Here is a 53,107-nt window from a genome sequence, read left to right on the forward strand (position 1 = left end):
TACCTTTCTATAAGACATTTCACACTTACACCACTGCCTACTGTCTCCAACAGTTTGACTTTCTGTGTTATAGATAAACATAAATGCTTTCTTTTTCTTATCACTATTATCCACAGGGGTATCTGCAGACCTTTGTGACATTTTCTTTTTTATTGTTTTGTTTTTGTTTTTGTTTTTGTTTGAGACAGAGTCTTGCTCTATCACCCAGGCTGGAGTGTAGTGGTATGATCTCAGTTCACTGCAACCTCAGCCTCCTGGATTCAAGTGATTGTTGTGACTCAGCCTCCTAAATAGCTGGGATTACAGGCACGTGCCACCACACCAGGCTAATTTTCATATTTTTAATAGAGGGGTTTCGCTGTGTTGCCCAGGCTGGTCTCGAACTCCTGAGCTCACGTGATCCACCTGCCTTGGCCTCCCAAAGTGCTGAGATTACAGACGTGAGCCACTGCACCCGGCCAACATTTTCAACAATATCATTAGACCAGACAGCAGAGAATAAGCAAAAATACCACAGTGAGAAGTGCACAGAGGCAGGCCTTGGCTCCATATGGGGAATCGTGGGGACCTGTCGTGGGTGTGTTCAACCTGCACACATGCCATTTTACCACCCTTTGTGCGCGTGCTTGCATGGGGGAATCTGGGCGTGCACAGAAAAGATATCTCTCAGCTGAAGGCGGCTGGGAGAGTCTTTTTTCCCCTTGGGCATGCTGAATAAACAGTGTGTTGTGTGCCTGTGTTTTGATTGCAACCCACCTCACGAGATCAGGTGTGGAATTTTCCACTTGTGGCGTAATGTCAGAGCTCAAAAAGTTTTGGATTTTGGACCATTTTGGATTTGGGATTTGGAGATCTGGAGTGCTCAACCTGTATGGTACTGTTCATATGAATTTTTTTTTTTTTTTGAGACCTAGTCTCTTTCTGTTGCCCAAGCTTGAGTGCAGTGATGTGATCTCAGCTCACTGCAACCTCCACCTCCCAGGTTCAAGCGATTCTCGTGCCTCAGCCTCCCAAGTAGATGAGATTACAGGTGCATGCCACCACACCCTGCTAATTTTTGTATTTTTAGTAGAACTGGGGTTTCACCATGTTGACCAGGCTGGTCTTGAACTCCTGACCTCAAGTGATCCGCCCACCTCAGCCTCCCAAAGTGCTGGGATTACAGTCGTGAGCCACTGCACCCAGGCTTAATCATATGAATTTTTAAAAATGTAAGCCATCCTGTCTGTTGTACACGGACATACACATGGAAAAAGGGCCTAAGAATGCCTGGGAATGATGAGTACCAGTTTCAAGAAACATTTACCTGCGAGAAGGTGGAAGACGGAGGAAGAGAAAGATGCAGGAATACAAAGGGGCTTCAACTTTATCTGTAATTTTTTTGTTCCAAAAAATGTCTGAAGCAAATATTGAGCAGACATACTAAGATTTGACAGGATGAGGCAGTAGGCTCATGGATATCCACTATATTTACTGATTGCTATACTTCGAAGTATGTTTGAAATTTACATTATTTAACAACACATATATATGTAATGAAATAGAGTTCTTTTAAGCATACCAAATTTACAATTTTATTTTCAAATTTTAAAATTTACTTTTGGCCAGAATGCAGTAAAATGGGTACTTTAACACAATGCTAGTTAGAAGGTATATTGATAAAAGACTTCTGGAAAGCAAGATAGAAATATTTGTTTAAAAGAAAAAAAGGCTTTAAAAATATTCCCTACCAGTTGAATCAATAGTTCCACTGTAGGAAATCTATTCTAAACAATCTTAAATTCACAAGATTTTGTAGAAAGATATTTATGATAATGTTATCTTTAATATTAAAATAATAGAGGGGATGTTAAACTATGATAATTTGCAGCCATTAAAAACTTTTACAAAGAGTCTGTAATAATGGAGAAATCTCTACTTCATAAATGTTCGTAGAATAAAAAATGCTCTATTTTATACATGCTATGCTCAGCCTGCATTCAATAAACCCTGAATATATTTGACAATATGAAGGAATATTGCTAATTTTTAAATTTGATCTTATCATCTTGAGATATATTCTTAAGTATTGAGGGAAATTGAATAATGTGGGATTTCTCCAGTTGGAGTAAGGGTGGCTGTTCCTGCTTAGAAAAAAAGAACGGACCTTGTGCGGTCACTGCCGGATGGTAGGTTCATTATTCATTTTCGACTTTTTTTTTTTTTTTTAACTTAAGAGACAGTGACTGGCTCTGTTGCCCAGGCTGGAGTGCAGTGGCGCCATCATAGCTCACTGCATCCTCAAACTCCTGGGCTTAAACAATGCTCCCGACTCAGCCTCCCAAGCAGCTGGGACTACAGGCAAGTGCCAGCACATCAGGCTAATATTGTTTAAATATTTTGTAGAGATAGGGGTCTCACTGTGTTGCCCAAGCTGATCTCCAACTCTTGGGCTCAAGCGATCCTCCTGCCTCTGTCTTCCAAAGTGCTGGGGTTATAAGCGTGAGCCACCGCGTCTGGCCTCTACTTTTGATATTTGAAAATGTCCGTAACAAAAGAAGCTTTCATAAGTCTGAAACACACAAAATGTTGACATTGATTATATTTATAGGTTGGGTCCAAGTGGGATTTCCAATCCTCTGCGTTCATTTGTTCAGCATGTTTTACATTTATGCCAATTTTAAACTTTTTAGGGAAAGAGGAGCAAGTACAGTCATGCCTCACTTACTAATAGAGATAGTTTCTGAGAAGCTTGTCAGATGATTTCCTCGTTTTGCCAGCATCGCAGAGGACTTACACAATTTGCATGGCATAGCCTGCTACACACTGAGGCCACATGACCTAGCCTGTTGCTCCGAGACTGCAAAGCTGTGCAGCAGGAAGCTTTGCTGAATACTGCAGGCAACTGTAACACAATGGTGAGGATCTGTGTCTCTAAACATAGAAAAGTTACAGTAAAAACACGGAATTATAATCTTACAGGACCACCGAGGCACATACCAGCTGGCATTAACAGAAAGGTCATTAGGCTCCACATGACTGTAGGAAAAGCTTTCATCTACTCTTTTCCCACTGTGTGTGTGGGGGGTGGGGGGGGGATGTATAACAACCTATGTTTATATGCCACTAAATTCTTTTGTTTGTTTGTTTTATTTTATTTTATTTATTTTTTTGAGACCGAGTCTCACTCTGTTGCCCAGGCTAGAGGGCAGTGGTGCGATCTCAGCTCACTGCAACCTCAGCCTCCTGGGTTCAGGTGATTCTCCTGCCTCAGCCTCCCGAGTAGCTGGGATTACAGGCGCCCGCCACCACGCCCAGCTAATTTTTGTATTTTTAGTAGAGACGGGGTTTCACCATGTTGGCCAGGCTAGTCTCGAATTCCTGACTTCAGGCGATTCACCTGCCTTGGCCTCCGAAAGTGCTTGGATTTCAGGAGTGGCCACCGCGCTCGGCTCTAAATTCTTTTTTTTTTTTTTTTTTTTTTTTTTTTTTTTTGAGACGGAGTCTCGCTCTGTCACCCAGGCTGGAGTGCAGTGGCGCGATCTCGGCTCACTGCAAGCTCCGCCTCCCAGGTTCACGCCATTCTCCTGCCTCAGCCTCTCCGAGTAGCTGGGACTACAGGAGCCCGCCACCACGCCCGGCTAATTTTTTGTATTTTTAGTAGAGACGAGGTTTCACCGTGGTCTCGATCTCCTGACCTCGTGATCCGCCCGCCTCGGCTTCCCAACGTGCTGGGATTACAAGCGTGAGCTACCGCGCCCGGCCCCTAGATTCTTTTATTTAACTTTTAAGTTCAGGGTTATATGTGCAGGTTTGTTATATAGGTAAACCTGTGTCTTGGGGGATTATTGTACAGATTATTTCGTTTTGAAAGAGAATTTGCAAGTATGTCACAAAAGCCTCATAAACACGTTGTGAGATTTTAAGAGGCAATGACCGAGGCTTGGAGATGTCTCGTCCTGTCCAGTGTCACCCCTAGACCTGAGAATCTGCACTTGGGAGCTTACAGACCCGGTTGTCAGGCTTCACTTGAGACCCCATGAAAGAAAAAAACCCACCAGCCAAAGAGGGGGATAGCAGCCTGGAAGAACCTAAGGAAGCGAGGGGCAGAGGTGAAGCACTGTGGCTCCTCTCCCCCTTCTCCCCCCTCCGCCCCGTCTCCTTCTAACGTGAGGCATTTTCTCGGGGAGCAAAGCTGCAGCAGCATTCGGTGAAGTGGCGGAGCTGGCGCCAGCAGGTGGCGGGGCGCCAGCAGGGCTGAGCTCCGCTCGGGCAGGTGCCCGCGTCCCCGCACCGCGGCGACACCTCCGCGGGCACTCACCCAGGCCGGCCGCTCACAACCGAGCGCAGGGCCCGGGAGGGAGACCAGGAAAGTCGCAGGCGGAGCAGCTGGAGGCGACCAACGCCGGGCGAGGTCAAGTGGATCCGAGCCGCAGAGAGGGCTGGAGAGAGTCTGCTCTCCGATGGCTTTGCCCACTCTCTCCCCAGTGGGGACACCGGACAGAGTGCACACTGGAGGTCCCGGAGCACAAGGAGCGCGGAGGACCGGGAGGCTCCCGGGCTTGCGTGGGTAAGGTCCTGGGTCCCCACCGGGCACGGCCCATGCGTCCCGGGGACAGGGGTGGCTGTGCGGGGCCGCGGTGGCCGGCGGGGCTCCTTCTCTAGCAAGGGTGGGGACGCTGAGTCACGGATCTGTCACCGCTCTGCACCTCTCCGAGCCCTCGGGGGCCAAAGCAAAAGCGAAAGCGAATGCGACTGGCAGGGCGGCAGGTCCCAGAGCCGCGCTCGCCACCTCCCCCCGGCCTGGGCAGCGCTCGCCCGGGGCGTCCAGCGGTGCCCTGTGGAGCTGCGGCCATGGCCCCGCGGCGGGCGCGCGGCTGCCGGACCCTCGGTCTCCCGGCGCTGCTACTGCTGCTGCTGCTCCGGCCGCCGGCGACGCGGGGTAGGGAGCTGGGAGCAGGGGCGCCCGGGCGGGACTTGGAAGGGGGCCGGGGCGTGGAGCTGGAGGGAACAGGGCGCCGCATCTCCGCTGGCCGTGCGGGGCGTCGGTGCCCTCGGGAGCGCGGTGCGCGCAGGTCCGGGCCGGGGAGGGGGCGCGGCGCCGGGCAGGAGGGACACGTGCCGGGAGCCGGGGTCGCAGGGAGAGCGCCGCCGCTGCGCCCGGTTCACCCATGTAAGGGAGCGGGCGGCCGGGCTGGGGTCTCCGAGGCCGAGGTCAGGAGCAGTTCTGAGAAGCCCGTTTTGGCCACGGGAGCGCGGAGCCGGCGGCGTCCAGCAGTTAGGAGACACGGGCGAGTGCGCTTCTCCCAGGCGCCGGGACAGCAGGGCGGGTGTTGCATAGCACGCGGTCCTCGGAGGGGTCCGGGAGAAACTACCCCTCCCGACTCCCAGGCAAAAGTAAATTATGTCAGTGGTAGGTGGGAGGGTGGGGAGGAGCTGTGTCCCGGGGGGAAACGCGTCGGGCGAGTTGCACACCTGGGGACCTGGAAACAACTTCCAATTCTTTTTTTTTTTTTTTTTTTTTTGAGACGGAGTCTCGCTCTGTCGCCCAGGCTGGAGTGCAGTGGCGCGATCTCCGCTCACTGCAAGCTCCGCCTCCCGGGTTCACGCCATTCTCCTGCCTCAGCCTCTCCGAGTAGCTGGGACTACAGGCGCCCGCCACCACGCCCGGCTAATTTTTTTTTGTATTTTTAGTAGAGACGGGGTTTCACCGTGGTCTCGATCTCCTGACCTCGTGATCCGCCCGCCTCGGCCTCCCAAAGTGCTGGGGTTACAAGCGTGAGCCACCGCGCCCGGCCCCTTCCAATTCTTAAGCGATCAGGAAACCAGCAGAGGTGGTCGGGACCGGATGGGGGTGGGGAGTTGGGGGCCAGTCTGGAGTCTACACTCGCAGGAAAAGGGGGAAGAAATCTGTGATCGCTTGGTGTATGAGAAGAAAGCGGGTCGCGGAGCTCTGATCTCGGCAGGGAGGATGGAATGAGCGATTCCTAGGGGTTTTGTCCCGGGAGCCAGAGGAAGGAGGAGAAACAGTAGCTGGGTCTAGCTCTATCCTTGTCAGCGCTTCTTTCTCTTTTTATAGTCAGGGAGCTCTAGGAGGGTCTGATGAAAGCTATGAACCCCCCGCCCCCAGAAAAATGCATGAATGCACATACTTACAAAATGTGCGTATGATTTTGGGGTCAAAGCCCCACTGAAGGCCATCCATGGACTCTATAGGAATTAGTAACCCCATGATCTGTGTGTATTTTTAAGCGAGACCCTGAATAATTTACATCGAGTCGGGCCAGTCTGCCCAGGCCCTGGCCAAAGCCATTCCACGAACAGTTGCTGCTGCCTGGTGTGGCCCGAACGCCTCCCCACCCGCCGCCACCCCCACCCCAGCTCTGCGAGGCTTCATGAAGTTTCGTTTTCATGAGACTCTGATGCTTGGATTTTCCCCCACATCTGAGAAGCAGAGTTAGTTGGTGACCGGTTGCTTCCTCCCAGCTGGCTAGCAGTGTCACAGGACCCCATAGCTGGCAACTGGGGCAGCTGGATTACACAATATGAAAGTGAAATACAGCCTTAGTCAGAGCCCAGCAGAGAGGAGGTGTCTTTCCTGAAGACTGAGTGGATAGGGGAGCACCACTGGGAGATCTCTAATCTCATCAGCTGCACAACCTTGCCCTTTGACCTTAGAAAGGTGTTGCTACCTTCCCTTCCCAAAGCTCTCGATGTTTTGTTTTGTTTTTTCTTTTTCTTTCTTTTTTGTTTTCTTTTTTGAGACGGAGTGTCACTCTGTCACCCCGGCTGGAGTGCAGTAGCTCGATCTCAGCTCACTGCAACCTCCCCCTCCTGGGTTCAAGCGATTCTCCTGCCTCAGCCTCCTGAGAGCTGGGATTACAGGCGCTTGCCACCACGCCCGGTAACTTTTGTGTTTTTAATAGAAACGGGGTTTCACCATGTTGGTCAGGCTGATCTTAAACTCCTGACCTTGTGATCTGCCCGCCTCGGCCTACCAAAGTGCTGGGATTATAGGCGTGAGCCACCGCACCCAGCCGATGTTTTTTTTCCCTTTAACAGCCTTATTGAGGTGTAATTGGCAGACAATAAACTGCATATATTGAAGTTGCACACTTTGATAAGTTTGGAGGTAAATGCATACATACTCATGAAAGCATTGCCACCACCAAGAGTGAACACAACCATCACTCCCAAAGACTTCCTCATGCCCTGCACAATCCTCATCTCCCACCTCGCCCATCTCCCAGGCAACTGCTTATCTGTTTTTTTGGTCACTATCAATTTGATGCACTTTCTAAAATTTTTTATAAATAGAATTGTACAGTAGGAACTCTTTCTTGTTTGGCTTCTTCACAGACAGTAATTATCCTGAGAATTTATCTATGTTGTAATTTGTATAAGTAGTTCATTGGTTTCTACCACTGAGTAGTAATCTACCCACGGCTAGCCCACCATTTGTTTAGCCATTCACTTGTTTTTTTTTTTTTATTATTATACTTTAGGTTTTAGGGTACATGTGCACAATGCGCAGGTTTGTTACATATGTATCCATGTGCCATGTTGATTTCCTGCACCCATTAACTCGTCATTTAGCATTAGGTGTATCTCCTAATGCTGTCCCTCCCCCCTCCCCCAACCCCACAACAGTCCCCGGAGTGTGATGTTCCCCTTCCTGTGTCCATGAGTTCTCATTGTTCAATTCCCACCTATGAGTGAGAACATGTGGTGTTTGGTTTTTTGTCCTTGCGATAGTTTACTGAGAATGATGTTTTCCAGTTTCATCCATGTCCCTACAAAGGACATGAACTCATCATTTTTTATGGCTGCATAGTATTCCATGGTGTATATGTGCCACATTTTCTTAATCCAGTCTATTGTTGTTGGACATTTGGGTTGGTTCCAACTCTTTGCTATTGTGAATAGTGCCGCAATAAACATACGTGTGCATGTGTCTTTATAGCAGCATGATTTATAGTCCTTTGGGTATATACCCAGTAATGGGATGGCTGGGTCAAACGGTATTTCTACTTCTAGATCCCTGAGGAATCGCCACACTGTCTTCCACAATGGTTGAACTAGTTTACAGTCCCACCAACAGTGTAAAAGTGTTCCTATTTCTCCACATCCTCTCCAGCACCTGTTGTTTCCTGATTTTTTAATGATGGCCATTCTAACTGGTGTGAGATGGTATCTCACTGTGGTTTTGATTTGCATTTCTCTGATGGCCAGTGATGATGAGCATTTTTTCATGTGTTTTTTGGCTGCATAAATGTCTTCTTTTGAGAAGTGTCTGTTCATGTCCTTTGCCCACTTTTTGATGGGGTTGTTTGTTTTCTTCTTGTAAATTTGTTTGAGTTCATTGTAGATTCTGGATATTAGCCCTTTGTCAGATGAGTAGGTTGCAAAAATTTTCTCCCATTCTGTAGGTTGCCTGTTCACTCTGATGGTAGTTTCTTTTGCTGTGCAGAAGCTCTTTAATTAGATCCCATTTGTCAATTTTGGCTTTTGTTGCCATTGCTTTTGGTGTTTTAGACATGAAGTCCTTGCCCACGCCTATGTCCTGAATGGTATTGCCTAGGTTTTCTTGTAGGGTTTTAATGGTTTTAGGTCTAACATTTAAGTCTTTAATCCATCTTGAATTAATTTTTGTATAAGGTGTAAGGAAGGGATCCAGTTTCAGCTTTCTACATATGGCTAGCCAGTTTTCCCAGCACCATTTATTAAATAGGGAATCCTTTCCCCATTTCTTGTTTTTGTCGGGTTTGTCAAAGATCAGATAGTTGTAGATATGCGGCATCATTTCTGAGGGCTCTGTTCTGTTCCATTGATCTATGTCTCTGTTGTGGTACCAGTACCATGCTGTTTTGGTTACTGTAGCCTTGTAGTATAGTTTGAAGTCAGGTAGCGTGATGTCTCCAGCTTTGTTCTTTTGGCTTAGGATTGACTTGGCAATGCGGGCTCTTTTTTGGTTCCATATGAACTTTAAAGTAGTTTTTTCCAATTCTGTGAAGAAAGTCATTGGTAGCCCATTCACTTGTTAAGGGACATTTGGGTTGTTTCCAGTTTGGCACTATTACCTAGAAAGCTGCTATGAACACTGACATACAGGTTTCTGTATGGACACATGCTTTCATTTCGCATGGGTGGAGAATGGTTGGGAGTAGAGTGGCTGTGTTATACAGCAAGTGTTATGTTTAATTTTTTTTTTTTTTTGAAACACGGTCACACCATTGTTTCCCAAGCTGGAGTGCAGCAGCATGATGATAGCTCACTGCAGCCTTGACCTCTCAGGCGTTTAATTTTTAATTTTTATTTATTTATTTTTAATTTACTTATTTTGAGACAGAATCTCACTCTGTGCCCAGACTGAAGTGCAGTGGCTCCATGCCTGCTCACTGAAACCTCTGCCTCCTGGGTTCAAGCGATTCTCCTGCCTCAGCCTCCTGAGTAGCTGGGACTACAGGCTTGCACCACCACGCCCGGCTAATTTTTGTATTTTTAGTAGAGATGGGGTTTCACCATTGGCCAGGCTGGTCTCGAACTCCTGACCTCAGGTGATCTGCCTGCTTTGGCCTCCCAAAGTGCTGGGATTACAGGTGTGAGCCACCACACCTGGCCTCAGAAGTTTAATTTTTAAAGAAACTGCTAAACCATTTCCCAAAGTTGTTGTACTATTTTACATTCCCACAGCAGTGTAGGGAAGTTCCAGTTCCTTCACACCCTTGTCAGCCCTTGGTATGATGAATCTTTTTAATTTCACCCATTCTACTAGGTATGTAGGGGGTCTCCCCTTGTAGTTTTAATTTGCATTTTTCTACAGCTAGTGACGTTATGTGCTTATTTGCCATGTATATATCTTCTCTGGTAGTGTCCGTGTATATCTTTTTTGCTCTCTTAAAAATTGAGTTGTATCAGCTGGGTGTGGTGACTCACACCTGTAATCCCAGCACTTCGGGAGGCCAACGCGGGCAGATCACTTGAGGCCAGGAGTTCGAGACCAGCCAGGTCAACATGGTAAAACCCCTTCTCTACTAAAAATACAAAAATTAGCCGGCCATGGTAGCCCATGCCTGTAATGTCAGCTACTCAGGAGGCTGAGGCAGGAGAATCTCTTGAACCCTGGAGGCAGAAGTTGCAGCGTGCTGAGATCGCGCCACTGCACTCCAGACTGGGAGACAGAGCGAGACTGTCTTTTTTTTTTTTTTTCTGACTCTGTCTTAAGAATAAAAAATTGAATTGTATCATCACTGAATTTTGAGAGTTCTTTATATATTCTGGATACAAGGCCCTAATCAGGTATATGATTTGCAAATATTTTCTCAGATTCTGTGGCTTATCCTTTCTCTTAGCAGTGTCTTTTGAAAAGCAGAAGTTTTTAATTTTTATGAAGTCTAATTTATTAATTTGATATGTTGTGTTTTGGGCTTTTGGTGTCATATCTAAGAAATATTTGCCCAGCCTAAGGTTACAAAGGTTTCCTTCTATGTGTTCCTCTAGAAGTTTTATAGCTTTACGGTTTACATTTATGGCTGTGATCCATCTCGAATTAATTTTGTTTATAATGCGAAGCATGAATTAAAGGTTGTTTTGGGGTTTTGTTTGTTTCTATATATGCATATCCAATTATTCCAGCATCCTTTATTGAAAAGATTATCTTCACTGACTTGCTCTTATACCTTTTGAACATCAGTCAGCTATATGCGTGTAAGTTGGTTACAGTATACAAAACACCACTACACAAAAATCAGTTCTATTTCTATATATTCACAATGAACAATTAGAAATTTAAAAATTTTTAAAAGTCATTTGAAATAACATTAAAAAGCATTAGATACTTACGGATAAATCTAACAAAAGATGTGAAAGACATCTTTCATATATGGAAAACTATAAACCATTGCTTAGAGAAATTAAAGAACTAAATCAATGGAGAGATATACCATGTTCATGGGTTGGACAAATCAATATCACTAAGATGTGAAGTCTCCTTCTTGTGCTACTAGGTACAACAAGTTGTTGCCAGTCTGTTCTTATTTAAAAGGCCTGATTTGCAGAGGAGTCCATTATGTTGGGTAGAAGGTCACTGACTTCTTAGAGAGCATTTCAGTCTGAAAGATTGCGGGCGATGGCCAAAAGCAGCTGAGAAGACAATGCTTTCTTTGAAGACAAATATCCCTAGCCACCAATTTCAGTTTGCTTTTTTAATATAAGGTGTAAGTGCACTTGGGGGTGTTTTCACAACTTTTTATGTGTCTTTAAGTATTTTTAAGCCATTTTTCAGAACTTTAGGGGTCTTTTCCCAAACCTTTTATTTTTTATTTCCTATCCATTTTATTTAGTTGTTACTGCTTGTGCCTCTACTGATAGCAAAAAAGTGGTGAAAACATAAGTGTATAAAACATGAGATTTGTCAAAATCAACATAAATGTTAAACAGCGGAGGACTGCGTAAATAAGATGGAGTTGTTTTCAAGTAGTAGACATCATATGATTCATTTTTTACTAGAAGATCAAGAAGTAGTTGTCATTGAATAGGGAAGATGTCATGTGTCGATCATATGTGTGCGTGTATGCAGTTGTCTGCCTTTTGTTATTTTTCTGCCATAATTTGAATTGTTTCATAATAAGAAAAGTAAATAAATAAAATTACAAAAGAAATAGCACAATTAAGATCTAGAATTTTGGAGTTTTTTCTAATTCATCTTTAATTATAGCTGATCTTGTCTGGCAATGTTTTCATGACTTTACAGATGCTTGTCCACTGCATTCCAGCCTGGGCGACAAAGTGAGACTCTCTCAAAAATAACAATAAAAATAATAATAGTAATAATAATATGTATCTAAGTGAATAAATATATATAAAACTCCTCAGTATATATCCTGGGAGTCATATCAGTGTTGCTCATTGGACATAGTTGATGTGATTTGAATGCTTCTTCTTGGAAAGGCTTGATTCCCTTCTGTGCAGTGGGGAGCCCCTGAGGGTTTCTGTGCAGGGGAGCAGTACTAGAGCTGCATGGTGGAAAGGTTGCTCTTGTTCAGAGTGTGAAGAATGAACTGTAGTCAGGAGAGTCCAGAGAATAGGAGCTGCATTGAGGTTTTTGAAATCGTTCTGGTGGGTGGTGATGAAATCCTGAACACAGGCCATGTCAGTGCAGGAGGCAGAAGAGGCCAGATGACTTCTTGAGTCCTAAAATTATAGAATGTATTTCATTATTTTCCTTTCATTTGCTCTTCAACCTGCAGCCCTCAACTCTTGCAAGACTCCAAAAATCATTATTTAAGGATTTGAGTTATGGAGAAATTCACCTGGCACACAAGAGGTGGGTCGGGAAGCTCAGTTAATGAGAGAGAAAGAAAAGAATTGCCCAGTTTCAGGCAGTGAGCTGGAGACAGTCTGTACTTGCAGCGAGCTCCAAAAGGAAGTGCGTTGACTTGGCTGACATTTCAGCGGGGAAAATAAGGAAGGAAGGTGGTGGCTGACTGTGAGGTCACAGGCCTTTGCCTTTTCCGTACACCAGCTCCACGGTGAGCATCCTGAGGACAGGAACCATGTCTGACACGTCTCTGAATCCTACCGCCCTTAGCTCGTGCAGGCATTTGAAAGGGGCTGTAAGCGAGGGGAATGTTGGGAGTCCATTCTGACTCTGCTTGCAGGATAGGGGGGCCACGCTAACCTGACAACCTCTGAACTCTGGATATGGAACCAGGCCGAGGCTGCCAGCTCTTGTTAGACTCTGTAAACCAACCCGATAGATAAGGAAGTGCGATTCACAGGTTCTGGGAAACACAAGGAGGTGTGGCCTCATACGCTATTTTGGTGACTTCATGTAAATGATCGTTAGGACTTGTTGTATATGCTTTTTGGCTACTTCAGAGTTTTGAAAGTCCTAGAGCCATAAGTTTACTCCAATTTCCATTACTTCATAATTCCATTATATGTATTCAGAAAATATCTATCGTATACCAGGCTTAGGAATGTGAGAGTACCAGAGAACTATGAAATATACATACCATCAGCAAGGAGCTTATAATATTGTAAACAAGGTGAGACTTGTTTACATTGAATAACTAGGGAACAATGTTATGAGAGAATATGTAGAAAGTATAATTCGAGTATCTAAAGATGTGATTAAGGCATGTGGAAATGAAGGTATTGCTTCAATTAAATGTATTATCTCTGGAGGATGGCTTGAGTTCAGGAGTTTGAGACCAGCCTGAGCAACATGGTGAGACCCCATCTCTAGGAAAAAAAAAAATTAGCCAGGTATGGTGGCATGTGCCTCTAGTCCCAGCTACTCAGGAGGCTGAGGCAGGAGGATTGCTTGAGGCCAGGAGTTTGAGGCTACAGTGGGGCATAATTGTACCATTGCACTCTAGCCTGGGTGACAGAGCTAGACCCTGTCTCAAAATAAAATAAAATAATAATGAAATAAAATAAAATCATTTTTAAAATAAAATAATATAATGAAACGGTGTTAGTAATATCGCCAGTATAGTTATGAGACAGTCCAGCTTTACAAAGTAAGTAACTGGCCACCCTTTGCCTGGTTGGATTGGCTGTAGTACACTGATATCCTTGTACATTCAAACATTAATTATTCACAGATTTATCTTGGTTTGAGGACCGTTCACAATGGAAGAACCACTGATAGACTTCCTTTCTCAGCAAAATGACAGAGTAGCTACCGAAAAACTCTCCTGCTACAAAAACACCCAGAAATGATAAATAATATAATGCATGCCTTTTAAAATCCTGAGCTGATAAACAACAATCAACTGTTTAAAGCAAAATAATAACAATGTGTCATGGGGTATAACGTATGTCAAAGCAAAACATATAACAATAGCACAAGGGCTTGGGGGAGAGACTGGAAGTCTGCCGTTTCAGATCTTTACAGGATATGTATGCAGTGGTATAACATCACCCGAAGGAAAACTGTGATAAGGTAAAGATATATAGTGGACACCCTAAAACAACCACTAAACTAGTACAACGAGTTATAGTTAATAACCAACAAAGGAGATAAAATGGAATCATAAAACATACTCAGAGAATCTGTGATGTGATCATTTCCATAGAAAATCATATGGAATCTACAAAGCTGCTATTAGAATAAGTGAGTTTACAAGGCTGCAGAATACAGAGTCAATACACCAAAAAATCAATATGCAAAATACTAGCAACAAACAATAAGAAATCGAAATAAATATCATACCATTTGCAGTGACATAAAAAATATGGAATACTTAGGGATATGTCTGACAAAAGATGTACAAGGCTGGCACACTGAAAATTATAAAACATTTCTGGAGAAATTGCAGAATTCTTAAATAAGTCAAGAAAGACACCGTGTTGATGGGTTTTTAAGAAGACTCAATATTATTAAGATATCAATTCTTCCCCAAACTGATCTATAGATTTAGTGAATTCCAGTCAAAATTTTAGCAGGCTTTTGTTGGTAGACATTGATACACTGTTTCTTAAATTCAGTAGGCCAGGCGGGGTGGCTCACGCCTGTAATCCCAGCACTTTGGAAGGATCCCTTGAACCCAGGAGTTTGAGACCAACCTGAGCAACATAGCAAGACCTCATCTCTACAAATTAAAAAAATAATAACTAGCCAATACCTCACAACTGGTGAGATCGACTCCATCTCCCACACCATCAGCCTAGCAGAAGACGTGTCCTCATCGGAATGGGGAGTAGTGGTGGCCATTGGACAACAGATGCCTGAGACAGGAAGTGAGCAGAGCACTCCTCCTGGACAGAGGAGAAGGCTTTGGGATGGGAGTTGAATGGGAAGAACAATCTTGAATTTGAGATTTCTCCCCTCCCACCCTGCCCCCAGCCCTGCCTGGTACAGGATCCTTCAGAAGCAAGAGCAGAGGTCATGGAATTCTAACAGGGATGTGTTAGTGAAGTTTGGGATGTTTTTGTGTGGACTTAGGCAATGCCTCTCTTGTGACTCACCCACTGTGTCCTTTGCCCAGTTAGGCCATTAGGGTATTTGTCTTGTGTTGATTTTTATAAGAGTTTTCTACGTGCTAAGGTTCTTAACACTTTCACATTTGTTGCTAATGTTTTTTGTTTGGTTGGTTTGTTGGTTTTTGGGGGGTTTTTGTTTGTTTGTTTGTTTGCTTTTTTGAGACGGAGTCTTGCTCTGCCACCCAGGCTCAAGTGCAGTGGCACAATCTTGGCTCACTGCATCCTCCGCCTCCCAGGTTCCTGTGATTCTCCTGCCTCAGCCCCCTGAGTAGCTGGAATTACAGGTGCTCACCACCACACCCAGCTAATTTTTTGTATTTTAGTAGAGATGGGCTTTCACCATGTTGGCCAGGCTGGTCTTGAACTCCTGACCTCAGGTGATCCACCTGCCTTAGCCTCCCAAAGTGCTCAGATTACAGGCATGAGCTACTGCACCCAGCCTATTCTTTATCGAATTTACTCCTGGCCACCCTTGCACTTTTCCAGGGGTATGTACCAACAACTGTAACTAAACAACACCTGTCACTCCCAGCTGAGCTGAGCTGTGTCCATCAGTTCATCCACTCTCTCTCCAATGCACTATATCCTGGGAACGGAAAGCATTCCAAAATGTATGAATGACCAACCAGAACTGAAAGCAACAGCAGCCTTTGGGAAAAGGATGCTTCGTGGGGAATAAGGTGTCTTTGCAGTTGCAAAGAAATGGTCTGATCTTGGCCGGGCGCGGTGGCTCACGCCTGTAATCCCAACACTTTGGGAGGCCAAAGCAGGCGGATCACAAGGTCAAGAGATCAAGGCCATCCTGGCCAACATGGTGAAACCCTGTCTCTACTAAAAATACAAAAATTAGCTGGGTGTGGTGGCACATGCCTGTAGTCGCAGCTACTCAGGAGGCTGAGGCAGGAGAATCGCTTGAATCCAGGAGGTGGAGGTTGCCAAGATCGTGCCGCTGCACTCCAGCCTGGTGACAGAGTGAAACTCCGTTTCAAAAAAGAAAAAAAAGAAAGAAAAGAAAGGGAAGGGGAGGGGAGAGGAGGGGAGGGGAGGGGAGGAGAGGAGAGGAGAGGAGAGGAGAGGAGAGGAGAGGAGAGGAGAGGAGAGGAGAGGAGAGGAGAGGAGAGGAGAGGAGAGAGGAGAAAAAAAGAAAAAAAAGAAAAGAAAAGAAAAAGAAATGGCCCGATCTTGTAAGTAACTGTGTGTGGCATTTGGGATAAGGGTGGGGTTCTTAGACTCCCCCGCGCTTCCAAGATTTCAGAATAACTCATGGCAGGGTTGTCAGTCCTCGGGAGACCAGGAGCTGACTCTATGAGCTAGCAAGGTCTCTCCAGGCCCAAGACGGCCATGCTAAAGAGAAGGCTGGGGCTGAGGAAAGACCAGTTGGTCACTCCCCCAACTAAAATCCAGTCTTTCTCTTGACTTTTCACCTGGGGACCTCATGTCTCCCTTATTTTCTGTAGTCACTGCCCTGTGGCTGGTGGGAGATTGTTCAGCCACCGATGATATAATAGCACCCAGAGAGGAACAGATGTCCAGGTGGATTCAGGCTTTCACAGAGGGAAGGAACATTTTGTCACAGAGCAGAGTCTTGTGTTTTTGTGGGACTATCCATTCTGGCCTGCTATCAGATGTTTCTGGAGTTGATTTGAGCTGGTTTTTATGGTTATTCCTCTCTGCCCTGCCCTACCCCCACTGCCTACCTAAGTATTTTCCCAGATATTTTAACATAAAACAAAGCAGCACTGGTGCAGGTAAAGGATTTTGGTAGCAGGGAGTGAAACCTACGGTACTGCCAAGCTAAACACAACGCATGTGCACACACAAGGGAGTGGATTTTTGAGATGGAGGTGGGAGAATTTGATCCAGTTAGAAACTATTAGAATAGAAATTCAGGGCCTGGCATGATGGCTCACACCTGTAATCCCAGCACTTTGGGAGGCCGAGGCGGGCAGATCATTTGAGGTTGGGAGTTCAAGACCAGCCTGGCCAAGATAGTGAAACCCCGTCTCTACTAAAAACACAAAAATCAGCCGGGCATGATGGCGGGCGCCTGTGGTCTGAGCTACTCAGGAAGCTGAGGGAGAAGAATCGTTTGAGCCCAGGAGGCAGAAGCTGCAGGGGCAGTGAGCTGAGATCACACCATTGCATTCCAGCCTGGGCGAGAGAGCGAGACTCTGTCTTAAAAAAACAAAAAATAAAGAAAAGAAATTCCAAAGAGCATAGCAAGAGGAACCTATAAAGGCAGCCTCATTGATGGAATCAATCCCATGACCCGAAAGGGTATGAACAAGCTGTTACTCAGGACCTTAAGAGAAATTTTAAATGAGTGCTAAAAACTCTCTTGTCAGGCCAGGCGTGGTGGTCCATGCCTGTAATCCCAGCACTTTGGGAGGCCGAGGAGTCAGGAGGTCAGGAGTTCAAGACCAGTGTAGCCAATATGGTGAAACGCCATCTCTACTAAAAATACAAAAATTTGCTGGGCGTGGTGGCACACGCCAACTACTCCAGAGGCTGAGGCAGGAGAATTGCTTGAACCTGGGAGGCGGAGGTTGCAGTGAGCCGAGATTGCGCCATTGCACTCCAGCCTGCGTGACAAGAGTGAGACTCTGTCTCAAAAAAAACAAGACAAATTTACTTAATTAGTCTCCTACTGACAACATACAAGATTAGTTACAGATACTGGCTGTTATAATCCATAACTTTGTACACACTCAGTTTGCAAATATACCAGTATATCTGTAAAATAAATTCTTAGGGGTGGAATTGCTAGGTTAAGGAATATGTTGTAACAATGTCTCCCACGTATGCAGACGGATCTGTAAGATAAATTGCTAGGAGCAGAATTGTGGGGTCAGAAAGCATGTACCTCTGTAATCTTTGAGACTGTAAATATGCCCTCACTAGGGTGGTACAAGCAATCTGAAAGTTCTTGTTGACCTACAAGGTTTATTATTCAACTTTCAGCTCTTTTCTGATTTGGCAGCTAGAAGCACCGTCTCCTGTAGCTTTCTTCTTAACACTTCTTTCATTATGAGTAAGATTGAGCATTTTAAAATACACTTAAGAGCCATTTGTATTTTGTTTTCCGTGAGCTGCCTGTTGTATCTTTTTCTTGTTTTCCCATGGGATTTGGCAGTCTTTTTGTTGATTTTCAAGGGCTTTTAACATATGAGAGGAGGTCAGGTGCGGTGGCTCACACCTGTAATCCTAGTGCTTTGGGAGGTGGAGGCAGGCAGATCACTTGAGCCCAGGAATTTGAGACCAACCTGGGTAACATGGTGAAACCCAGTCTCTACAAAAAAAAAATATATATATATATATAAATATATATATATATGTTTGGCAAACTTCTTCTGTAAAGGGCCAGATTATAACTATTTGAGACTCTGCGGGCAACCAGGTTTCTGTTCCAACTATGCAGCTCTGCCATTGCAGCGTGAAAGCTGCCATTGACAAGACATTAATGAATGAGAGAGGCAGTGCCTCTGTAAAACATTATTCTCAAAAACAGGTGGAGGCTGGATGGGGCCTGTGGGCCACAACCTGCTGACCCCGGCTCAGAGGCCGTCAGGGGCCTCCCTACCCCAGGCTGCAAATCTTCCTGCCATTGCATTTGGTCTCCCCATCAATCCACCCCAAGGCAGCAGGAAGATGACTTCACTCAGTTCTCCTGTCTGGGACCCAGCCTTTGCACCAACTGCTCAGCAGGGACTTACCGAGAACCTCCTGACCTGGAACCAAAGAGCCAATACCCCAGCAGCCATAGGCAGCCCGTTGGTTTCCATGTTTTACAGCTGCCTTTGTAACCCCTGTCGCTGACCTGTACCAGTGTCTTAGCCAGTGATCACTCAGGGCCTAGACACGCTTGAATAGTGGGGAGTCTGGGGGAGATGTTTCTGGTCACGTCCCCACAGGCACCAGGACCCAGAGTGCCCTCCAGCACTGCCCACCCGGAGCCCTGCCACACCCAAACCATTTCTTACTCATCTCTTTGATGCGTAAGAAAACCTAATAATGGGATTCATTCATAAGAAAAATAGTCAAAAGAAAATCATCATACAGTTATTTAAAGTGCCTAAAGAAAAATCTTGCTTTTTAAATTTAGCCACAATTGAATTTTTCAGGCCAGGCATGATGGCTCACACCTGTAATCCTAGCAGTTTTCGAGGCCAGGCAGGAGGATCGCTTGACCCCAGGAGTTTAAGACCAGCCTGGGCAATATAGAGAGATCCCCATTTCTACAAAACAAACAAACAAAAAACAAATTAGCTGAGCATGGTGGTGCATGCCTGTGGTCCCAGCTACTCAGGAGTCTGAGGTGGGAGGATTGCTTGAGCCTGGGAGGTTGAGGCTGTGGTGAGCTACGATCACACCACTGCACTCCACCCCCCAGGGACAGAGTGAGACCCTATCTTAAAAGAAAAAAAATCTTTCTGGCATTGGAAGGACCTCAGCTTAAACAAGGAAAAGCCAACAGTATGGACTTGCAGAAATCATGGTAGAGTGATACATTAGCTGCCTCCTTGCCTTTTAAGAACTAAGGACGATCCTTTTGGAGTTTCTTTATAGGACCACAGTCTACAAAATTGGTGCCAAAGGGGATTTTACGTTAACAGTCATTAAGGCCTTAAATAGATTCTTTCCTGGGATCCACAGATTTTTATATTAGGTACATGTTCAATAACACCAACCTCATTCATTTTTGCCTACTGGAAAACAGGTCAACGTCTCTTGTTTACAGGTTTCGTTGTTGTTGTTGCATAATGTAGGAAAAAAGCCTGAAGTTCTCCTACAGCCCATTCAAGTCAGGTTGTCTTTAACATTTATGTGACCTGCTTTCACATAGGAAAGGAAGTTTTTAAGGACAAAGAAATATCAATAGTTGTTAATAAATAATTAGCAACAACAACCAAAAGCCATTAATGAATACAGTGTCCCCAGAATGGAAATGGAAATGACACACATTTCCATCCCTTCTTTGCTTCTGAGGCCAATCCCCTTAGATGTGGACTTGTAAAACCCCTCATTTCCACAGAACTGAGCTCCTGCACCATTGCTGGATGTGTAGCTGAAGTTTGGAGTCTGAGCCCAATTCCAGCTGTCACAAAAGTAGACCCATCTGGAGCAACTCACCTTGCTTCTGGTTTCTTCTAAAAAAGACAGGATAATCAGATAAGCTGGCTACAAAGGTGGAAATGAAATAAATTGAACTCACCTCTATGGGAAGGTCAGGCTGAAGACTGTGGTTGAGGAACAGAGTTCATCCATTCGTTCTTCCAACAAGGATTTCTTGAGCACCTACTAGTTCCAGGTACAGTGCTGGGCTCAGGATCACAGTGTTAGCGAAACAGATGCGGCCCTACCCTCATCTGGCTCAGAGTACACACAGTGCGATGAATTACATAATCTCAACATCTCCGATGCAAACTGTGGAAGAGACTATAGGGAGAAAGAACTCAGCCCAGGCCCTTGTGTACTGAGGGAGAGGGACAGCCTTCCTCAGGAGGTGGTGTTTCAGTGAGCTAGGAAGGGTGGTGGGAGACAGAGTGCCACGGTGGGTTGTGCTTGGGAAGAGGTGGGTAGCGTGGCGAGTGGTGCGAGGGGAGCCCAAGACCATCACGGCCTGGGGAAGAGAGCTAGAGGGGCTGGCCGAGCCCCGAAGACTTCGTAAAGATTTGTTTTTATTCTAAGAGCACTGGGTGGTCAGGGAAGAGTGACGTTGTCAAAGATGCATTTCTTTTTTTTTTTTTTGAGACAGGGTCTCACTCTGTCACCCAGGCTAGAGTGCAATGGCATGATCTGGGCTCACTGCAACCTCTGCCTCCCAGGTTCAAGCAATTCTCCTGCCTCAGCCTCCCCAGTAGCTGAGATTACAGTCGTGTACCACCACGCCCGGCTAATTTTTTTGTATTTTTAGTAAAGATGGGGTTTCACCATGTTGGCCAGGCTCAAAGATGCATTTCTAAAGGTGATGCTGGCCGCAGAGACCTGTGGGAGAGCCTGCAGGGGGCCTATCTGGAGGCACTTGCTGTCGTTCACCGAGAATTGGAGGCTGGGTCCACAGTGGAGAGGGATGAAGACTTTTCAGAGATACTGAGGGCTTGGAGAGGGGTGGGAAATGAATGGAGAGGGTGTTTCATCGATGACCCTCTCCCCATGCCCTCATCTGTAGTTTTGCTGGCTGACTGGCACTTCAGGCGAGGCTCCGGGAAGGCTTCTGGGTGAGAATGCCCTTCCTGCACATCCTCCACGTGCCTGGCACCTGGGGCTTGTCCTAAGGCACCCCTAGGATGAGCTGGACCCAGCCCTAAAGTTACTGACTACCGCCGCGTGGGCCTGGAGCACGCCTCTTACAAGTGGAAACCTCTTCCCCCTCCCCTGTCCTCTGCACTTTCGCAGGCATCACGTGCCCTCCCCCCACGTCCGTGGAACACGCAGACATCCGGGTCAAGAGCTATAGCTTGTACTCCAGGGAGCGGTACGTTTGTAACTCTGGTTTCAAGCGTAAAGCCGGCACGTCCAGCCTGACAGAGTGCGTGTTGAACAAGGCCACCAACGTCGCCCACTGGACAACCCCCAGTCTCAAATGCATTAGTGAGTAGCCCTTGCCACCCCACCTTCCTCCCTCCCCCACCCCGCCAAGGCTGCACAGAGAGAAGACCCCATCTCAGGGGTCAAGGGATCCGTGCTGAGGTCTGAGCTAAAGACACCAGTGGGGGCCAGGCACGGTGGCTCACACCTGTAATCCCAGCACTTTGGGAGGCCGAGGCGGGAGGATCACTTGAGGTCAGGAGATCCAGATCAGCCTGGCCAACATGGCGAAACCCCATCTCTACTAAAAATACAAAAAGTAGCTGGGCATGGTGGCAGGCGCCTGTAATCCCAGCTACTTGGGAGACTGAGGCAGGAGAATTGCTTGAACCCGGGAGGTAGAGGTCACAGTGAGCCGAGATCACACCACTGCACTCCAGCCTGGGTGACAGAGCAAGACTCCGTCGCAAAAAAAAAAAAAAAAAAAAAAAAAAAAGAAAGAAAAAAAGAAAGACACCAGTGTGATCCTCAACAACAGCTCCTGGCGTTGGAAACACACAGGTGCTGGGGTCACAGGATTCTGGGTTTAAATCCTGGCTTTGCTGCCTACCACCCAGCAGGCCTTGGGCGGCTCTTATGATGTTCTTGCACTCTGGCTGGTCATCTGGAAAATGGACTTGATATCCACACTGCGGGCTGTGGGAGGGTGGCGTGAACCCTGGTAAATGTTAACTCTTATTACATGGAATGCTTTGATTTGAGATGATGCTGGCAAGAGAATTTGGCTGCAGAGCTGGGCGGGCACTCATGAGCACACTAGTGTGAGAAAGTTTTGGATTTCCCATGAGAAGGTGGATGCTGGAAGCCATCACTGCTCCTCATTACCCCACTGCACTCCAACCTGGGCAACGGAGCAAGGCCCTGTCTCAAACAAACAAAATAGAATCTATTGAGTGATCATTTATTCTCCCAAGAATAACCAGTATTATAAAATTGAATTGATATCATTAATATCATCTCAGCCAAAATAAATTTGGTATTTAACTTGTGCAATCTTTTTGGAAATGCAAGAAAAATAGTTTGCAGTCTGTCTTTGCATCCGGGTGGGGAAACGTTGTTTCTTACACTTTTAACCTGTCTGAGGAAGCCAGACGCCTCCATTGTAAGTTCATGTGTTGATATATTTTATTTGTATCCAGTTCTGAGGCCACCCCAGGTTCCAGGCGCAGGATCGTAAGTGCCATGTGGTTATCCTCTCTCTAGGAGACCCTGCCCTGGCTCGCCAAAGGCCGGCGCCACCCTCCACAGTAACGACGGCAGGGGTGACCCCACAGCCAGAGAGCCTCTCCCCTTCTGGAAAAGGTAGGAAGGTCAGAAACTTCTTGAGGACATTTATTCCCTCCCAACACCCAGAGCCTCCCCTCACCAATCCTGCAGACTCACGGACCTCTGTGTGGTGCCACTGCAGACTTAGGCAATAGCACAAACGTCTTATTCAATCAAGAATAAGAACATCCAGCTTAATTTTCTTTCTCAAATCAAAGTTGCTTGATATCCAGGTGTTATATGTGCAGAATTAATAGTGGTTCAAAACTCACTAATATGTCATATCATATTTAGTTGTAGACACTTATCTTTGTCACGAACTGAAAGCAGACTGAGGTTTGAGGTTGCATGTGTGTTAGCCCTCAACATTTTCATGGGTGCTGGCAGAAAAGAGGGCACTCCAGGATGGGAGGCCAACAAGCAGCGGGAGCTTCAGCATGTTTGCATCAATTCCCTCGTCCCCTAGCCAGCAGGGGCAGCACAGTTGGGCCTGAACAGACACCTGTCTGCTCAGCGGGCTGCACTGTGGGAGAGGAAGCCTGAGCTTCCGAGACCCAAGCGTTTTGTCATGGGCAGTAATCACGCCTGCTCTCTGCTCCAGGGGAGACCATGTCCCCGTCTTCTAAGGCGCTTGCTGTAGAGGCACCCTTGAGAGGATGGTCCAGAGAAAGGGACATCAGCTCCCATGTCTGCAAGATGTGCAAACATGTGAGAGACCTGTGGAGAGCTGCCCCCACCAGACCTAAACACCAGCACATCACGGTGACTGCTCTATTTTAGAGGCATTGTCTGAGGCTGCCAGTGTCCCGTGTTTCAACAGCGTCTTCGGTGATTGTCAGGACCGATTTCCTCAGCGCTTTCTCGGTGTTCAGAAAATTTGAAATCTTGGTTGCTTTCTTGGAACCCTCCGCCCTGCATGCTATGATACCTTTGTGCTACAGTCCACTCTTGGCTTCAGTGTCACATCGTCCAGCCTGTGGCTTTCCCTGGCCCCTGTCTACTCCTTTGCCCCCAGGGATGGGCCTGTCTGTTGTCAGCCATCCTTTGCAGAGTGTCGGTTGTCAGCCACGGGTACACACTGACATCACCTGGGCACTCCAGTTGGCCTGGGTGCAAGCTGGGACTCACGCCTCTCCAGCCCCAGGTGGATCCTTTTTTTTTTTTTTTTTGAGATGGAGTCTTGCTCTGTTGCCCAGTCTGGAGGGCAGAGGTGAAATCTCGGCTCACTGCAACCTCTGCCTCCCAGGTTCAAGCGATTTTCCTTCCTCAGCCTCCCAAGTAGCTGGGATTACAGGTGTGCACCACCACGCCTGGCTAATTTTTGTATTTTTAGTAGAGACAGGGTTTCACCACGTTGGCCAGGCTGGTCTCAAACTCCTGACCTCAGGCGATCCGCAAGCCTCAGTCTCCCAAAGTGCTGGGATTACAGGTGTGAGCCACGGCACCCGGCCCGCAGGTGGGTCTTAAGTGGCCAAGGCTGAGGCCTGCAGCTTAAGGGAGGAAGAAGCAGCTAAACAAGGTTCCCTCCTAGTGAGTCACCTGCACAGAGAGGAAGGGGTTGAGGGGCTGGCTCCATTTAAACTTGAGGTAATTCTACAACCCCTTTGATCTCAGTCACACCTGGTTCACCCAAGGAAGAGAATGATCAAGTAGCCTCTCCCAGCCCCACCTTCGCATCCCAAATACCTGGTCCGATGGCCACTATCGAGACACAACTGTGCAGTCAGAAGCTCCGATGTGACAGCAGCCTTTGACCCGAGCTGGCACGACCGTGGGCACTTGGCTGAGGACGCCTTGGTGCGCCCTGTCTGCAGGGAGCCCTGGAGCATTGGCAGTGAGGGTAGGGCAAGTTATATGCAAGGTGGTGACAAAGGATTAAGGGGCGTGAGGCCTTCTCATGACCTGTGTGGCTGGGAGACCATGGGAACGCTGCAACAACAGTGAGTCCGGAGAGCCACAGCGCTTGGCCCCGCGTTTCCTAGATTCCGTGGCTGTCACAATGGAAGACACATTTTTCACGGAGAGGGAACAGCACAGTTACGCCACACCCTTACAGTGCAGGGGCAGCCACCTTCCAGTAAGGACAAGGAAGACAAGGAAGACGCTGAACACAAGGCAGCCTCTGTTCCCGAGAGCGAGCTCATCAGGACGCTCTCCTCCAGCACAGCCCGGAGAGTTCAGGCCAGAGCCCAGGCTTCCCGTGTTTCACATGCAGCCGCTCCGAGCGTCCTCAGCCAGCGCAGCTTCACCTGCTCTCAGCTGAGCCTCCAGCGTTGGGCCTGCCTTCTCTAGTAAACAAGCTGAACAACTTAGATCTTTGACACCTTTTCTTTTCTTCCCCCCCAGTCCTTTTTTTTTTTTTTAAGAGACAGGGGTCTCACTCTGTCCCCCAGGCTAGAGTGCAGTGGCTCAATTATAGGTCACTGCAGCCTCAAGCTCCTAGGCTAAAGTGATCCTCTTGCCTCAGCCTCTCAGATAGCTGGCACTATAGGCACACACCCACCACACCTGGATAATTTATTTTTATTCTTATTTTTGTAGAAACAGGGTCTTGCAGCAGGGCATAGTTGCTTTCGCCTGTAATCCCAGCACTTTGGGAGGCTGGGATTACAGGCGAGTGGATCACCTAAGGTCAGGAGTTTGAGACCAGCCTGGCCAACATGGTGAAACCCCATCTCTACTAAAAATACAAAAATTAGCTGGGCGTGGTGGTGGGCACCTGTAATTCCAGCTACTTGGGAGGCTGAGACAGGGAGAATTGCTTGAATCCGGAAGGCAGAGGTTGCAGTGAGCTGAGATTGAGCCACTGCACTCCAGCCTTGGTGACAGAGTGAGATTCCATCTCAAAAACAGAAGGAAAAGGAACAGGGTCTTGCTATGTTGCCCAGGCTGGTCTTAAACCCCTGGGCTCAAGCGATCCTCACACCTCAGCCTCCCAAAGTGTTGGGATTATAGGCGTGACCCACTGTGTCTGGATGATCTTTTCTTTATACCTGCCGTGATAGTAGCCATGTTCTTTAGTGTTTTCACAGGTCCTGTGGCCCTTCCAGAGGAACGGCTATGTCACCCTCTCAAGGAGCAGTTTGCTGTGGGAGAGGGAGGGCTGGCCAGGGTGACTCACTGCGGCAGCTCCCACATCACCCCGTGCTGCAGCTCAGAGGAGGCGAGGCTGCACATTGATGTTCTCCCTGCCTTGGACTCTCCTACAGAGCCCGCAGCTTCATCTCCCAGCCCGAACACCACAGCGGCCACAACAGCAGCTATTGTCCCAGGCTCCCGGCTGATGCCTTCAAAATCACCTTCCACAGGAACCACAGAGATAGGCAGTCATGAGTCCTCCCATGGCACCCCCTCTCAGACAACAGCCAAGACCTGGGAACTCACAGCATCCGCCTCCCACCAGCCGCCAGGTTAGCACTCGCTTTGCCCCAGGGGAGGTCTGTTCCCCGCTGTTCCTTCTAAGATCGGGGCTGAGATCCAGCACAAGGCAGCTTTATACCATCAATCCAAAGTCAGGATTCACTGGGCAGCCTGCTGCCCCTGGCCACCAGCCACAGCCTCCTGGGCTGACCTCTTTCTCCGTGGCTTTCTCTGTGGCTGGTGCAGCTAGAAAAGCAAGCCCACCCCCCAAGATGTAACAGGGCCAGCCTTATCACCCACACGGCAGAGCCTGTGCTGAGACTCTGAGTGGCATCTGTGCTCCCGCAGTAGGAGGTGGTGGAAACTCCTGCAGTCCGGGGCCAGGATCTGTGGAAGGGAGGAGCTGTGGGTAATGTGGACCTTCTCTAAGGCTTATCTGATTCTTAAGTGTGGCTCAGTGAGCTACCCTGCTTGTTCTTTGCTAAAACGAGTCTGGTTACACCAGCCACGAGTCTCCCAAGGTGCTAAGATGGGAGCCAAGCTGTGCAGAGTTTCTCCTGCTTCCTGAGGAACTAGGACCTCTAGGACTCGAGCCGTGACGCTGTCCTCTCTTTTCCGCAGGTGTGTATCCACAGGGCCACAGCGACACCACTGGTAAGTGTGTCCCTTTGTCCAGTATGTTTATGATCAGGGTGACCGCAGTCCCAGGGTGCTGGGTGGTCCTGGCCCAGGCCTGCTTCCCCAGCACAGTCCTGACAGCGGCCCCTTCCACACTCAGAAGGCCTCCATCAGAAAATAAATTAAATAAGAGCTGATTTATGGAATTCTTTGTTTGATGTGCCCATTTTTCTAAATTTTGGTAGCTTCTAGCTGTCAGGCTACTGGTGTTGAATCCAGAGAGCTGGCACCCCAAAAAAGGGCTCAAGGTCAGCTCTTCACAGCTGGGTCCACCTCTCTTGCACGGAGCATCCAAAACCACAGGTGCTGATGCCAGCACTGACGTTACAGCATCTCTGCCAGAAGCTGCCGATTCCTCTCCAGGGCGTGGCACCATGCACTTAACAGAGAAGCTGTCCACATTTTCAGTATAAAATGCTACTCTTGGCCAGGCGTGGTGGCTCACACCTGTAATCCCAGCACTTTGGGAGGCTGAAATGGGAGGATTGCTTGAGGCCAGAATTTGAGGCCAGCCTGGTCAGCATAGCAAGACCCCATCTCTATTTAAGAGAAAAAAAGAAAAAGAAAAAGAAAAAAGCTAACAAAACAAAATAAAACCAAAAATCCGCTCCTCTTTACAGAAGTCACACGTAATGCTAAGGCTAGGAGAATAGAAAAGAGAATGTGCAAGTGACGATAAGGAGGAAAAGGGGAAAGCGTTTGCAAGACTAAAAGAAAAAGCTGAAGGGAGGGGAGGAGAGCTGAGAGAGGAAGGGAGAACAGGAGGAGGAAGGGAAGCAGGCAGGGAGGAAGAACGCACGTAATAAGAAGAATGCAAGTCATGCTCCAGGCTGACAAGCTTCCAAAGCAACAAAAAACCCAACTGTAATTTGATATGGACAAAAATTATTTTAATCTTCTGTTCATAAATTTTCCTGCTAGAGAATGACTCATATTTTTGTGGTCTCATTTTTACCTGCATCAAACGTCATCTGGGAAAATATCAAGTGACTTTGGACATTTTAGCAGTGAATTGATTAGAATCGTTTAAAAAACAATCAGGCTGGGCGAGGTAGCTCACACCTATAATCCCAGCACTTTGGGAGGCCAGGAGTCCGAGACCAGCCTGGCCAACATGACAAAACCCCATCTTTACTAAAAATACAAAAAATCAGCCGGGCATGGTGGTGCATGCCTGTAGTCCCAGCTACTCGGGATGCTGAGGTGGGAGAATTGCTGGAACCCAGGAGCAGAGGTTGCAGTAAGCTGTGATCATGCCACTGCACTCTGGCCTGGGCAACAGGACAGGACCCTGTCTCAAAAAAAAGATGAAAAGTAAATCCCATTTCTAACTCAAAAATCCCCTTGCAGGAAGGAAGCAATACTTGCTACCAGATTTCCAGGCGTCCTTCCAGAGAGACTATACAAATAAACACATAGAGGATAAGGAATGCTGGACAGTTGCTTCTTTTCTTCTGTTCTGTACCATGTTTGTTTCCACTTGCTGGCATACCTTGTAGATCTTCCCATATCAGGACACAAAAACCATCTCATTGTTTTTAATAGCTACAGAATATTCCATTGTATGGAATTCCTACCATTAATTTAGCCAATCCCCTATCTGGACATGTGATTGCTACATTCTGTGATTATCTTACAAACAGCCATTAATTGAAAATCCATAGGTGCCAGAATATCTGTAGGATAAAATCCTACATGTAAAGTTCAGGGGTCATTTTTTCTATATAGATTTTCCAACAACTATTTGATGATGAGATTTAATCCATAATCTGCTTTTTCTAGTTCATGACTTTTATTAGATTAAAAAATCGGCCGGGCGCTGTGGCTCACACCTATAATTCCAACACTTTGGGAGGTCGAGGCAGGCAGATCACGAGGTCAGGAGTTCGAGACCAGCCTGGCCAACATGGTGAAACCCTGTCTCTACTAACAATACAAAAATTAGCCAGGCGTGGTGGTGTGTACCTGTAAGCCCAGCTACTCAGGAGGCTGAGGCAAGAGATTGTTTGAACCGGGGAGGCGGAGGTTTCAGTGAGCCCAGATCACGCCACTGCACTTCAGCCTGAGAGACAGAGCGAGATACACGCACACACACACACACACACACACACACAAAATCAAAAACTTTCTCCCAAATTCTAAAATGTAGTGTAATGAACATTAACCAAATTCCTACAATGGACAAAGATAATTCTGTGCAAGGAACTGTGGAAATACAGAGATGCCACACACAAAAAAACTTTAGATGTTTTATGTTGGATCAGCCACCCTGAGATCCAGGAGCACCAGTTATGGGTGGCAGATATACTCACTGGCTCCTTGAACATCAGTGGATGTTGCTATTTCTGCATGAATAAGCAATCAGTTGAGCTCATCTTCATAAGAAAATATTAATGATGCTTTACCATAGTGGTTGCTCAGTAAATTAACTGACGTTTTAATCAACCCATTGATACTACCAATATCATAATTTGCTTTTTAAACTAAGTTATATAAATGATTAGCACTACTCATTTGTTCTTTTTAATTCAACAGAAAATGCTAAATAGTAGATGCTCGATAAGTATCGAATGAGCAAGCAAATGAATGAGTGAATTTAAAGGCTTTAACATTTTAATAAATATTTAAGAAATATGGTTCATAGTTTCATTGTCTTAAATATCTACTGGCTTACTTGGCAGCCATTTTTTTATAATTTAATTTAATTTTACCTTAAGTTCTAGGATACATGTGCAGGACATGCAGGCTTCTTATATAAGTAAACATGTGCCATGGTGGTTTGAGGCACCTATCAACCCATCACCTAGGTATTAAACCCCACATGTATTAGCTACTCTTCCTGATGCTCTTCCTCTCTCTGCCCCTCCCCACAGGCCCCCGTGTGTGTTGTTCCTCTCCCTGTGTCCATGTGTTCTCATTGTTCAGCTCCCACTTATGAGTGAGAACATGTGGTGTTTGGTTTTCTGTTCCCAAGTTAGTTTGCTGAGGATGATGGCTTCCAGCTCCATCCATGTTCCTGCAAAGGACATGATCTCACTCCTTTTTATGGCTGCATAGTATTCCATGGTGTATATGTACCACATTTTCTTTATCCAGTCTATCATTGATGGGTATTTGGGTTGATTCCATGTTGGCAGCCCTTTTTATCAGTAACTTTCTACAATTACTCCAATATCTGGTCTCCCATCCCTGATTAAGCTGTTCTTGAGGACTCTTGATTGTAAACTAAAAGGTCAGCATGCCACAGATGCCAGCACTTACACTGCCATGTTGATTTAGTACGCCAGGTATGAGGACTTGTTTCTCGGGATGGCAATATGCTTCTGGGCTTTCATGGCTGAAATAAATTTGCCGCAGTACATGTGCTCAGCCTTTGACAGGAGCTGCCTCTATGTCATATCATTCATCCATTCAATATAAACTGAGTATCTGTTCTGTTCCAGGAATGGTCCTAAGCTATTATGAAATGCAGATTCCTCATTGAAAAGCAAATGTCACTTTAAATTTACTTCAATTTATAGAACTTCAAAAGCTTAACTTGATCAATCAAGTATTTATTGAGTATCTACTCCAAACCCAACACTTATTAAGTGCTTAGTGCAATAGAGACAGAAAAGAAACCAGCAGGCCAAGCACAGTGCTCACACCTGTAATCCTAACAGTTTGGGAGGCCGAGGCAGGAGGCTTGCGTGAGCCCAGGAATTTGAGAGACCAGCCTCGGCAACATAGTGAGACCCTGTCTCTATAAAAAATGAAAATTAAAAAATTATCTAGGTGTAGTGGTGTACACTTGTGGTCCAAGCTACTTGGGAGGCTGAGGTAAGAGGCTCGCTTGAGCCCAGGAGTTTGAGGATACAGTGAGCTATGATGGCGCCACTGCACTCCAGTCTGGGCTACAGAGTGAGACCCCATCTCAAAAAAAAGAAGAAAGAAAAGGAAACAAGGAAAGAAAGAAAGAAAAAGAGAGAGAGAAAGGAAGGAAGGAAGGAAGGAAGGAAGAAGGTAGGAGAAAGGAAGGAAAGGGAAAGAAAAAGAAAGAAAGGAAGGAAGGAAAGGGAAAGAAAGAAAGAAAGAAAGAAAGAAAGCAAAAGAAAGAAAGAGAAAGAAAGAAAGAAAGAGAAAGAAAAGGAAGGAAGGAAGGGAAGGAGAAAGGAAGGAAGGAAGAAAGAAAAGAAAGAGAAAGAGAAAGAAAGGCCACTCCTCTGAGTCGTTGAGTTGATGCTCTTCCCTCAAAACCGCCTTCATCCGATGCAGGCACACAGGAGCTCTGGCCACAGTGACACACGGGTATTACAACCCAGTGATTGGCCTAACTGGTCAGGGTGTTGCTGAGGAATGGCTATTCCCTGCATATGCCCAGAGGACATTTTCATCATCCATGCCAAACACTGGCCCCTGGCTGTCTCAGCTGCCTTCTCCATCTTGGACCCAATCTACGCACAGGCTGAAGGAGGGGGCTGGTGGGGAGATGTGGTTTTCATGGCCTCCTCTGCGGTAATCACCTCTCCCCTCTCTTCTTCCTCCTTGCTTCTCCTCTGTCTCACCAGATCTCTTTCTCTTCCCTTTCCTCCAATCTACACACCCCCCAGGAAACAATAAAAGGTGGAGGGCTTGGCAGGTAAGCTATTAATTCACTGTCTTTGTGATTCTGGTTTCCATGTCTTTACTGGAGTTACCCGGATGTCACTGAGGGAGAGGCCAAGGGTCTGGTGCTGAGTTCAAGCTGCTTCGTTTTATTGTTGGTTCAGGAGCCCTCTTCTCTCTTGAGTTTCATTCTGCAGCTTTTCTTGTCACTTAAATGAAACAGGAGGGACCTTGTGAAGGTAGAAGCACAGTTTATGTCATGTTGCCTTTTCTAATGAAACACTGCCTACACTATCAATGTGCACCAACTCACTAGCCAACGCAAAGACAGAGCTTACCGTCAGGTGCAGCATCTCTGCTAAGACAGATTTCTTTTTTTAGTCATAATAATGATTAATGTTAAGTCCGAAAACTCAAAACATTTTCATTAATTTCTCATGTTTTCTGTTACTTCTTTTGTAACGATTTTTCTATGCTTTTTAATTTACTTACAAGTTGTTTTATTTTGTTTCTATAATTTTACTATTCTGATTACAGTGTCATTGCAAATATATGAGAAAAAACAAACTTTTTTTAAAAAAAGAAAAGATTATCTCGAATCCCACCATTGTATGTATTTCTCAGGACTTTTCTGTGCATATGGACATGCACATGGCTAGTTGGAGATTATGTGGGTTTTGTTTTTTTTTTTGAGACAGAGTCTTGCTCTGTTGCCCAGGCTGGAGTGCAATGGCACTCACTGCAACCTCTGCCTCCCAGATTCACGCGATTCTCCTGCCTCAGCCCCACAACTAGCTGGAATTACAGGCGCCCGTCACCACGCCCAGCTAATTTTTGTATTTTTAGTAGAGACAGTTTCATCATGTTGGCCAGGCTAGTCTTGAACTCCTGACCTCAGGTGATCTGCCTGCCTCAGCCTCCCAAAGTGCTAGGATTACAGGTGTGAGCCACTGCACTGCACTCAGCCTATTGTGGGTTCTTTTTTTTTTTTTTTTTTTTGAGATGGATTCTTGCTCTGTCACTCAGGCTGGAGAGCAGTGGTGAGATCTCAGCTCACTGCAACCACCACCGCCTGGGTCCAGGCAATTCACTTGTCTCAGCATCCCAAGTAGCTGGGACTACAGGCGCATGCCACCATGCCCAGCTAATTTTTGTATTTTTAGTAGAGACGGGGTTTCACCATATTGGTCAGGTTGGTCTCAAACTCCTGACCTCAGGTGATTCACCTGCCTCGGCCTCCCAGAGTGCTGGGATTACAGGCGTGAGCCACCGAGACTGGCCTGCAGGTTCATTTTTATCTCATTATCTTTTTCACTCAAGATGTTGCAGACATCTTTCAATGTTAATAAATGATGATCTATTTTATAATTTTTAATAGTTGAATAGTATTCCATCATATGGGCATACCACATTTTATTTAACTAATTGTTTATTGATAAGAGATTCAGATTAACATCTTGAAAATTATTTTAGGCCGGGCACAGTGGCTCACACCTGTAATCCCAGCACTTTAAGAGGCGGAGGGGGGCGGATCACTTGAAGTGAGGAGTTTGAGACCAGCCTGGCTGACGTGGTGAAACCCCATCTCTACTAAAAATACAAAAACTAGCTGGGCTTGGTGGTGAGTGCCTGTTACCCCAGCTGCTCGGGAGGCTGAGGCAGGAAAATCACTTGAACCTGGAAGGCGGAGGTTGAAGTGAGCCAAGATCGCGCCATTGCACTCTAGCCTGGGTGACACAGCAAGATTCCATCTCAAAAAAAAAAAAAAAAAGAAAATTATTTTAAACAATACTTGAGTGAATACCCCTGTATATATCTATTCCCTTAGAGTAAATTCTAGTTGAACTAGAGAGTCAAAGGGTGTGGGCTTCTCAACTGCCCTTGGGAAAGATGGCACAAGTTTATACTCCCAGCCACAGGGCTCTGAGTGTCCCTACACCCTTATACTCAGATGTTTTGCAGTAGAGTTGTATTGGAAGGCCAAGCCCTGGGAGGTTTATTTTGATAGATGGGTGTGGCCTGGGAGTCATGCAGCGAAGGCCCTCAAAGTCCTCAGGGTGCATGAGATGTGCTGCCCATGGTCTTCAGTGAGAGGTAGCTGCTGTTCCAGATCTCAGCGCCGTCATCTTCTGCTGCAGATCTCAGCGCCGTCATCTTCTGCTGCAGATCTCAGCGCCGTCGTCTTGCATGCAGAGCACTGGGTGATTTTTTTCAGGGAAATTCACAACAGTCAGGCTCACTGGTCAAACCTGCAAGTGGATTTTGTTTGTTTTTGTTTTTGTCTTTAGAGACAGGGTCTTGCTGTCGCCCAGGCTGGAGTGCAGTGACGCGATCACAGCTTACAGCGCCAGATTCCTGGGCTCAAGCAAATTCTCCCACCTTAGTCTCCCAAATACCTTGGACTACAGGTGTGTGCCATCATGCCCAGCTAATTGTTTGTAGAGATGGGGGAGGTCTTGATATGTTGCCTAGGCTGGTCTTGAACTCCTGGCCTCAAGCGATCCTCTCCACTAAGCCTCCCAAAGCACTCGGGCTACAGGGATGAGCCACTGCACCAGACCTGCAAGTGTTTTTAACAATAGTTCTGTTCCCTGCCCTCAGACTAAGCCCCCTTGTTCACACAGAAAGACCCCCTTCTTCCTATCCTATCTGATAAACCTCAGGTGACGCCTGTCGGTACCCCAAGCTGTTCGTTTCAACTCATTCAAAATGGTCCTAAATCCTAACCTCCTCTTATATACAACACCTCTTAAAAAGACCTCTTCTTTCTCCTTACTGCTCTTTCTCTGCCATCAAAAGTTTCAGGTGGCCAGGATCCATGGCTCATACCTGGAATCCCAGCACTTTGGGAGGCCAAGGCAGCCCTGAGGTCAGGAGTTTGAGACCAGCCTGGCCAACATAGCAAAACCCCATCTCTACCAAAAATACAAAAATTAGCCAGGTATGGTGGCAGGTGCCTGAAATCCCAGCTACTCGGGAGGCTGAGGCAGGAGAATCGTTTGAACCTGGGAGGGAGAGGTTGCAGTGAGCAAACATCAAGCCGCTGCACTCCAGCCTGGGCAACACCGTGAGATTCCGTCACAGAACAAAAAAAAAAAAAGAAGAAGAAAAGAAAAAGTTGGCTGGGCGTGGTGGCTCACGCCTGTAATCCCAACACTTTGGGAGGCTAAGGTGGGGAGATCACGAGGTCAGGAGTTCAAGACCAGCCTGTCCAACATAGGGAAACCCTGTCTCTACTAAAAATACAAAAATTAGCCAGGCATGGTGGCACGTGCCTGTAGTCCCAGCTACTTGGGAGGCTGAGGCAGGAGAATTGCTTGAACCCTGGAGCTGGAGGTTGTAGCGAGCTGAGATCGTGCCACTGCACTCCAGTTTGGGCAACAGAATGAACTTCATCTCAAAAAAAAAAAAGAAAAAAAAGTTGTAGGCAGACTGGATGCAGTGGCTCACACCTGTAAACCCAGCACTTTGGGAGGCTGAGGCAGGTGGATCACTTGAGGTCAGGAGTTTGAGACTAGCCTGGCCAACATGGTGAAACCCCGTCTCTACTGAAAATACAAAAAATTAGCCAGGCCTGGTGGTGTGTGCCTGTAATCCCAGCTACTCAGAAGGCTGAGGCAGGAGAATCACTTGAGTCCAGGAGGCAGAGGTTGCAATAAGCCGAGATAGTGCCTCTGCACTCCAGCCCAGGTGACAAGAGGGAGACCCTGTCTCAAAAAAAAAAAAAAAAAAAATGCAAGTGAAAAAAATGAAATTGGAAGGAAAATGGCACTGTGCTATTGTTTCTAAACCTGTGAAGTTGAAGAAAAGGGGGCGTTATACTGGGGACAGCAGAGGAGGGGTGTGTCCCTGTCTGCTTTCTCAACCCTGGTGTTAGCAGCAGGAATGCTCTCTCCTCATCCCACTCTTGGCTTTGCCCTTGAGGCTCTTACTGCTCCCTCCTGACTTGCTCCATCCCTGCCCTCTCACCCCAGGCACTCTGCCCGAGAAGGAGAAGGATGAGGAGCAGAGGTGTGGGATGACTGGGAGCTGGCACCCTCAGCAGGAAAGAGAATGTGTTTTTGCCTAGACATCGAATGGGGGGAATTGCATGGGCCTTAAGAAATGTCCATAGCAGGAGGCTGGTTGGGAGGCACTTGGATCCCTCTGTAAGAACATCCGTGGTAAAGAATTTGTGATTCGTAGCAACGAATGTGCTTCTGGGTATCTCAGCGTGGTCTCCTCCCTTTCAGTGGCTATCTCCACGTCCACCGTCCTGCTGTGTGGGCTGAGCGCTATGTCTTTCCTGGCATGCTACATCAAGTCAAGGTGAGTTGCATTGGATACTCCCTCTGCAAGAGTCAGACTTCCCCATGAGAAAAGAGCTGCAGCTGGCCGGGCGCGGTAGCTCCTGCCTGGAATTCCAGCACTTTGGGAGGCCGAGGCAGGCAGATCACTTGAGGTCAGGAGTTTGAGACCAGCCTGGCCAACGTGGTGGAACCTTGTCTCTACTAAAAATACAAAAATTAGCTAAGCTTGGTGGTGCACACCTGTAATCCCAGCTATTCGGGAGGCTGAGGCAGGAGAATCGCTTGAACCTGGGAGGTGGAGGTTGCAGTGAGCCAAGATTGCGCCACTTCACCGCAGCCTGGGCAACAGGGCAAGACTCTGTCTCAAAAAAAAAAAAAAAAGAAAAAAGAGCCACACCATAGTGATTCCAGAATGCCCCCTCCTAAGAAGGACGCCTTTCCTGGCCATTGGCTCTCACACACCCCTTCTGTAGGGACCAACGAGTGCCAGAGCCGAGGAGCAGTGAGCTAGCCCTGAACCCAAGTGCCCCCTACCCCTGCCCACAGCAGCAATGGGGCGGCCAGAGAAAGTGTACCAGGTGGCCAATGCGTGCAGTGCTATCCATTCTTCTTGTGATATCCTGGTGAATATATTCTTGAAGGTCCTCATTGAATAGGGGTATGCCTTCTTATAAATATACTCATTCATGTTAGCCTTAATGTTGTATTCCTAATCATTGAAATTCTGCATCTCAGCATTTCTGGCAAAAATGTTTCTGCCACTTGCTGACTTTTTAAATTTTTCTCATTTTTCTAATCTTTAGACAGTATTATTATTCTTTGATTAAAGCCTCAAATGGCATTGTAGCCTTAATTTTGTATTTCTATCAATTAATAACCAGTATTCCAGCATTCCATACTGATATGGAGATCAGATTTGTCCAAACTAAACTTTTAGTTACTATTAATAGTTATAAAACATTCTTTTCTAAATGTGATATCAATATAAAAATTATGTGACCCCAGCTGGGCACGGTGGCTCACACCTGTAATCCCAGCACTTCGGGAGGCCAAGGTGGGCAGATCACCTGAGGTCAGGAGTTCAAGACCAGCCTGAGCAACATGGAGAAACCCCATCTCTACTAAAAATACAAAATTAGCAGGCCATGGTGGTGCACGCCTGTAATGCCAGCTACTAGGGAGGCTGAGACAGGAGAATTGCTTGAACCAGGGAGGCGGAGGTTGCGGTGAGCCAAGATCACACCATTGCACTCCAGCCTGGGCAACAAGAGCAAAACTCCATCTCAAAAAAAAAAAAAAAAAAAAAAAAATGTGACCCTTTGAGCCTAATTTTGACAAAATGCACATTCCATGAAATGCTACTATAACGTCAAAATGAAAACCAGTATCTAAAACTTCACATAAATCTTCAAAAGCTGTGAATACCATCCCGACCAATAAAAAAGCCATAAACCTCATAAATAGTTGAGAAATTAACAAACATTGATATGTTACTCAAAAATTTGTCCAAAGAATTCAAAAAATGAAAAATGTTGACAAAACAGAAAATGACTTTTAAAATAATTTTCAAAATATCACTATTAATAACTACAGAATTTCCATACAAAATGCTGAATTTGGAGTTATATTCTTAACAGGGGTTATAATAAATAAATATATTCACTGAATGTATTTTTTAAATGTACATACCATCTCTTTATGAATAATACATTAAAATATATTCTTAAAAAGGATTTGTAAATTTGGTATATACAGCCAATAAATATGTTCATAAGAGGAAAATAGCAGTATTTACTGGCCATATGAAAGATATCTCAGTTGGGCATGGTGGCTTATGCCTGTAATACCAGGACTTTGGGAGGCTGAGGTAGAAGGATTACTTGAGCCTAGCAGTTTGAGACCAGGCTGGACAACATAGTGAGACTCCCATCCACACACACACACACACACACACACACAAATTTAATTTTTTAAAAGCTCAAAAAGTAAAATAAATATATCTTTAGGAAGAATTGGCATGGTCAGGCATAGTGGCTCACACCTGTAATCCTAGCACTTTGGGAGGCTGAAGTGCACGGATCGCTTTTTTTGTGACCAGCCTGGCCAACATGGTGAAACCTGATCTCTACAAAAAAATACAAAAAGTTAGCCGGGCGTGGTTGTCTGCAGAGGTTGCAAGCCGGCGTCACACCACTGCACTCCAGCCTGGGAGACAGAGTGAGACCCTGTCTCAGGAAAAAAAAAAAAAAAAAAAAAGAAGAAGAAGAAGAATTGGTCAATTTGATGAGTGTAATTACTTGGTCATTTGGTGAATTGATTCTTTCCATAAACTTGTTTTTTGCAAATGGGTTATTAGTTAGATTTGCCATTTGACAAATTGGCTGTTAGCAAATTATTTTCAGTGAATTGACCCTCATCCTGCCTTATTTTAGCTCTCACTCCAGGGAGCTCACACTGCTTAGCTTAAAATGGCCTAAAGAGCTGCTGCTCCTCTGGAGGACATTTCACCAGCCCTGGTAGAAGGTGCCAGCCAGATGCCCAGGGCATCAGCACCCAGGCAGCTCCAGACAGGCCAGCCACGTATGACCAGTGTCCTGCCTCGCCTGTGCTTGTCATTTGGGAGCTGATTGATTTGTGTATTTCTTTATTTATTTCACACATACTAAGTGCTAAGAACTGTTTTTAAAAGCTTCATGAATATTAGATCATTTTTTCAAGATGATCAACTCTGGTTTGGCCAGGCTCCCAGTCACTCTCTCCTTCTCTTGTTCCTGCCATTTGAACGGCTTTTTGGCAGAGGATTGGCAAAGCGTGGGGTGAGGGAGGGTGGCGTGAGCTGCTCCAACAGCATTTGGTGAATCTTTGGTGGATGGGGAGGTTGGAAATATCTGGAGAGGATTTATTCTCATCATATTGTCCTGGTTGGTCTTGAACTCCTGGGCTCAAGCTATCCTCCCACCTCAGCCTCCTAAAGTGCTAGGATTACAGGCATGCGCCACCACACCTGGCCCCTAGATAGGATTTAATACACTCGGTAGAGGTAGGCATTCTAGGTTCTCTCCATCTCTGAGGACTAAGTGCTGTCTGTCTGACTCCTGTGGCAGGGCCTCTGTCTGCTCCTGCCATCCCCGCAGTGCTGGACATACATGCTCAGTGGGAAGCGTCTGTTGATTTGAGGGCAACCCCCTCCTCTTTTCAAAACCTATGAACCACCTGCTTTGCAGGCAAACTCCCCTGCCAGCCAGCGTTGAAATGGAAGCCATGGAGGCTCTGCCGGTGACTGGGGGGACCAGCAGCAGAGATGAAGCCTTGGAAAACTGCTCTCACGACCTATGAGACTCGGGGAAACCAGCCCAGCTACGTCCGGCGTGAAGGAGCCTCTCTGCTTTAGCTAAAGACGACTGAGAAGAGGTACAAGGAGGTGGGCTCCAGGAGCAAGCCCACCAGGCCTCTCAGACGTCCCAGCAGAATCTCACAGACTGCCAGGTCAGCGCCTCCTGCACGAGGGAGCAGGTTCTCCCCATTCCCATGGGCAACGCCTGCCTGCCTATCGTGCCTTGGATCCAGGGCCCAGCTTCCCAGGAGAGACCAAAGGCTTCTGAGCAGGGTTTTTATTTCATTACAGTGTGAGCTGCCTGGAATACATGTGGTAATGAAATAAAAACCCTGCCCTGAATCTTCCATCCCGCATCCTGACTTGCAGTTCACAGAGAAAAGTGACATACCCGAAGCTGTCTGTCAATCACAAGGCTTCTCCTGGCATGGGAGATGTCTACAGGGAAGACACCAGCATTTGGGCTTCTAACCACCCTGTCTCCAGCTGCTCTGCACACATGGACAGGGACCTGGGAAAGGTGGGAGAGATGCTGAGCCCAGTGAATCCTCTCCATCGAAGGATTGAGGAAGAAGAAAACTCACCTCAGCGCCATTTTACATATATATGCATTTATATTTATACTTCCTTCTCTATTATATCTATACATTATATATGATTTGTATTTTGACGTTGTACCTTGTATAAACAAAATAAAACATCTATTTTCAATATTTTTAAAATGCACCAAAAGAATCACCAAGGAGAAATGTTCCACACAAAGGAGGAGAAAGAGTAGGAAGGCAGAGTCCAAGGTGACTGAGTTCAGGTGTTGTTTCCAGAAGGAGAAAAAGCCTTGCCTAAAGCTGGCTCCAGTCACAGTTTTGGGGAATTTCCCACAATTCCATGTGAGGAGAAGCAGCATTATCTAATCCACACAGTGGTAAGTCCAGGCTCAGCTCCACAACGCTATACAAATCGTCTCTTCCCTTCTTCTTCTCTTACTTTATTTGACATTTTTGACATTTATTTCTAAAATCATGGGCCTAACCCCACCTCCTCATTTTATAGATGAGAAAATTGAGGACTGGAGAAGTTGTTCTGCCCGCAGCCACGAAGCTCGGTTAATGCTAGAGCTGGATGAGAGCAGGAGCTGGGACGCTGGGCGCAGTGACTCACACCTGTGATCCTGGCACTTCGGGAGGCCGAGGCAGGAGGATTGATCGAGCCCAGGAGTTCAAGAACAGCCTGGGCAATACAGTGAGACCCCATCTCTATAAAAATTTTTTTTCTTGAAGCAGTCTTGCTCTGTCGCCCAGGCTGGAGTGTGATGGCGAGATCTCAGCTCACTGCAGCCTCCGCCTCCCAGGTTCAAGCAATTCTCCTACCTCAGCCTCCCAAGTAGCTGGAACTACAGGCATGTGCCACCACACCCTGCTAATAGTTATATTTTCTTAGTAGAGATAAGGTTTTGCTATGTTGGCCAGACTGGTCTCAAACTCCTAATCTCAAGTGATTCACTCACTTTGGCCTCCTAAAGTACTGGGATTACAGGCGTGAGCCATGGCACCCAGCCAAAATTTTTTTTAAAAACAAAAGTAATAAGGAGTGTAGGTGGGGCGGGAGGGGAGCAGTCCTGGCTGAAAACCAGCCACCAACTGCCCCTTGTACAGCCAGGGGGAAGAGGGAGCCACTGTGGGCACTTGGGAGATGGCGCATGGGCATAGTGCCCAATCCACACGCCATCAGACATTCTCAAAGTGCCATTTTTCACTGACTTCTTTTTTTGTGGGGGAGGGGACAGAGTCTCATGGTGTCACCCAGGCTGGAGTGCAGTGGTGCAATCTTGGCTCACTGCAACCTCTGCCTCAAGCAATTCTCATGCCTCAGCCTCTGGAGTAGCTGGGACTACAGGCGCACACCACAGCGCCTGGCTAATTTTTGTATTTTTTTTTTTTTTTTTTTTTTTTGGAGATGGAGTCTTGCTCTGTCACCCAGGCTGGAGTGCAGTGGCACAATCTCGGCTCACTGCAAGCTCTGCCTCCCGGGTCCACGCCATTCTCCTGCCTCAGCCTCCCAAGTAGTTGGGACTACAGGCGCCCACCACCATGCCCGGCTAATTTTTTATATTTTTAGTAGGGCCGGGGTTTCGCCATGATGGCCAGGATGGTCTCTTGAACTTGGGAGCCCAAGCAATCTGCCTGCCTCGGCCTCCCAAAGTGCTGGGATTACAGGCATGAGCCACCACACCTGACCATTTTTTTCACCGACTTCTGCCTGCCCTCAGCTTAGATACCTTCATCAAAATCAGAGGAAGCTTCTCCACATGGCTGCTTGGGCTTCCTCACAGCATGGTGGGCTCAGGCTAGTCACACTGGCTGAAAGAATGTAGAAACTGCCAGGCCCCTGACAGGCTGGTCCAGACACTGGCATGCATCACTTTTGTGGCATTCTATCCGTCGAAGCAAGTCGCAAGGCTGGCCCAGGTTAAAGCAGCCAGGAATGATGAAAGGGAAGGAAGGAATCAACATAAGTCCTTTGGCATCCATCTGCTGTACCTTTCAGGGCCATCAGGAAGTGCAATTGCCTTTCAGTCCTCAGCACTCAGTAGATGCCAGCAAGTATTTGGGTGAATGAATGGGCAGAATGACCGGAAGGTCAGCATCTGCCAGGTGCTGGGAAGAGTCCATCCTTTTTTATTTTTATGTTGAAATGGAAAGAGTACACAGATCTCTGAAGGGTGACGGGAGCACCATATTCTAAATCTCAGCGTCACACAATATACCCGTGTAACAACCTGTACATGTTCTCCTGAGTCCAAAATAAAAAAAGAAAGTTCTATAGCTGTGAGGCCTTCAGTCCCCACGTCTTCAGCTGCCACAAGTCTAAATGATTCACATCTCCTGCTCTTCCCTCATTCCCTGCTCTACACATTTGCCTTGAAGAAAATGGATTGCTCTTCACCTTTTATATTTTGCCTTGATTTTCCTTGATCAAGAAATAAGACTTTTTTTTTTTTTTTGAGACAGAGTCTTCCTCTGCTGTCCAGGCTGGAGTGCAATGGTGCAATCTCAGCTCACTGCAACCTCCACCTCCTGGGTTCAAGTGATCCTCCTGCCTCAGCCTCCCAAGTAGCTGGGATTACAAGCGTACACCACCACACCTGGCTAATTTTTGTATTTTTGGCAGAGACAGTGTTTCACCATGTTGGCCAGGCTGGTCTCGAACTCCTGACCTCAGGTGATCCACCCGCCTCAGCCTCCCAAAGTGCTGGGATTACAGGCTTGAGCCACCATGCCTGGCCAAGAAATAAGACTCTTAACTCCCCCCACCCCCTTGCTTTTTTTTTAAAACCATTTACAACATTCTTTATTCCCTTGTATAGATGCAGATTTCCATTTTCTTCCTGCCTGTCTAACTTTTTAAAATATATCTTGTGGTGTGACTTTCCCCATTCAAACCCTCCTCCAGACATTAGGAAGTAGGAGAGCAGGGATCAAAAGACACCCTGTTTGTCACTGACCACCCCTGTGTTCCCCAAGGACTTCTTCCTCTTGGCTGAGGCTGCCACCTCCTGGCTCAGAATTTCACAGCACAGAGCGGACTCCCCGAGTACTGCGGGTTTGTCTCACCCCAGGGCTGTGCTCCTCGGAGGCAGGACCAGCCCGACCCAAATCACAGCCTCCCCCACCTCACACTGCCAGGCACTAATCAGAACTCAATGTGTGCATATTTTAGGTAATATTAGGCACTATATTACCAGGGGGATTTAGTTGACACTTTACTCCCCTAAGTGACTGTCTGTAAATCCGCCCATTCTAGTGGTGCTGTTCTTAGCTATTCAGGATGAAACACCCCCTCCTCTCCTGAAACCGTCTGTCCCTCATCCTGACTTGCAGTTCACACAGAAAAGTGACATACTCGAGGCTCTCTGTCAATTACAAGGCTCCTCCTGGCATGGGAGATGTCTACAGGGAAGACACCAGGGTTTGGGCTCTTCCCAATGACCCTGTCTCCAGCTGCGCTGCACGCACTGACAGGTTGCCGGGAAAGGTGGAGGAGATGCTGAGCCCAGTGAATCCTCTCCATCAAAGGATTCAGGAAGAAGAAAACTCATCTCGGTGCCATTTTACATATATATGCATTTGTACTTCCTTGTCTGTTATATCTACACATTATATATGATTTGTATTTTGACATTGTACCTTCTATAAACAAAATAAAATATATATATTTTTTCAATATTTTTAAATGCACTAAAAGAATCACCAAGGATGGCCGTGCGTGGTGGCTCATGCCTGTAATCCCAGCACTTTGGGAGGCCAAGGCGGGTGGATCACCTGAGGTCAGGAATTTGAGACCAGCCTGGCTAACATGGTGAAACCCTGTCTCTACTAAAAACACAAAAATTAGCCTGGCATGGTGGCGAGCACCTGTAATCCCAGCTATTTGGTAGGCTGAGGCAGGAGAATCGCTTGAACCCTGGGGGTGGAGGTTGCAGTAAGCCGAGATCATACCCCTGCACTCCAGCCTGAGTGACACAGCGAGATTCCAATTCAAAAAAAAAAAAACAAATCACCAAGGAGAAATGTTCCACACAAAGGAGGAGGAAGAATGGGAATGCAGAATTCCACTGGGGCTCCTCCATCCTGGTGGGGTGCCTCATCGCCCACTGACACAGAGGGGCTGACCTCCCCTGTCCCTGCTCCTCCTGCGCGTGGGCACCTGGCCTGGGCGTGGCCTCCAGGGCCTCTCAGCTAGACTACAAAGCTGTTGATTACAGAGAACGAAGAGCACAGAACTCACAGGGCAGTGCCCAGCAGTGGCCTCAGAAGCACTGACCGGCTGCTGGACCTCCTGTTCCTGGGCTCTCCAGCCGTCTTTAGGTCCTAACCATATTCCAGACCTGAGCCTCCCATTTTCCGGGATTCTATGAGCCCCTCGTATCTTTCCAATACATTTTTTTTCTTTATAACAGATTCCGTTTACATTACTTGTCATCGAAAAGTTCCTAGCTGATATGAAATTCGGTACCAGGAGTGGGTACTGCAAATTATGGAGAAGAGGGGAGATAAGGAATGTCTGCGGCTAGTTATCTGCCTTAGGGAGGAGAGAAAAGAGTGAATATTCTGATGATACGCAGAGACAGGAATGGAGAGACCCAGGGAATTCAGTAATTAGTTCGCCAGGAGGTGCCTGGGATGTCATGCCTGCTGCAAGCCCAGCTCTCTCAGAGACTATGTTGCTTCCATCCTGAAATTGTATGGATACGAGAAATCTGAGGCCATAGTGGGTGGCTGTTTTTAATGGCACTGAAAAACTTAGAGAATAAGAAGTCCAAATCTCTAAAGTCTGAATTCAAGCCACAGGCTGAAACATAAAGGCTTCCTAGAACAAGGCGGAATTTCATCCCTTACAGATGCAAGGCCAGGATATCTGAAAACCCATCTGAAGAGTCCGAGCCTTTGGCTGGGCATGGTGGCTCATGCCTGTAGTCCAAACACTTTGGGAGGCCGAGGCAGGTGGATCGCTTGAGTCCAGGAGTTCAAGACCAGCCCAAATTACATGGCGAAACCCGTCTCTACAAAAAGTACAAAAACTAGCCAGGTGTGGTGGCAAGTGCCTGTAGTCCCAGCTACTCAAGAGGCTGAGGTAGGAGAATTGCTTGAGCCCAGGAGGTAGCAGTGAGCCGAGATCATGCCACAGCACTCCAGCCTGGATGACAGAGGAGACACTGTCTCCAAAAACAAAAAAAGTCTAAGCCGTCAAGTTGTTGGAAGAACATTAGCTAAATCCATGGCCCCAGCAGGTTTCCCAGCTGAAGGGAGAGCACTGATTGGAGAAGGGTGAGGTTCCTGTACTGGATTAAAAATGTAGGGGGACATTTGGAGGACTCACAGGATCCCCCACCCTCCCTTGTCCTCAGAAGCAGCCCTCTGTTCTGCCTGACAATGCTGCAACATTGCCTCCTGCTCGAGGGGTCATCTTGCAAAAGGAAGTCTGTTCTGCTGATGATTTCCTCCCCCTGTCCCATTCTGCATGGGGAGAAAACTTTGCTGAGAATCCCAATCAGACCCTCAGGATCCCAGGAATCAGCCCGTTCAGTGCAAACGAGAGCTCCCCAAGGCTGGGCTGGGCCCTGCTGCAAGCACCTCCACCCCCACATCCCACCTGCAGCCTCCTCACAGGCCAAGCCTGTAGCCAATGCCCAATGCCCCTGTCCTTCCTTCACAGTCACCTACATCCAACTCACCTTCCAGAACCAGATCAAGTTTACCTTCTCCAGGAGCCTCTGTTTTTTCAGTTTTGGAGGGTTTTTTTGAGACAGAGCCTCGCTCTGTCACCCAGGCTGGAGTGCAGTGGCATGACCTCGGCTCACTGCAACCTCCACCTCCCGAGTTCAAGCGATTCTCCAGCCTCAGCCTCCTGAGTAGCTGGGACTACAGGTACACGCCACCATGCCCGCCTAATTTTTGTATTTTTAGTAGAGACAGGGTCTCGCCATGTTGTCCAGGCTGATCTCAAACTCCTGATCTCAAGTGATCCACCCGCCTTGGCCTCCCATAGTGCTGGGATTATAGGCGTGAGCCACCGTGCCCAGCCCCAGCACCTCTGCTAATGACTCAACTGTACAAAATAATTTTCCTCTGAGCCTTCATAACACTTATTATCTGCGCTATTCCTGTAGCATCTGCAAAATACTGTTTTTGTGCAGTGGAAAGACGGTAGAACTTAAAAGCCAGAGTGTCGAGCATCCATTCTACCCTTTGCTGGCCCCGTCACTTGGAGGCACTACATGCACGGACATTGGCTCGTCTTTGTAGTGGGGATGACGGCACATGCACTCCCTTCCCAGAGGCGTGAGGGTCACAGGAGACCCTGGTATCTGTCTCTCCCCTCGCTAGCCACTAGAGATCCTCACAGTGAAGCCTGGTACTAATCCTCAAGAAGTTTACAGCCTGGTCAAAAAGAGAAGCATATCAGAACAAATGCGAAACAAAACCTTATGCCACAAGCTAGTAGATAATCACAAGCACACACACTAATGGGACACCATCCCAGTAAAGACAGAAATGGCTCCAAGGCCTGGAGGCTTGAGGAATGCAGGACGTGAGTTGGAAGGATGGGTGGAATTTAAGTAAATGGGCAGGGAGCATTCTAAATGGGGGAGGGATGGAGGCAAAAACCCAAACAGGAAATTTAGCAACACGTTCAGGAAGGACAGAGCATGGTTGCTGGGCAGCCAGGTCAACCGGATGGCAAGGCAGGGGTTGGCTGGGGAATCACCGTGCCGCCCCTGCACGCCCTGCATCCTCGGATCCTGGGAGGGCTGCTCTGTAACTGGAAGGAAAATGAAACTGAAAAAGAGCAAGGGTCCCGTAGGATTGAACACAGTCGGTGAACCTTAGGCCCTCTGCCTCAAGTCCCCGCTTGGCAAAACCACTCCCCGCTGGTGGACGCTCTCACCTTGAAGGTCAGTGCTTCTCTTTCTAAAGCTGTGTCTTCATTCCTCTGGGCAGACAGCCAACAGTCCTAGTTACAGAAGTGTATAACTGGGTGCCATGGCTCACCTAGGGTCCCAGCTACTCAGGAGTCTGAGGTGGGAGGATCGCTTGAGCCCAAGAGCATGAGGCTGCAGTGAGTGGTGATCGTGTCACTGCACTCCAGCCTGGGCAACAGAGTGGGACTCTTGTCTCCAAAATAATTCAAAAATGGGGTATAATCTTCAAAACCTCCTTGGAGTTAATGCCACCCAGAGGGTACTCAAATTGCTGCCAGCGTCCCTGGGCTGCAGGGGCTGAGGGTGTTTTCCAAGTGTTCCAGGAAGCCTTGGTGGCTCCAGAGGCACCTGAGGGGCCACCACAGGCGGGGAGCGGAGAAGGAACTCTGGGTGCCCATCCCCGTCCTGAGTGACCACAGCAGCTGCATTTGTTAACTGGAAGTCAAATTAAGCCTAAAGAATTCCATGGCTAAGAACATCTGAAAGCCTTCCATGCTATTAAATATTTATTTTATTGTTCATCCTGGACTCCATAGGCAGATGCTTTAAAAAAAAACTGATCTTTTGGAAGAGTTCTAACTCCAACTCTTCACATAGTGGTAGTGGAAATACTATGGCTTTGGGATTGAACTTGAGTTTTCACCCAAGCTCTGCTCTGTGATATTGAGCACAGTGGGCCCAGCCCAGGGACCCTTCAGAGCCTGTTTCTTCCTCTGCAAATGGCGGCTGTCATCTGCCTCCCAGGTTTGCTGTGAGGACTGAAGGAATTCACGTACACAAAGGCCCCATAGCGTCTACCTGCAGGAGCCTCCTAATAAAAACGTCGACTTCACTTCCTAAATGAGATCTATTTACTTACAGGGTAATCAGCACCTGCCCCTTCCTTCACAAATACATTCCCACTTTTTTAGGATTTATTTTTTCACCCAGCCGTGTGCATCATGGAAAGCGGACCTCATCCCAAGCTCCAGGAAATAAAACCCTGATGATTTGCAGCCATTCTTCCTTACTATGATTGGCTTAGGGGTGGGCAGGTAGCCCAGTTCTGACCAATAATGTGTGAGTCAGCTGGAGAAACCTGTGGGAAAGGCTTTCTTGCTCCTCTTCCCAGACAAAACCAGGTCCAGCTGCTTGTTCTCATGATGCAATAACAAGCTGCAGACAGAGTGGGGAAGAAGGGAGTTTATTTCTGCAGCCAGTTACAGGGAGAAGGTCAGAGTAACTCACCAGACTAATTTAAAGTTACAAGTTTTTTTTCAGTGCTTATACACATTTAAACCATATGCCTATGTGCAGGAGTACACCTCCAAGCTGAAGTCTATTCCTCTGTTTAATCTTTCATTAGGGTCTGGGGTCTGGAAAATTACTTCAGAGCCTTGGAACAATTACTTCATTTTTTTCTTTCTTATTTTAGAGAGAGGGTCTCACTATGTTGCTCAGGCTGGTCTTGAACTCGGATCAAGCGATCCTCCTCCCTCAGCCTCCCAAAGTGCTGGGATTACGGGCGTGAGCCGCTGCTCCTGGCCCAATTACTTAATTTAAAGTGGATCCTGGTACAAGGTATACAAGAACGCCTCCATTATTTTAATTAAACTCTAAGGTTTGGGAGAAAGCCCAGGTGGGGTCTTAATCGACTTGTTTTTACACTCTAGCCTTTGTACTAAGGCACCAGTTTCTCCAATTTTCCATGTTTAACTTATATATTCCTTAGAGTTATAGTAAGGTGTTGGTGAAGGCTGGCTGCTCTGGTTGCTAATAGAGACCCGGCCTGCCACACTCCTAAGAGACACAGAAGACCAGCCTACCCCTCCCTTGCCTCCCGTGACACTGCTCTGTCTGAACGCAGCCCTTGGAAGGGCTGGAGGCAGCTGGCCAAGAGAAGCCTGCCCGGCGACGCTGAGGCACCGAACATGAGCAGAGGAGGAAGGAGCACCTGGGAGCAGCTGAGCCGAGCCCCTGTCACCAGCCTCCTCTGCACGCCCGTGGAATCAGCACTTTCTGCTTCCTGCCCCCGGGAGCCTTGCTCTGGGGCCACTCACAGCCAATTAAGTGGGTATGTTCTAAGAGACTCTAAAACACGTGGAGCTGGCTGAGGACGCTGGGCCGACCCCAGTATGTGTGTGGGAGGCCACTGATTAAAGTGTTACCTGTCACCGGGTGTCGCCAATTCGTGGGGAAGCTCTCTCCATGTGACCTCCATGCTACTTATTTTTTATTTTATTGTTCATCCTGGACTCCAAAGGCTGATGCTATTTTTTTTTTAAATGTGATCCTTTGGAAGAGTTCTAACTGCAACTCTTCACACAGTGGTAGTGGAAATACCATGGGTATTAAAAACTAAAGCATTTCCTAATCTGTGGGGTCCAGATTGGGAAGACGTGTATTAGGAAAACGATTACTTAAAAAAAAAAAAAAAAAAATTCAGGCCGGGCATAGTGGCTCACACCTGTAATCCCAGCACTTTGGGAGGCTGAGGCAGGTGGATCACCTGAGGTCAGGAGTTCAAGACCAGCCTGGCCAATATGGTGAAACCCCATCTCTACCAAAAAATACAAAAATTAGCTGGTTGTGGTCACATGTGCTTGTAATTCCAGCTACTGGGGAGGCTGAGACAGGAGAATCGCTTGAACCCAGGAGGCAGAGGTTGCAGTGAGCAGAGATCTCGCCACTACACTCCAGGCTGGGTGACAGTGAGGTTCCGTCTCAAAAAAAAAAAAAAAAAATTCAGAACCACTGAATTGTACATTTAAAAAAGGAAGAAAAGAAAAATCCAGGATGTCAGCACTGTGCTGGCTGCTTCCTGGGGCCCTCAGTGAGTTCCTTTAAAAGACGGGCTTAGGGTGACAGAGGCCAGCCTCGAAGTGGACAGGAAACGCCAGCCTTTCCACCGCAGTCCAACTTGGACTGACGCCCTCATGGCAGCAGGAGAGCCCTGCAGGGTTGAGGCAGGAGGGTGACCGGGGTTAGTCTTCATTGCAAGATTGCAGGTCCCTCTACATGAGAGCGAGTTGGGCCAGGGCAGAGGCACAGAGCAACATAGGCGACTACTGGTCCAGAAGGCAGAACGGTGGAGGGTCGCGGGCGGGTGGGCAGTGCATCCTGAAGGTTGCTGGAGAGAGCTTCCCAGTGAACTGGCATGAAGAAAAGGATCACAGCCCGATGGTGGTGCCGTTTCCAGAGGTGGGGAAGGGTGCGTGGAGGAGCCAGCCGGGCTCGGAAGGAAATCAGGGGCCGCATCTGGAACATGGCAGGGCTGGGATGTCACAGAGACAGCAAATGGAGTGATCGACTGGCGACCTTGGCATTTGAGTGGGAAGCCCCCCTCCCTCCACCTAACCTACCTCTCAGGTCAGGCCACTAGGGATAAAACACACACAGGTCCCCAGTGAGGAGGAACACGGGATGGCACCTCCTGGGCCCTCTTGGAGAACCTGTCCCTTAAGTAGGCAGGGCAGAGGGAGAGCCCCTGCCAGCTAAGGGAGCCCTGCCCCCCACACCAGCCCAGCTGTGCTGAGGTGCCTTGGCCAGGGGCGTGCGTGTAGCACTGTCATGTCTGGGCAAGGAGCTGGAGGAACCCTGCCTGCCTCGGTTCAGATGTCTCTACCGCACCCACTCACTGCAAATGTAGAGTGATCAGCTTCCAGGCTCTCGGTGTACCCAATATTGCTAAAGCCAGGGGTTCAGGGTGACTAGGGGGGACTGAAGGGCAGGAATCAAACTTGAAAAACATGTTAAATTGCTAATAGTCTGATTCTAGAGGTGTCAAAGTCCCTTTGTGATCCAGTGAGTTGCTCCCAGACCCAGACCAGGTGCCACCACAGGACAGAAGCTGGGCAGGCAGCGTGACAGTGACCAGCTTCCCAGGCAGGAAGGTCCCACGGGGATGTTGCACTGCCTTATGTTTATTAAGCTATGTCTGAGTCCACCATGCAATGTCTCTGCCCTCATGCCTGGGCTGCTAAAGGAAAAACACCAACTAAAAGGACGGTGTTCGGTTTCAACTGGGAGGGTGCTGCCCGGCACACCTGTGTTTTCCGTCACCTTCCACTCCATACCCTTCTATGTCCATCCCAAACACTCAACCCAGTACTTTGGGAGACTGAGGCAGGAGGACAGCTTGAGCCCAGGAGTTTCAGACCAGCCTGGGCAACAGAGCGAGACCTCATCTCTAGAAAAAATAAGGAAAAAATAGCCGGGCATGGTGGCATGCACCTGTAGTCCCAGCTACTTGAGGGGCTGAGGTGGGAGGGTCACCTGGGCCTGGAGGTCAAGGCTACAGTGAACTGTCATTGCACCACTGCACTCCAGCCTGAGTGACAGAGTAAGACCCTGTCTCAAAAAAAACAGAAAATTACTGGGTGAGAGCAACCTAAACTTCCTCCCTAACCATTTACGATGTGCCCCTTTCTCCTTCATCTCTCCCGTCCCAATCCCTCTCACCTGGCTTCCATTTCTCCTCTCTGAATTTGCTTCCTCTCAGCACATAACCCTGCACAAACCTCTCTCATTTTAAAAGCAAAAACCCCTCCCTAAGGCCACGTCATCCTCTACCCACTTGCCTCTTGCCAGCCTTGCTTCCTGAGAACTAGTCTGCACAGTGTCCATATCTTCACCCCCCACTGGTATTTTACAGTTCTATCATACGGACACATAGTTTAGAGCCAACAGTTATGTAAGACACCTACCAAAAAGCTCCTCCACCTGCCCACTCCCCTTCCCAAAAGGAAACATTTAGAAACCTTTCTGCCGAGTGTCTCGGTGTGTGTTATGCGTCCCCAAGATGTCTCTAAACGATGGGCTCCCATGGGCTTCTGCTTCCATGTTTGAGTTTCAGGCACTGTGACTGACTTCCTGCCACGGAGGCCGAGATTCGGCTCATTCACTCCACATGTGCACACAGCTCCTACCTGCAGAACACGCCCACCCTTATGAAGGTCACGAAAGCAGGTACACTCCACTGAGCTGGCGGGGTTGGGGGTCAACTACAGTTCTCTCCTACACAAACTGTCGCCTTCCAGAGGACTAATCATTGCCTTCCCCCCACCCCCAGGCTATGTCCTGCGCTCTGTCACCCAGGTGGGAGGTCAGTGGTGCGATCATGGCTCACAGCAGCCTCAACCTCCCAGGCTCAAGCCATCCTCCTGCCCCAGCCTCCCAAGTAGCTGGGAACAAGACAAGCGCCACCACACCTAATTTTTTATACTTTTTGTAGAGCTGGGGTCTGCCTATGTGGCCCAGGTTGGTCTTGAACTCCTGGGCTCAAACAATCCTCCCCCCTCAGCTTCCCAAAGTGCTGTGATCACAGGTGTGAGCCATCACGCCTGGCCAATGTGGGCCTATTTTCACCCATTGTCTTGGGCATTTAGTGAGTCATTTCAATCCAGAAACTCTTACCACCAGTTTCAGGTAATTTTCATAATTAACAAAAAATTTTGGCCAGGTGCGGTGGCTCACGCCTGTAATCCCAACACTTTGGGGAAGCCGACGTGGGCAGATCACAAGGTCAGAAAATCGAGACCATCCTGGCCAACGCAGTGAAACCCTGTCTCTACTAAAAATACAAAAAATTAGCCAGGTGTGGTGGCACGTGCCTGTAGTCCCAGCTACTCAAGAGGCTGAGGCATGAGAATCGCTTGAACCCAGAAGGTGGAGGTTGCAGTGAGCAGAGATCGCGCCACTGCACTCTAGCCTGGGCAGCAGAGAGAGACTCCATCTAAAAAAAAATTAAATTAAAAAATTCCTTAACTCTGTTGTCCATTTTCTCTTCCTGCAATTCCCATTCCCATTTACAGATGCTCAATTTCTTAAATTGGTTCCCTAGTTTTTTTTCTTTTTTTTTTTTTTTTGAGACAGGCTCTCGCTGTGTCACCCAGGCTGGAGTGCAGTGGTACAATCTCAGCTCACTGCAACCTCCACCTCCCGGGCTCAAGCCATTTTCCAGCCTCAGCCTCCTGAGTAGCTGGGATCACAATCGTGCACCACCACACCCAGGTCATTTTTTGTAGATGGGTCATGTTTTGCCATGTTGGCCAGGCTGGTCTTGAACTCCTGAGCTCAAAGCGATCCACCTTCCTCAGGCTTCCAAAGTGCTGGGATTACAGGCGTGAGCCACCACATCCAGCCTCTAACTACTTCTCAATCTTTGTTTTTGCTCTACTTTCTAGATTCTCAACTTAAAATTCTTTTAACAGTTCTACTGGGTTTCTTTCATATTTTTTTCTCCAAAATTTTATTTTTTTCTTTGAGACAAAGTCTTACTCTGCGTCCCAGTTTGAAGCAATCCTCCTGCCTCGGCCTCCTGAGTAGCTGGGATTACAGGCACACGCCACCACACTCGGCTAATTTTTGTATTTTTAGTAGTGACAGGGTTTCACCATGTTGGCCCAGGCTGGTCTCGAAATCCTGATCTCAGATGATCCACCCGCCTCATCTCCCAAAGTGCTGGGATTACAGGCGTGAGCCACTGCACCCAGCCCCAAATATTCTTTTATACATACCTATCCTGCTACTCCATGGAATGCACTACCTTCTCTCATTCTGAATGTGTTAAAGATATTT

The 53,107-nt window shown here is 47.4% G+C and overlaps 1 protein-coding gene across 1 annotated transcript; it reads left to right on the forward strand.

Annotated features, from left to right (window-relative positions):
* Positions 1 to 4,728: 4,728 nt before the first annotated feature.
* On the forward strand, positions 4,729 to 39,795 carry IL15RA (interleukin 15 receptor subunit alpha). The gene is made up of 7 exons (XM_030819350.1): positions 4,729 to 4,921; positions 21,367 to 21,561; positions 22,762 to 22,860; positions 26,034 to 26,234; positions 26,806 to 26,838; positions 35,679 to 35,754; positions 38,960 to 39,795. Exons 1-7 carry the CDS (start codon positions 4,729 to 4,731, stop codon positions 39,069 to 39,071), a joined length of 909 nt encoding a protein of 302 aa, XP_030675210.1. The 3' UTR covers positions 39,072 to 39,795.
* The last annotated feature ends 13,312 nt before the right edge of the window (positions 39,796 to 53,107 follow it).

The sequence above is a fragment of the Nomascus leucogenys genome, chromosome 9, assembly GCF_006542625.1.
Source record: "Nomascus leucogenys isolate Asia chromosome 9, Asia_NLE_v1, whole genome shotgun sequence".
NCBI lineage: Eukaryota > Metazoa > Chordata > Mammalia > Primates > Hylobatidae > Nomascus > Nomascus leucogenys.

Coding starts and splice junctions, on each gene's coding strand:
- IL15RA (XM_030819350.1), top strand. CDS start 4,729: ATGCGACTGGCAGGGCGGCAGGTCCCAGAGCCGCGCTCGCCACCTCCC. Junction 4,922..21,366: donor CCGGCCGCCGGCGACGCGGG/GTAGGGAGCTGG, acceptor GCACTTTCGCAG/GCATCACGTGCCCTCCCCCC. Junction 26,839..35,678: donor GGGCCACAGCGACACCACTG/GTAAGTGTGTCC, acceptor CCTCCCTTTCAG/TGGCTATCTCCACGTCCACC.